The following is a 72,089-nucleotide window of genomic DNA, read 5'->3' as shown; positions in this document are numbered from 1 at the left end:
AGACCAGAAAAGGACATCCCACCGACACATTGTGATCAAAACAGGATCAGTAAAGTCCAAGGAAAGAATCCTTTAAGCTGTTAGGGGGAAGAAAACAATCACATATAAAGGAAAAGCAATAAGAATTACCCCAGACTTCTCAGCAGAGACCATGAAAGCAAGGAGAGCCAGGAATGAGGAATGCTAAACCCTAAATAAAAATAACTGCCAACCAAGAATAGTGTACCCAGCTAAACTCTCATTCATAGCCAAAGGTCAAATAAAAGTCTTCTCCAGTAAGGGAAAACTGAAACAATATACCTTCACCAAACCAGCTTTACAAAAAATATTCAAAGATGTACTATACAGAGAAAATAATAAATATCCCAATGCAGACAGAGAAGTGAACCCTAAATAGTAAACCAGAATAACAGATCAACAAATGGGAAGACTCAGCCTTTAACAAGATAGAGATAATGAAAGGAACAAATGATCAGCTCTCAATCCTAACTCTCAACATTAATTGACTTAATTTGCCAATCAAATGACATAGTCTCATAAGTTGGATGAAAAATCAAAACCCATCTTTCTGCTGCCTAAAGAGACCCTTCTATCCAGCAAAAGCAAACATCTTCTAAAATTGAAAGGCTGGAATAAAATCTATCAAGCAAATGGCCACCATAAGCAGGCTGGCATTGCAATCCTAGTGTCAGAGAAAATTGACTTCAAATTAAAAAAGGTAAGAAGAGACAAAGAAGGTTACTACATACTAATAAAGGGATCTCTCCTACAAGAAGATATAACCATCCTAAATATCTACACAACAAATACAGGAGCACCCAACTTCATCAAACAAACACTACTGTCTCTAAAAACACTCATTGACACAAACACATTGATAGTTTGGGACTTTAACACTCCATTATCAGCTCTGGACAAATCAACATGCCAAAAACCGAACAAAGAAACCACAGAACTAAACAATTGCATAGACCAACTAGACTTAATCGACATCTACAGAATATTCCACCCTGCTACAACAGAATAAACATTCTTCTCAGCGGCACATGGAACATTCTCCAAAATAGATCACATCTTAGAGCACAAAGATAATCTACAAATTCTGAAGTATCAAAACCATTCCCTGTATTCTCTCAGACCACAGTGGAATAAAATTAGAGCTCAACTAAAACAGCCACCACAGAAAATTCTACAGTTCATGGAGACTAAACAACACACTGCTGAACAGTGTGGGTCATTGAAGAAATTAAATCGAAAATTCAAATGTTTATGGAACTCAACCAAGATGAGGACACAAAGTACCAGCTCCTTTGGGACACAGCAAAGGCAGTATTCAGAGGAAAATTTATAACACTGAGTGCATACACCAACAAACTGGAGAAACAGCAGCACAATCATTTAAGGAAGCACCTTAATTTTCTTGAAAGAGAACAACAAGTCAAACCCCAAGTCAGTAAACAGAAGCAAATAACTAAAATCAAATCAGAATTAAATCAATTAGAGATGAAAAAAAACATTGAAAGTATCAACAAAACAAAGAGTTGGTTCATTGAAAAAATCAACAGCCCTATTTTGCAAACTTTTATGCCAACAAATTAGAGAACATGGAAGAAACGGATGATTTCCTAGAAAAAATTCATATCCCCAAACTCGACCATGAAGACTTAAAACTGCTAAACAGACCCTTATTCAGTATTGAAATAGAAAAGGCAGTAAGTGATCTCCCAGCCAAGAAAAGCCCAGGTCCAGACAGATTCACAGCAGAATTCTCCAAGGCCTTCAAAACAGAACTCATACCAATATTTCTCAAACTCTTCAATGAAATTGAAAGAGAACGTTCACTACCAGACTCATTCTATGAAGCCAGTATAACCCACATCCCAAAACAAGGCAGTGACTCATCACCGAAATATAGACCGATTTACCTGATGAAAACAGACTCAAAAATTCTCAACAAAATTCTGGCCAATCAACTTCAACAGGTCATCAAAAAAATCATACATCACGATCAATGTGGATCAACCCAGGGATGCAAAGTTGGTTCAATATACGCAAGTCAATTAATGAAATCAAGCACATCAACAAGAGCAAAGTAAATAACCACATGGTTATAACACGGGATGCGGAAAAAGCGTTCAGTAAAATGCAGTACCCATTTATTCTAGAAGCCCTGGAAAAACTGGGATTCCAGGGAACATTCCTGAATATAATCAAGGCAGTTTATGACAAACCAACAGCAAGCATAACTCTAAATGGTGAAAAACTAAAGCCATTCCATTTAAAATCTGGAGTAAGACAGGGATGTCCACTCTCTCCCCTTCCCTTCAACATAGTAATAGAATTCCTAGCCAGAGCAATTAGGAAAGAAGAAACTATAAAGGGGATCCAAATAGGAAAAGATGAAGTTAAACATTCTCTCTTTGCAGATGACATGATTCTATACGTCAAGAACCCCATAGACTCTACCCCCAAGCTACTAGAGCTTATCCAAAACTTTGGCAACGTTGCAGGATATAAAATAAACCCTCAAAAATCAATGGCCTTTCTCTATGCTACCGACCCAAAGACCGAGGCTGAAATTAGAAAAGCAATTCCTTTTGCAGTAGTGTCAAAAAACATAAAATAACTAGGAATAATCTTAACCAAAGAAGTGAAAGACCTCTATGATGAGAACTATAAAAACATGAAAAATGAAATTAAGGCAGAACTAAGGAAATGGAAAAACCTCCCATGCTTCTGGATTGGGAGGATTAATATAATCAAAATGGCAATATTGCCAAAGGCTATCTACAAATTCAATGCAATACCCATTAATATCCCAACACCATTTGTTAATGAAATAGAGGAAGCAATCCTGAAATTCATATGGAACAATAAAAAACCTAGAATAGCAAAAACAATTCCAAGCAGAAATAACTTTGCTGGAGAAATTACAATACTCAACTTCAAGCTGTATTGTAAAACTATTGTAATAAAAACAGCTGGGTATTGGCACCAGAACAGGCCTGAAGACCATTGGAACAGAATTGAAGACCCAGAAATGAACCCACAGAACTATGCCTACTTAATCTTTGATAAAGGAGCTAAAACAATAGTATGGAAGAAAGATAGCCTCTTTAACAAATGGTGCTGGCAAAACTGGTTCAACACATGCAACAAATTAAAACTAGATCCTTATATATCACCCTGCAACAAAATCAATTCCAAATGGATCAAAGAACTCGAAATCAATACAGACACCCTGAAAACACTAAGTGAAGGAGTAGGAGAAACACTTGGCCTCCTTGGCACAGGACAGAACTTCTTTAATAAAGACCCATAAAGGCTACAAATCAAAGAAAGTTTGGACAAATGGGACTACATCAAACTGCAGAGCTTCTGCAGGGCAAAGGACATAGCTCACAAGATAAACAGAAATCCCACAGATTGGGAGAAGATCTTTACTGGCCATTCAACAGACAAAGGCCTCATATCTAAAATATATGTAGAAGTAAAAAAATTCCCTTCCTCCAAAACAAAACCGCAAAGACCCAATAGCTCCCTCATCAAGTGGGCTAGAGACTTAAAAAGAGACTTCTCATAAGAGGAAACGAGAATGGCCAAGAGACATATGAAAAAGTGCTCTACCTCACTGGCCATAAAAAAATGCAAATCAAAACAACATTGAGATTCCATCTCACCCCAGTAAGAATGTCATATATCAAGAAAACTAACAATAACAACTGTTGGAGGGGATGTGGCCAAAAGGGAACCCTACTTCATTGTTGGTGGGAATGTAAACTGGTTCAGCCTCTCTGGAAAGCGGTATGGAGATTCCTCAGAAGGCTAAACATAGAACTCCCCTATGACCCAGCAGCCCCACTTTTGGGTATCTATCCAAAAGACCACAAACATAATCACACTAAAGCCACCAGCACAACAATGTTTATCGCAGCACAATTTGTCATAGCTAGAATCTGGAACCAACCCAGTTGCCCCTCGTAGATGAGTGCATCAGGAAAATATGGTACATATACACAATGGCATTTTATACCTCTATCAGAAAGAATGACATTGCCCCATTCATAAGGAAATGGAAGGACTTGGAAAAAATTATGCTAAGTGAAGTGAGCCAGACCCAGAGAAACATGGACTCTATGGTCTCCTTTATAGGGAATAATTAGCACAGATTTAGGCTAGTCACAGCAGAGGATCACATGAGTCCAATAGCTATGCCCTTATGAATGCATAAGATGAAACTAAGTGAAATGAACTCCATGTTATGGAAATAAGTGTTATATCACTTTTGTAATTACTTTCAACATGCCATGTGAAACCGTAGCTTTTATTGTTGATGATCCTCTTGTATCCCTTTCCTGTGGTTGTACCCGCACAATCACTGTACCTTATCTGAGTACCCTGGAGACTGTATATACTGGCATTAGAACTAGGGAAGTGAAAGGGCATATCAAAATCGAGAGACAAATGATAAAAAGACAAACAACTCCAAATGCCATATTTGCAAAACCATTTGGTGTAAACCAACTGAACAACTCATGGGGGGAGAAGGAAAGGGGAAGGGGGGAGGGGGGAATGAGGGAGGAGCTAACAAACAGTACAAGAAATGTACCCAAAGCCTAATGTATGAATCTGTAACCTCTCTGTACATCACTTTTATAATAAGTAAGAAAAAAAAGTTTGCTTTTCTGGGTAGATGTGTCTCTTGGAGGCAGCAGAAAGATGGATTTTTATTTTTGATCCAATTTATGGTCCTATTTTGTTTAATTGGAGAGTTAAGTCCATTAATATTGAAAGTTAAGATTGAGAGATGATTGTTTGTTCCTTTCATTATAGTTTTCTTTTAAAAGGCTCTGTCTTCCCAATTCTTGTTGTAATATCCCAGTTTTGTATTTAGGGTTCATTTCTTTCTCTGTATTGTGATCTTGATGATTTTCCATGTGTAGGACATCCTTGGGGATTTTCTGTAATTCTGGTTTGGGGAGATATATTGTTTCAGTTTTTGTTTACTGAGGCAGACTTTTATTTGACCTTTGGCTATGAATGACAGTTTAGCTGGTACAGTGTTCTTGGTTGGTAGTTATTTTTCTTTTGAGTGTGGCATACTTATTCCAGGCTCTCTTTGCTTTCATGGTCTCTGCTGAGATGTCTGGAGTAATTCTGATTGTTCTTCCTTTATAGGTGATTGTTCTCTGGTCCCTAAAAACTTTAAGGATTCTTTCCTTGTTCTCTGTTGATACAAGGTGTTGATGGGGTGTCCTATTCTGGTCTGGTCTGTCTTGGGTCCTAAATGCTTCTTGTATCTGCATGGGGCCTATCCTTCTGGATATTTGGGAAGTTCTCTGCTCATAGTCTTCTAGACAATTTGCCTACTCCATTAAGGTTTTGCTCAATGCCTATTAGCCTTAAATTGGGCTTCCTGACTGATTTATTATTTATCTATTTTGTTATTTATTTGTTATTATTTATTTTTTATTTATGTATTTATTGTATTATTGGTTCTTTGATGATTTTGGGGGGCTAATTTTGAGTTCTTTGTATATTTTAGATATGAGGCCTTTGTTGTTGGATGGCCAGTAAAGATCTTCTTCCAATCTGTGGACTTTGTATTTTTCTTGCAAGCTATGTCATTTGCCATGCATAAGCTCTGAAGTTTTATGCAATCCCATTTTTTCAAACTTTCTTTGATTTGATGTGTTTCTGGTCCTTTATTAAAGAAGTTTTAACCTGTGTCAAAGAGCTTTAGTGTTTCTTCTATTCCTTCCTTCCATGATTTCAGGGTATCTGATTTTTACCTTGAGGTCTTTGATCCATTTGGAATTGATTCTGGTGCATGGTCATAAGTAATGATCTAGTTTTAGTTTGTTATAGGTTTTTAGTCAATTTTTCCAGCACCATTTGTTGAAGAGGCTGTCGTTTTTCCATCTTTTTTTCTTTCCTTTATCAAAGTAGCCATAGGTCTGCGGGTTTATTTCTGGGTCTTCAGTTCCAGTGCCATTACCAAAATGTAGAGCCAACCCATATGCTCTTCAGTAGATGAATGGATGTAGAAAATGTCATACATATACACAATGAAATATCATCAGCTAGAACAACATTTCCTCATTTGGAAGGAAATGGAAGGATTTGGAAAAATTCATATTAAATGGACAAGACAGACCAAAAGAAAAATAGACACTATGGTTTTCTTTAATGATAAAAAATAGTGCACATCTAGTATAGTACTAGATCATAATACTCATAGATCATAATAGTTCAATACTTATGTACATATGAACCCATAAGATGATAAGTGAAATAAACTCCAACTTATGGAAATAGGTGTTTATCATTGTTTCTGTTATTTTCAATGTATTGTTCTCTTGTTTTTCTTCCCCACAGTTTTACCCCTGATGTTACTGTTACTGATTTTGTTACCCTGGGTATTGTATATATATTTATCGGAACTAAGGAAGGCAAGGGGAACATCAAAATGGTGATACAAAGGATAAAAGATAAACTGATGCAACATCAATACTTACAAAAGGATATGGTGTAAACCAACTCTACAACTCATGGGGAGGCAGGGAAGGGAAATTGGGAGGGAGGAAGTTGGGAGAAAAATGAGGGAGGAGGTGACAAGTTGGATTATAAATGTAGTCACTTCTTTCTATAAAACTGCAACCCCTCTGTACATCACTTTGACAATCAATAAATCAAATAAAATAAGAAAATTAATACCTGGAAAAAAAACTGCTAACAAGCACTATGCCCAGTGGTTTTTCCAAGTTCAGCAATCATTCTACTAAGGTGTGAAAGTTTCTCACTGATAGTCTTTCCAAACAAGTATGAGCCTGGTGACAATGGCTCAAGCTTCCACAGAAAGCTGAGATCTGAGGATGATGGTTTGAAGCCAGCCAATATAGGAAACTCTGTAAGACTCTTATCTCCAATTAAATCACAGAGAAGCTGAGTGGTGCTGTGGCTCAAGTGGTAGCTAGAGTGCTAACCTTGAGAAAAAATGGCTCACAAAACATTCACAGGCCCAGAAATCATCAGTACCAGAAAGAAAGTCTGATAATGTGTGCATGTTCATAGATTCTCTTCCTAGATTTAAAAGAGTGTCTATTTTTCATTATTTTGGACAACAATCTTCATTGTCATCATCATCATTATCATCAGCAGTAGTAGCAGCAACAGAAGCAGCTAGATTTTGGTTGATGCCAGTTATGTAGGAAGCATAAACAGAAACATCATGGTCCAGGCCCATGATAAACGGCAGAGGTACCGGGGAAGCACAAATTGTAGTATCATAGTTCCAGCCCATAATAACAGGCTGAAGTATGTCTCAAGTGGTACAGCACCTTTCTGGCAATTAGAAGGTTCTCTAGTTCAAGCTGTAATTCTAACTCACAAAAGTGGTATTAAACTTTATCATTAATATTTGAATTAATTTTGACTCCTACAGCAATGTGATCTTGGCATTTACCAGTGCTTTGTTTTTATTTTATTTTCCTCATTTAATTCATGTAAGAGAACTGAGCAAACTTTTAATTCACCAAGGAATATTTCTGTGCTGTTCCAATTTATGAAGTAAACCTTTGTTGTTTCAGGGAGAAAACTTCCTTATGTCATTATTTAGCATTAAAATTTTGTTCTGTGAAAAGCAAAAACAGGCAAGCCAAGTTTAACAAGTAGGGAAAAACACAGTCATCTAGAGCAAAATAAACAAGGACCTTATAACAAATGAAGAAATTGTAGCAACTAGAAAAGAAGTTACAAGTTAGGAGTACTTTAGTAGTAAATATTATATTCAAATACAGTAAATCATTTAATTAATAAAAGTAGATGAATAAGTTGTCTTCTAGACTCGGTTCTTTCCATTGATCTGTATATCATTTTTCTTTTGCCAATACCAATACCATTACCTATCAATTATCATAACATACAGTATACTGCCAAATTAGCTAATTTGGTATTCTTTGCACTGGTCATTTTGCTCAAGATAAATTTGGCTATCTGATATTTTGCGTGTGAAAATGTGCTATTCATACAGAAATTTTAGAATTTTTGAAATTCAATGAAGAATATTGTTGATAATTTATATGGTCTCAGTGGCTTGTTGGATCACTTTGTGTAATATGGCTGTGTAAACAGAATTGATTTATCTAATCAGTAAACACTAAATGCCTTTGTAATTTTTCTTAAATCAATATTTCAGTGGTATACATATCTCATCATGGTTTATAAATTCATTTATAGATAATTAATGCTTTATATCTCTCCTGTCTCTTTCTTGATATCTGTTTCTGACAAACACTGGAGTATAGCAATTTAATTTTTATTTGTTGATTTTTGTATTCAAAACTTTTGTTTATTTTTTTAGTTCCAATAGTATTTGATAGAGTCTCTCAGGTTTTATACATTTAAAAATAATCTGTTCTTTTCAAACTGATCATTTGACTACTTCTTTTACAACATGTTTCTTAGTCTAATGACTGGGACTTCCAATACAAAATAGAACGCAAATAATACAAATGGGCAGTCTTCCAGACATTAGCATGTTCTTAGCTTATTCTCAATGAGATGCTAGCTGTTGGCTTATTATAAATAACTTGGGTTGTGAGAAGTTATATTTTTTGTGCATAATTTATTCTGAAATTTTATCAAAAACAATGTTGAAATATATTAAATGCCTATAATGCATCAATTGAAATTGTCACATGGTCTTTAGCCTTCATTCTGTTGATATATGTGTCATGCTTATGGATTTGTATATATTGAACCACCCTTATATTCTAGGATGAGTGCCACTTGATTGTGGTTGACAATCATTGTGAAACAATGTTGAATTCAAAATTTTTCCCTGTTTTATATTTCCCTCTATCTTTTACCCTCGTGTTTCTTATTTAGTTTTGGTACTAGAGAAATACTGGTCTTAGAGAATGAGTTTACATAATAACCTTCTCTTCAAATTTATGGGATTTTTTTAAAATTAAGAAACTGTATTAATTTCCCTTGAAATGTTAGCTGTAAGGCCCTCTGGTTTTAGGCAAATTGCAGATGGAAGGATATATTATTGATTTATGTCATTATGTACAATTGTTCAACTCAACTTTTGAGAAAATCAAGCAAGCTGACTCCCTGGTACCAGAAACTTAGCCTCTACATAACTGTGAGAAATATATTTTGGTTTTTTTTAATCTGCCTGGTCTGTGACATTTTGATGCAGAAATCTCTTATATATATATGTATATACATACATATATATGATCAATTTATTGGATATCTACAAGCAGATATTAACAATTAAGTATATAGAAACAATAATTATTAGTAATCATTTATTTGTAGTGTGTGTGTATGTGTGTGTGTGTGTGTGTGTGTGTGTTTGCGCAATCTCGCTCATGTACCTACGCTCTTGCTTGAATTTAAACATCAAGGTTATGACTCTACCACAGGAGAAACCCCTCTGGCTTTTTGTTCTAGTCAATTGAAAATAAGAGTCTCCACATAGGGACTAATTAGTACATCTCTAGGATAGTCATAGGAGAAGGTCACAATAGCTCAATAGCTATACCTGCATGAACACATAAGATAATGCCAAGCGAAATGAACTCCAAATTATGGAAATAAGATTTTCAAAATGCCATGTGAAACCATAGCTTTTTTCCCTCGTATTCCCATCCTGTAGTTTTACCTCTGCTATTACTGTAACTGATCTTAGTACCCTGGATACTGTATATATATATATATATATATATATATATATATATATATATATATATATACATATATATGTATATATATATGTATTGGAACTAGAGAGGGTAAAGGGAATACAAAAATGGAGAGATGAAGGAAAAATACAAACCACTGCAATAGCGATACTTACAAAACCAATTGCTGTAAAGCAATGACACTACTCATGGAGGGAGGCAGGGGAAAAATGAGGGAGGAGGTAACAAGTTGGATAAGAAATGTACTTGCCTTACATTTGAAACTGTAACCCCTCTGTACTTCACTTTGACAATAAAAAATAAGAAAAAAAAGGCTCTGGGACTCTTGTGTCTGAGATAGCTTTGGTCAGCAATACTCTGATTTCAGCCTCCTGAATAGCTACTCTTATAGTCATGAGTCACCAGTGCTGGCAGGAATCATTTAATACTTAACTGCTCAAAGCTATCTAAATGTACAAAAAAAAAAGATAATTGTGTAATTCTGTTGCAGACAGTAAATGCAACTTTGCATAATTACCACTACAACTAATAGCAATGGAAAACTGGAAAGCACTAACACCTTAGGTGCAAATTTGTTCTAGAAAGTATATACATACACACACACACACACACACACACACATATAATACAAAATAACTAGAAAACTTGCATTTATTATACTTTTTGTCCATTCCTTTACCAACTCTATCTTAAACATTATTTGACATTAAATATATTGTCTTTTTCTTTTAACTGAAATAGTAAATATCACATCAGCAAGAACTTGGCATGGTAATGTGAAGGCAGGCTGTATCTCACAAGGTGCAAATGAAAGGTATGTAAGTCTATAGAGTGCGTAACTAAGAACATTTGGAAAATAAAAGGTAGTGCTGGTTTTGCTAATCCTATCAAACAATGATAGAGGCCATATACTCCTGGTTTTGGAAAGAGGAGTCATTGATGTTGAAGAACATGAAAAAAAGTATCATATCTTTTATCAGAGTTGCCTAAACAACACCAACTACTGACCTACAGGAAGTCCTGTCTTTTACTTCCAACTGAGTAGACTGTGATTGAAGCAGTTTGATAGTGCAGATTATTTTCTGCAGTTTTATTCAGCTCAATTTTAGTATTTGCAGTATTTCTAAATATCAAGCCACTTTCACAGTGCTGACAGCAATTTGAAAATTTGGAAATAGTTTGCCTGCCACTGAAAGGGGTTCAAAAGGAAATCCGGAAACTGTAGAACTGTTGAAGTCTCTAGGGTTGAAATGGAAATTCTTAAACAGTGGGAGAAATACATTTACCTCTCTTTTAGAGATTGTAGAGTCCAGAGGGGTAATCTAGTAATTTGCAAGGCTCTACTTTGTGTAACCTGTGCAGTCAGGGCAAGACAAAAGGGAAGATCACTTGGACTGAATTGAGAATTTGGCAAAGGAACTATTTTCCAAATTGCAAGGAGCATGTAAACAAAATATAAAGGCAACTGTAGTACCAGGAGTTCTGGGAGAGGTCTTGGAGGATGTGGGTTGATTCATAAGAATGGAAGAGTAGAAAGGGTGGGAGGTGATGAAACTGAAACAGATAATGCTCTTTGTAAAGAGTCTTTTTAATGGTTGTGAGACCTGTAATAACACAGAGAGAAGGAAACCAAAGACCCCATGTTTCTGATACCTTGTTCTTCTCTCCATCAGGTCAGCTAGACCCCACCCTTAAATAATAACCCCAACTATAGATCAGAGGTTGAAAGTGTAATTGGATGTTTCCTGTAGGCTACTCTACCCTACAGTTTTTGAAGAAACACTGGAGTTTTCTAGGAATATATATTTTGAGATGTGATTAATATTCAAATCTGATTATCTTGAGTAAAGCTGATTACCCTCCAAAATATGTGTAGGTTCTATTCAATCAGCATAAGGGATTAACAGAGACAGGCTCCTTGGGAATGTTGCATGCAAACTACCTTTGCCTTGAGACTACAGCATCAATCTTGCCAACTCTGCAGATTTTAGTTTTCCATCCTCCATAATCACAATCATAGAAACCAATGATTTCTTAAATGTCACACACACACACACACACACACACACACACACACACACACAGAGAGAGAGAGAGAGAGAGAGAGAGAGAGAAGAAATCTGCTGAAATAGCTCATATATATTGATCTCTAGGAAAGAGTCATGTGGAATTGTAGAAAAATAGATTACTTGTAATGAATGAAAACTCTCCAGCATGATTCCCCCATTGAAACATTCCTTGTAAGAGTTACATCCAGTTTTACGTGAACATGTATGAAATTTTCATGGTGAAAAAAGTTTGAATTCTTTCAAGAAATACTAAGATGATACCCAATATATTTTCAAGTGCTATTTGCTTGACATTAAGTAAACTCTGGCTTTGGTTGAACCTGTCCTTCTCTTGGGCTCAGTTCAGTGACAATGACAATACTACTTATCTTATAGCAATGAAAAATCAGCATCACTAACTGGAAAATTGGTGGAAATGCAAATTCTCTGGTCCATCTCTACAACCCAGTGCTGATGGAATGCTTTAAAATATAGTAAATGTATTTTTAATATGTAATCCTAAAGCATCCTGAATCTTCAGAATCATAAGTAATCACTAGAATACAAAACACTTGTTAAAATATATTTTACATTGAAGTAAGATGTTTGCTCATTATATTTAAACAAATATGATATGCAACCATCAGAGAGGAATCAAATAGTCCATCCTAGCATATCTTAGAATACTTAGCAAGTCAAACACTAAAAATTTGAATATCGTAATGAAAATATCATCCAGGTTCATTATTTTCTGTTAAAGTGATAGCCAAGAATTTTCTCTTTTGCCAACATACACCAATTATCCTCCCAATTTCAATCTCTCAAGTTGTTAGGATTAATGGTATGAGCCACCTGTGCCCAGATAAAGATGCATTTTGATGAATATATTTCTCAATTTTATATCATTTATTATCAATAATATTATTCATGTGTTTGTGAAAGTATTAGGGATTGGACTCAAGATCTCAAATTCTCACTTGGCTTTGTTGCTCAAGCCTAGTATTCTACTAACTGAACAAGGTCTCTATTTTTGAATTTTTGCTGTTTTATTGAAGATAAGGTTCTACAAACTTTTCTACCTGGTGTGGCTTCAAACCTAGATATTCAGATGTAAGCCTCCAGAGTACCTAGTATTCCAGGTGTAAGCCAACCAGCTCTCAATTTTAACATAGATAAATTTATCTATCATTTTTTTCCACTGCCATTTGCTTGTGTATTCTGTAGAAGAACACTTTGCCAATGCTGTGATGGAAAATATAGGTAAATATACTAATATGTATGTTATGTTGTTCTTCATACTTAAATATGCATTGTACCTAGAATTATATTTTCATTTAATTCTCATCCATTTTAATTATGACTCCCATATTACTTTGTGTGTGCATCTTAAGAAAATGTTCACTAGGGAGAGAGTTGTATGAGGTTCCATAAATCAAGTATCATCTGAATCAGATGTTTTGGCAGGTTTATTGCATAACTTTGGAGAAGTTTTTGTAATGCTAATAAATCACTTTTTCAAAATTAAAAATTGTAGTCATTGTGTATGATAAAAGGAAATGAGTTATATGTGTGTTTGTTGGTTATCTTTGGACTTAAAAACCATTGAAACTATTCCCATTATAATTCATTAATTTTTTAATCCTCTATGATTAACAATGTGAAATGATCTTCAATTATTTTATTTCTTGTAACGCCTGTATAGATAAGAGAATTTCCATGTGAATACTTCATAGTAAGAAAATCAAGTAAATCATAGTGCTGTTACTTAAGTGAGAAAAACTTGCATTCTTTCATTGCAAGGGAGAAACAAATATTTTTGTTGATAATAAAAACAATCTGAATTACTGTCATTGGGGTCCTGTAAAGAAACTGTTGTCAATTAAAACTGTGATTATTATGGTGGTTGTCATATTTATGCATTAATTAGTTATCATTATTTCTTTTTTTTGGGTTATTGCTTGCAATTTCAGACATTAAATAATGAAAGCATAAACAGTGCTAATTTAATTAGTGTCAAAATTTCAAAACTTCATGCAAAGTTAAGGTTATTGGTTATATAATTCAAATGGATATTCTAATTAAAATTCACATTTTCCCCAGATTTCTTGTTTATCATCTTTTTAAATAAGTTGATATGTTTATAGTTTTGAAAATAAACATGCAAAAATAAGTCATTTTCACAAAAATGTTTTTGAGAATTCAGCCTCATGAATTTTGTTGTTTGTAAATGAAACAGTGATAAAAGAAGTTATTCTAAATAAATTGTGTATGTATTAGTGAAAAGCATAATCTGATCTCAAACTATTAAAATCTATCCATATTAAACAATACAAGTACTTGTGACTTATCAATCTCATCTTATTATTATTTATTATTAAATTTTATTTTAAAGGTGATATACAGAGTGTCACAGTTACATAATAGAGTCAATGAGTAAATTTCCTTTTGAACAATGTTACCTCGAATTCATTGTCTCACAGTTCTTCCCCTACGGACTTCCCTCCCTCCCAAAGTGTAAAGTTCATTTCCAACAGTGTCTATTGTCTCATGCGTTGCATAGTTGATTTGGTTCTCTTTGTCCTACTGTTTCTGTGATTCCCCTTCACATTCCCAAAAGAGACAAACTTACATACATTACAGAGGATACAGAAAAACAACATCAAGAGCAAAACAGTGACAGAGAAATAACTCAAATAAAATAGAAAGAAGAAAAGAAAAAGAGCTACCAACTGTTCAACAACAACAACAACAAAAATGCTTCCATTTCTTTGAGTTCATTTTGATAAGCATCATTTTATATGATCACATGCACATAAATATTGAGAACTTGTGATTCTATTTTAAAATTGACATGATCTTGTAGCCAAAGAACCCCATAGATCCCTCTCTCAAATTATTTGAGATGATCTGAAATTGTGGCAAAACAGCAGGGTTTAAAATTAATCCACAAACCAGTACTTTTTCTGTGTGCCAACAATGAGAAGACTGAAATTACCAACTCCTTTCATAATAGCCACCCCCCCAAAAAAAACTAGGAAATAACCAAAGATGGGAATGATCTCTATTATGAAAACTTTAAAAAAGGAAATTAAAGTACATATATGGAAGTGCAAAACCTCCTATGCTCCAGGGTTGGGAGGATTAAAATTGTGAAAATGGCAAAGGCTATCTACAATTTCAAGGCAATATCCATTAATATCCCAACATCATTTTTTAATGAAATAAAAGAAGCAATCAAAAAAATTCATCTGAAGTGAAAGAAGACCCAGAATAGGACAAATAATAATCCTTATCAATAGGAAAAGTGCTGGAGTGATATCAATACCAGATGTCAAACTATTGCAAAGCTGAAATAATAATAATAAACAGTATCTTAGTACTGGCACAAGAATAGGCATGAGGACCAACAAGAAAACAGAAAATTCAAAAATTATCCCATGGACATATAGCCACCTAATCTTTGATAAAGGAGTAAAAAATACAGGATAGAAGAAAGACAGCCTCTTCAACAAATGATGCTGGCAGAATTGGCTATATAGTTGCAGAAAACTGAAGTTTGACTCTTACATATTCTTATATAATTTATTTTACTCCCAATTCCAGTAAGGACATATTAGTTAGCTACTACTTAAAATGAAAGTAAAGAAACACATTTTAATTCGAATGAAGCTATAACAGAATACCAAAACTGGGTTGACATTTAAAGTCTCTGTATTGACTTGAATTTAAAAATATCACACATCACACAACCTGAAATTTGATTTAGTTTATCAACATATACATCTTGATATTTCTTGAAACAAACTTCAGGTTGTGTGTTTCTTATTGTATGAGAAACTTATTAATAAAAATTATAAATTCACTTGCTTTTCAATATTGCCTCTATAACATATGGATTCCTTTTTTAAACTTAATTTTATTGTCAAAGTAATGAACAGAGGGGTCACAGTAATGGATGTAAGGTAGTAAGTACATTTCTTTTTTTTATTGTCCAAGTGATGTGCAGAGTTTCATATATAAGGCAGTAAGTACATATTTTATCAAATTTGTTTCGTCCTCCATTTTTCTCCCTACTTCCCTCTCCCCAATTCTTTCTCCCCCATGAGTTGTGCAGTGGGGTTACGGCATATACTTTTTTAAGTATTGCTGTTGCATTGGTCCATCTTTTATCCTTTGTCTCTCCACTTTGGTGTTCCCTTTCCATTCCCTAGTTCCAATAAACACATATACAATACCCAAAGTACCAAAATCAGTAACAGGGAATAGAAAGGGAACATCAAATACCTAGGGTGCCAAAATGAAATACAGTGTCAAGAGGGGATAAACCATAGGAAAGAAAAATGAAAGACTAAAGAAATAACTTCACATAGAACATAAAAGTAATAATGAAAAATCTCTTGTTTCCATATTTTGGAGTTCATTTTGTTTAATATCATCTTAGGTGACCATAGTTATTGTCTTATTTTGATCCTCTGCTATGACTATCCTAGACATATAATTATTACCAATAAGAGATCCTCACAAATAGTGTTTAATTTTTACATACAGAAAGACTATTTAGCACCTTTTTCCACATAATAGTTCCTTTTGCAAGTAACTTAGTTTACTTATTTTATAACAAAAATTATATGCACTAAGACAGGAACCATATTTTTAGAATGTGGATTTCAAAGACAGTACTTTATTCTCTATCTTACACTGGCCTTCATGTTTCAATCTGTGGATTTTGGCTTTTAAATCCAAAGGAAATAGACTTCCAGCTCCTTCCCTTCATAAATGTCCTGGGAAGGAGTGGGGTTGTGCAAGGCTGATAATGTTGAAGTTCCTAAACAAGGCAGTGTTAGTACAGTGATAATACTCTGAGCTACATACTTGTGCTTCGTGATTATTCCATACATGGAGAAACTGAAAAGAAGTAAAAGCTGCAAGGAGACATATGCAAGTGTTCAAGGGAAGTCCTAACCTGAAAGAAGAGCCAACTTTGAAGTGAAACAACATGCAAGCACTTCTCTACATTGATTTTGCTTTCCTCAGTACTCTTTGTCTAATATGTGATTATGAGCCATGAAAGAAAACAAAACAAAACAAAACACAGAATTGAATTGCAAACTTAAAGGTAGGTTAAGTTTACCTGATTATATTTAATCTTATTTTTTGCCATTTCTAGGACTTGAACTCAGGAACTAAGCAGTGTCCCTGAGCTTCTTTCTGCTCAAGGCTACCACTCTACCACTTGAGCAACAGCACTACTTCTGGCTTTTTCTGTTTATATGGTACTGAGAAATAAAAGCCAGGGCTTCATTCATGCTAGGCAAGCACACTACCACTAAGACAAATTCCCAGTCCCCATGTATCATATTTTTATTTGGATAAATTAACTAAAGAATTTCTGATATTACTCAAAAGTGCAATTCACATAGTATTGCATCATACATACATACATACACACATACACACAAATACATATCAAACTTTCACATGCTTGATTTTTCATGGCACTTACAAATCAAATGAACTATTCATTGTACCTCTGGACATTTATTTACTACAGAAAAATATGAAAAGTAGAAAATGTGGAGTGTTAAAAGAATAAAAGTTAATAAAATCAATAAAATAGGGATAAAACAAGGGAGGGGTAACAGTGCTATACTAGAAATGTACTTATCGTCTTTCTTCTCTAACTGTAACCTCTCTGTCATATCACCTTTACAGTAAAATAAAATAAAATAAGTAAAAATGGATAGCTTAAAGATAAAAAAATGGGGTTTCAGACATGGTTCAAATGATAGAACATCTGCATAATAAATAGTAACACACAAGCACACACACACACACACACACACACACACACATTTTCAAAACTAAGAAAATACTACTCCAATATTGGAATACAAGATATTAGAAAGAGCCAAAATAGACATGAAAAAAGTAAACTTGGAAGATTCATAGTTACATATTTTCAAACATACTGCTGTGTAAATATGAGTCCTCCAAATTTAATTTTTTTTATCTTTTTCTGGTTTTTCATTTATGAGAAAAAAGAGCTTTGAGCTCCTAAGAGAGAGTTTTATGAACATGCTGAACACTTTGAGGTAGTGAACAATTAATTATAGTAAGTTTTCCAATACCTTTGCTAATTTATTTTCATTTTTCATGCATTTTCTTGTAATATTTCATATTTTAACATTCAATCCTTGACATTAAAAATGGATTATTACCTATTGTAAATGAAATTATTTTCTTAATATGTACTTTGATTGTTCATTGCTACTACAAAGAAATGCAATGGATTTTGTGATTAATGTACCTTGTAATGTTGTTGAATTTGGTTTTTTCACAACTAATATATATGTGCAAGTGTAAACAGGATGCTTTGTGTGTGCTTGTACACATGCACACATAAATATACACATACACATTATATAAAAGTACATATACATATATACATTTGCATATATATGCTTCTTTCTTTTGATTCGGAATGCCTTTTATTTTGTTTTCTTGTTTAATTGTTCTTGCTAGCATTTCCTTTATGATGACAAGCAATGTTAAAAAGAAAATGGCTGTTGAAGATATTCTCAGACAATATTAGTCATTCATCTTTAAGTATAATATCTCTTGTCTTTCATAATGTCTTTATTAGACTGAGGAATATCAGTGTATTTCAATTTGCTGAATATTTATCTCATGGAATTTTATACTCTAGTTTGGTAATTGGGGTTTTTATGGTAATGATAGTGTTCATTCTACCAATGAGTTTTCATATGTTGACACAAAAATGCTTATGATTATGAGATTTTTATGTGTATGATGAACAATGTTTTTGGTATGTTGTTAGTATGAGTTTGCTAGTTTCTGAAGTATTTATATATCTGTATTTTTTGTACAAATTTGTTTTGGTACTAAGTAAAATAACCTCACAAAAGGGATTATATGTCCATCATCTTCCGTTTTGTTGGAAGAATTTGAGAAGAATTTTGTTAAATCAAATTGCTGTTGTAAATTGTAATGAACTTTCCTTAATTTTCTAAAGGCTATAATTATATTCTAATATTTCTATAATCATTGATTTGAGTCTTTTCTCTTTTCTTCTTAATCTTAGTAGATTAAGGTTTAGAAATTTTACAGAATATTTCAATGGGCCATGTTTTGTTTATTGCTTTTGTCTATGTTTTTCTTTTGGTTGCTGAATTCTACCCCTACTGATATTAAAAAAAAAATGCAACACTTGGATCAGGTCCTGTGACTCTAGCTCAGATCTTAAGGAATGAAACCATACAGAAAGGGAGAAGAAAACAACACAGTTATTGGAAAAGAAGCATACATAGATCCCACTAGACAGGGGTTTCAAGGGAGTACACTGGTGGGAGTAGATTACCTGGGTTTAATGAGGTGGAAGGAAATCAATTATCTTGAGGAGCCGGAGCAGCTGTTGCATCTCCTTATTTTAGCTTGGGCATGACTGGGACATGAAGCATCCTGAAATAACTGCAGAACATATCAATGTGAAGCCTGAACAAAATGCAGTCTAAAATGATCAAGGTAGTCAGAGAGACTTCATTTGACCAGAGGTCAGTTTAAGTTAGAATGCTTTAGCCATTGTTCATAAGACGCTTCACTGCCTTGTTTAATAATTGTGCTGTGTACTGGAAAATGTTTCTCATAGATATGATTAACTACTAACAAAGTTCTGTTACTAGGTAAGGGCCAATAGCTTCCCCTCACCTCAGTGACAAAATGCAGACTCTAGGAAACAAGTCAAGGACCCGAATTCCAGGAAAAGTATAAACTCCCCAAGCAACAGATCAGCAGATAAATATTTGAAGTGCCAAGTGCTCCACCAGGCCATTAAGCCCCTGACAAGTTACTGCCCCAATAAGTAACTAATGTATACATAACAGGAGGGGACTGATGTCAAAAGTCCCTTTCAGCACCCCCCACTAACAGTCCCGAAGACAATAACAGGTGAAGGTTGACGCCAGATGTCTTTTGCAAACTTTGACTGTCTTGTTGTTAAGCGTCAATGCTCCAGTTAATCAGGAATAGATAACACATTAAAGGTTAACCAATTACCTGTCTTTTTAACTGGGAATCCCCTAGACTTGTTTACTATAAAAGCCTGGTGTAATCTGTGCACGGGGACTTTGCCCATCTTGGCTATGTCCTTGTGGGCATCGGTCTGAGTTTGAGCTTGCTAATAAATTACTCTTTGCTTTTGCATCAGAATCCACTTCTTGGTGTTTTATTTTTGAGGGGGGGGATCTTGAATTTTGGGCATATCAACCTTTGACCTCTGAGATCATTCAGACAGCTCAGGGGGGCTTATTAGTCCAATACAAGAAATACTTGGAGGCTTTCTGCCACTTTAAGGAGGTTTTCATGGTCACACAGATCTTCTGACTGGGGTTACAAGCAGTCTATTGTTCACATGCTTGTCTTTCAGGGTTAAGAGGCCATGACAAACTAGAAGTCCACCATGGTCAAGGATATAGGGAGGGATGTAAAAGCTATTTGCAAAGTGGGTAGTGGTGGTGTTTTTGCCCTGATTGCCTAGGCAGACTTTTGTTTTATATTGTATTATATTATTCACTCAAGTACAGCTATATTGTGTTTGTCCTTTTTTCCTCTAAGCTGATTCTTTAGAAATCTTCCTTTCTTTCTTTCCTTCCTTCCTTCCTTCCTTCCTTCCTTCCTTCCTTCCTTCCTTCCTTCCTTCCTTCCTTCTTTCCTTCCTTCCTTCCTTCCTTCCTTTCTTCCTTCCTTCCTTCCTTCCTTCCTCCCTTCCTTCCTTCTCTCTCTCTCTCTTTCTTTCTCTCTCTTCTTTCTCTCTTTCTTTCTCTCTTCTCTTTCTTTCTTTCTTTCTTTCTTTCTTTCTTTCTTTCTTTCTTTCTTTCTTTCTTTCTTTCTCTTCTTTCTTTCTTTCTTTCTTTCTTTCTTTCTTTCTTTCTCACATGAGCCACCATGTTGTTTATTGCACAGTGAAGCTCTCAGATCAATCACACCGAGAGCTTCTCTGGCTTCCCAAGCTTGTCCAGAGAGGCAGGGCACACTGCACAAACTGAGAAGAAAACGACTTCTAGAACAATCCCTTCAAAGGGTCTGAGGAAAGGACTTGGGGATGTAGGCAGTTGGGCATGTGGGGACAAACCAGAGTCAGGGGCAGAAAGCCAGGCACTCCAACCCTGATCTCCTGGTGACCACAGATATTCCAGCTTCTGGGACTGTCAAGCATTCTGGAAATATCTAAGAGGCCAAAGGTCTCCCAGAGCTGGGTTGGGAGGAAGCAGGGGGAGAGTGAGGAGAGCTTTCATCCTATCCTCTCAAGACATACCTCGACCATGCCTATAAGGCGATTAAAGGAGTCATCTAGGTATCTTGTGAAAAAAAGATTCCAACTCAGAAAACCTGTGTGTGTGTGTGTTGGGCAAGGGGAAGCTGAGAGTCTGGATTTTTATTTTCATTATTCCATTTTTGAGACAAAGTCTCACTAAATTGCCAGGCTGGCCTCAAACACTTGACCTCCTGCTTCAGCCTCCAGCGAGCTGGAATCCCAGATGTGCATCACCATGCTCAGCCAAGACTGCACTGCTTGCCAACTCCCTGGTGCTAGTCTGCAGACCACACTATCAGCTGCAAGGCTCTGCAGCCACAGGAGGCCTTGGTGCAACCCAGAAAAGAAGCAGCCCTTTCTTTGGCATGGAGGCCCCTCACCCCAGAACACTGAGTGGGATGGGCAGCCCAGCCTAGACTGCACCTTGCCTCCCGCTTGTCTGAAGTAACCACAGCTGCTCTCAGTAACCCTGGAGATGTTGTCCTGATATCCTCCCCTGAATGTGGTGGACCAGGTCTTGGGATTGGAGGAGCAGGCTGGACAAGGACATTGGGACTCAGTGCTGGGACTAGAGACTAACATATCAGCTCCTGGGATGGAGAAGGGGGAAGGGGTGTCAGGAACATTCAGAGATGGGATTCCTGCTCTGAGTGGTGGTCTGAGCTCTGAACAGCCTACAGGAAATGAAGCAGCCCAGGCTCTGCCCACATTCTGGTGTGTCAGGGCCTCCACAGACCTAGACAAAAGTGCAAGCCAGCAGGAGTCTGTGGCAGTAGAACCCACTTCTTGCACAGGGGAGATGAGGGAGGGAACGTCTTAGGGAGTCAGGGCTTTTCTAAGCAGAGGATTGTTTTTTGTTTTACCCAGAATAAGAGCAAAGCCTTCTCCTGGTAGGGAGCCAGCCATTCCTGCTTGCAATGAGAGACCCATGGGAGACCCCTCAGTCCTAGGCTGAATGGTCACCCCTAGACTCTAGGAAAAGGGTCCCAAAAGGGCCCAGTCATTGGGGGTTAGGTGGTGGTCTCCAAGCTGGCTTGCCACACTTCTGGTGGTCTGGGGTGCCTTCCTTCCCATGGGCTAGGATGGCTTAGCAAGGCCACTGTCAGAGGGTGACACAGAAGGCCACAATGAGGTTGGTCATATAATGTCCAGGACCAGAGGCACAGGTACAAGTGACCTTATTCTCTCTAGGCCAGTCTGCTGTGGCTCAGGGGGTGGCCAGGCCGACCCAGCTAGCTGGGCACTCCTGGTCACTCAGAGGGAGGAGTGAAACACCCAGAACTCCCTACACACTGCCTTCTTTCTTTCTTGTTGGTCATGGGGCTTGAACCCAGGGCCTGGACTCAGTCCCTGTATATTTTTTTTTCCCCTAAAGGCTGGTGCCCTACCACTTTGAGCCACTTCTGGATTTTTGCTGGTTAATTGAAGATAAGATTCTTATAGGCTTTCTTGCCCAGGCTGTCTTTGAACCATGTTCCTCACATCTCAGCCTTCCAAGTAGCTAGTGTTAGAGATGTAAGGCACATGGGTACCCGAGATTACTTGAGATTAAGTACTTGAGAAAGTTACAAAGCAGCCTTGATTTGCTCCCCAGTGTCCCATCCAGTTCCGAAGCATCTTCACAAATATTTTCGCCCAATTATAGGGCCACGCCACTCTCCACAGCATCCACATGATTCCTAGTTCTGGGTCATGCCAGTCCTGGGGAGCCGTATGGCAGAGGCCAGGTCATGGTGAAGGGCTTTGCCCAGCTCAGTTCTCAGGAAGCAATAAATAGGAGGTGTCTTCTACCTTTTATGGTAGCCACTAGTTCTCAGCATTAGGAACAAGACCTCCAACACAAGGAGATTCCCCCCCCACACACACACCTCCCAACCCGGGCCCTGAAGTTCCGCAGTGCTCAGGGGTATGAGAAAAATTCTCCTGAGTAGAAGGTCCCAAAATGTGGAGAAAATTCCTCCTAGGGTCTCAAAATAGGCAAGGGTTCCCATCACCATTGTTCCACTAAGTAACAAGGCTGTTTACACAGGAGCTATGAGTGCCTGGAGCCCAGGCTTGGGCAGGCCCTTGCCTCCTCCCTCTGGGCATCCCAGGCCGCCCACAGCATTAAGCTAGCTAACCTGGCCTGACTGCACCCCTCAATGTGGTGTTCAGCCCACCCATCCCTCCTCCCCCAAGTTTGCCCTCCTATAGCCCATGGGCCTCCCTCCTCTGGGGGTGCCAGGCCAGTGGCCACTGTCCCTTGCTGGGTGGGCACCAGGAGGGTGGTCTAAGGCGGAGGCTCGGGCCCTGGCGCCCTCTGGAGATAGTAGCATGTGAAATTTGATGAGGGGTGGGGCGATTACGCGCGTTCATTGGGTTGAAGCGGAGGTTGATGGTGCGCAGGGCAGGCATGGCAGCCAGATTCTGTACCAGCATATCCACAATTTCGTTCTCCTCCAGGTTGATAGTCTCCTGTGCTGGCAGGGTGGTGAGCTGCTCAGAGAAATCTTGGAACTGCTTCCGGAACAGATCAATAGACCTGAGGTGTTACAGGCTGATGACCCCATTGGGGAGATGATGGAGGAAATTCCTTTCCAGACAGAGTTCTCTGAGCTGACTGAACGTGGTTATGAACTTGCTGGTGAGGGACTTGAGCTCACTGTTCGCCAGTGTGATGAGGTGGATCTGGTCGGAGACATTCCGCAGGACTTTGTAGATGTCAATGGGGAAGAAAACCAGCTTGCACTCTGCCAGGTAGCAGCAATGCCTCCCTGCGCCCTGTGCAGCACAGTCAAGCTTCCGCAGCCACCGGCAGCGCCCCAGGCAAGTTATAGATATTTCTTAATTCCAATAGACATATTTAAAGCTGTAAATTGCTTCTGACATCTATATTCCCTACATTGTGGACGTATTGCTGTGTTGTTTTTGTTTTCATTTACATCAAAGCACTCAAAACTATTGTGATACTTTCACTTGATAATTGTTGATTAATTTTCTCATATTTGAAATTTTCATAGCTTTTTGTGTTTATAGTCTGCACTTCAATGCATGATGGGAAAGTGAGAAAAGAAGGGCTTCACTGATATGGATATGTTTAAAACAGGAAAAGAGAAATAAGACACCTCTGTTTTCAGGATTCTTCTGAAACTTCTGCCTGCAGGTGTGCATGTGAATATGTTTTTTTCTATATAATTTAGAAGAGATTACTTGTTTTGAGTTCTCCTATTGATATCTTAATTGTTGCTTTCATAATTTCCTTATAGGAATTTAAAAGAGCACGATCATTTGAACCATGAAACCTGTTGAACTTGTATTAGGAGGTCGGAGAGGAGCAGGGATTATGACAGATGGTGAGATTGACTTGAAGAAATTGCAAACCTGTGTGAAAAGGTGACAATCAATTCCTCCTCTGTCTAAGCTAACACAGCTAATAAATAAATAGAAGATGTGTGAACAACCCTTGTTTCTGTATAAATATATGGAGTGGTAGACAGTATGTACATTCTTATACATATAAACAAATATTCTTAAAATCATGGGAGAACTAAGATGGATGACAAGGAAGCATAGGGGAGGATAAATATAAAGTGTTTAATTTAAAATAGTGGTTGTGATATTAGAGACAAGAAGATTAGAGGAAGAAGGAGATAATGGTATCTAAAGAACATGTATTTAGTCAGGCATGAGTGGCTCATGACTCTAATCTTAGCTAATCCGGAGGATGAGATCTGAGGTTCAGGGGTCAAAGCCAGCTCTGGCAGGAAAATCCACAAAATTTTATCTCCAATTAACTACCAGAAAACCAGAAGTGGCGCTATGGCTCAAGTGGTAGCTGGCTAACTTTGAGCTGAAGAGCTCAGTGGCGTGCCCAGGTCCAGAGTTCAAGCGCCTGGACCAACAATAAAGAAAGAAGGAAGGAAGGAAGGAAGGAAGGAAGGAAGGAAGGAAGGAAGGAAGGAAGGAAGGAAGGAAGGAAGGAAGGAAGGAAAAGGTAGGCAGGCAAACAAACATGGGTTTAGTGTCTTTTTATTGTGTTTTGAATTGAGGTAACATTTCCATTGTCTTGCTAGAAGTAATAGTAAACTGGCAACTTTTTCCTTCCTTACACTAGCCTCAGAGCAAGCAACTTGTTTAAATTACAATTGTGCTATTTTTCATATATATAGTGTGTGTGGGGGTGTGGGGGGGGAGAGTGTTCGTTTATGCTGGTCCAGTAGCTTAGATTTAAGGCCTATGCACTTCCCTAGTATCTTTTTTTGGATTGCTCTTTTTTTTGTTATTAATTAATTCATTTATTGTCAAAATGATGTACAAAAAGCTTACCATTTCATACGTAAGGCAGTGAGTACATTTCTTATTACTTGTTACCTCCTCCCTCATTTTACTCCCACCTTCCTCCCCCCCAATTTCCTCCTGTGACAGAGTTGTACAGTTGGTATTGTGCTGATGAATTTGAGGCCACACTCTCGCATTTGAGGCACAGTTCCTCTCCTAGCCTTCTAGTAGTAAGCTAGAGATAAGAGAGTCCTGCCAGGACTTTCTTTGAACCCTCATTTTACTCCTACTTAGGATATGGACACCTTTTGACCAGATAATCTGAACTTTTGATCTTTCTTGGTTGTAAAAGGCAAGTGGCAATATCAAAGGATTGGCTTTGACTCCAGAGCATGTATTCCTGGCAATAAATCTCTTAAATTAATGACTTTTCTTTCTTGAAATGTTGGGGACCATCCAAATCAAGTACTGATAGTTTTCTCTTTTCAAGTTGCTCCCACAATCTGTTTGAATTCTACTTTAAGCAGCAAAGAAACAAGATCACAACTCAACTCAGTGTTTGTGGTGCTTTGGGCCTAAATATTCAGAGTTGCTACTTTAAAATTCTTCTTTCTATTTAACTGTAGGGCATATTTATATTTCACTTTCCCCATGTTTCATTGGTAAATTGTACACCATCTTCTGAGGGATATCTTTACTGTGTACACTTTTGGTCTGTTCATGATCACTCCAGTGTTTCCTTAAGGCAATCAAGGTTTCCCACGCTTTGCTGCAAATTTTCTTTTGCTATCATTCATATTTGCACTAATCGTTTGCCATTGGAGTCTAGGGTGTTCTCTGACATTTCTTAAAATTCTTTTAGTCTCTGGCCACTGTTCAATTCCAAAGCCTTTCCTTGATTTCTAGTTGTTAAAATGCACTCCAATTCTTCTAGCAAAATAGAAACTACGCTTCTGAATTCATCTTAATAAAAATGACCAATTTAGAGGGTTGAAGTCATGAAACTCAGACTGATGTTTAACTTCATAAGTTATGATGATCTCAAATTTGACACTGAGGTATTCAGCACCGTAGGTCCTTTCCTGAAGACTGAGTGGGTAGTATCTGTGACAAAGTTTATTCACTATTGGCAAAATTCAGTTTCTTTTGCTTGTATAACACAGGCTTTTATTTTCTTACTGATTATCAGTCAGGACCTTTTGTCATCTCCTTTTGTCTATATCTTTAGGTTTTCTTCTTCAAAACAGCAAATGTGAATTCATCTTTTGTAAGCATCAAACTCTATACTCTTCTGACTCTCACTCTTCTGACCTAACACATTGTAAGTTCTGGATTTTTAAGGGATTCATGTGAATATGATGGGTTCACCCAGATTATCCAAGATAATCTCCTTAGCTTAGTCTCAATAAACATATTTATGTAGACACACTTCTATTTATAAGCTGTGATCTAACAAAAACAAATTTTGTGGATTATTGTATGGTGGATCTTTTCTGCATACACATTGGAGAATCTACCATCTCTGTCTTTTTATCTATCTATCTATCTATCTATCTATCTATCTATCTATCTATCTATTTATCTATCTAACTACTTATGGAATATTTATCTACCATCTCTCTCTATATGGAATATCAATATACAATCTATCTATCTATCTATCAATCTATCTATCTATCTATCTATCTATCTATCTATCTATCTATCTATCTGTCTGTCTATCTATTTAACATCTATACTCTGTCTATCCTCCTGTTTCTGTCCTCATGCCAAAGGACAGTTGTACTTAGCTAGCAACAACAATAGCAATGGATTTTTAAATCTATCTCAATATGACCAAATCGGGGCACAATGATTGATTTCATTTCTCCCCCATTGGCATAATATTTCAATGCTTATAAGAAAAGTTTAAGTCTAATACTTATCACCATTAGTGTTACTTTCATTTCCTATTTTCTAATAATTTAATGGTAGATATCATACCTGGGAACCTCATTAGTCACTTCTGCTCCTTCTACTACTGACCTGTCATTACCTCTTAATTGAAAGAAGTATGATATGAAATCTGCAATATGGTCAACTCAGAAAAATATAAAAGCTCACAAAAATAACTAGCTATTAGGATCCTAGGTTGAAGTAACTCTGGAAAGACAAATCCATATTATTGTGTCTCCAAATAACTAGCAAAAGTCATGGGGCTGGAAGGATGGCTCAACTAGTAAATCACCATCCATGCACAAGAAATTCAAAACCATGAGGCTCTCATTTCAAGCCTCAGAATAGAAAAAAAAAAGACAGTGAGTTATATAAAGCAGCATACAAAACTTTAAATAAACACAAATGGAGATGTAAAAAAAAATCCTGAAATTGATTGAATAAACCATAAGAATGAGATGAGGGTGATACAGGAAGGGTAAGCTGTTGAACCTGGGTAACTGCAGTCGAAATCAGGACACGGGGGATGCAAGGCGAGTGAACCAATGCATACTTTATTCCAAGAGGGCCAGGGTTTATATAGGGTTAGAAACCAATTTTACAATTACAGGGTAAAAGATCAATACAGCATGACATTTGTCTCAAATACAAAAGTGGAGGAAATTTCCTACTGTGAGGGCAGGAACTTGGTACAAATGCCTTTCTAATTACAGGAGGTAGTGACTACAAAGATTATAGATATCAAGACAAGGAACTGTATACAACTGAGGTAGAACTATAATTATCTCCTAGCTACTATCTCCTTAAGGCTAGATAACATCAATCTTGACTTCTCCAAATACTTGTGAAATAACAGTGAGGAGACTTTCCTGTTTACAGTGAGAATCTAGTGAGGAGACTTTCCTGTTTACAGAGATAATCTAACACTAAAGGCAGCTGGTCTAGCAAGTCTCCTAAGAGAGACTTGCTAAGTAGGGGGAAAAAGGAGATTCTCGCAACAACTGGTGGCTTCCTTTGGCCCACAAACACCAGAAACTCCTTACTGGGAATGAGTTCCCAAGGGCCTATTAGTGTGCTAATGAGGCATCGGAGTAACCGTGCCGGGGCTAAATTTTTCCACTGGTTGGAGACTTTAATTCTCCAACAATTCCCCCTTTTTTATTAATTTTATTAATTTTATTAATTTTCCACAGCCGCTTCTCTAGAAAGTTTAAGGGCAGTTAGTAAAACATCAGAGGAATTATTCCTAGTGTAACGCTTTATTATAGCTATGATAGAACAATATCCTAAGAAAAAGACACATATCATAAGTATTAAGGCAATAGAAGCACTTCCAACACTATGGGTAATACTTTGCCACCACCCCCTAGGGTCTAGTCCTTCTAAGGTCTGAGCTAGTCCTTGGGCTATATCATCAATAGAAGAGGCATCTGGCAATTCCTTTTGAAAAGCTTCAAAAACCTCCCTGTACAAGCTTTGTTCACTTAACGTACCATTTAGTAGGGCTCCATCTATAAGCATTTGTATATCATTCCATTCACATTCAGAGGCATTATATTTATAAGGTGTTACACAGACATGACTAGAATTCCAATCACGAGTCAAAAACAATCGTTGCTGTAAAGCCAAATATTTCTGTCCAAGCCAAAACACTCCTCCTTTAACAGCTTCTATCTCATCTTGAAGGTGGGCATTTACTTCCAGCTGGTGTTGCCACAGATTGTGGGAGTCCTGGTGCCACTGCACCATAAAGTCATGAGTTTGTACAGATTGTCGCAATGCAGCTCCGGATACTGCTGCAGTTGTAGCAATGGCAATTAGTCCAACAAGTCCTGCAATAATCAGTCCAATGGCACGACGACTCCTCCTCAGAAGCCGCTTGAAAAACTGCATTACCAATCCTTGCACAGGTCCTCCAGCCCAGGGACGGTGCATGCGAACAGGAACCCAAAGGGAGTTGCGCTGGGTTAAAATCATGATCCTATCTTGACTAAAATTAAAGGTGACATTGTTATTCAAACAAGTATACAATTTACAATTTATGCAGGTAATGGCATTCTTAGTTATGTTTATGGGGCCGACCATCAGTACATGTGGAAAATGAACACAAGCAGAGATATTATAGGTCTTTACAACTGTGAAGTTGTAGGAGGCCGAGGATCTTTTAGTTCCTGAGTAAGTTCCATTGGCCAGCAATACAGGAGCCAGAGAAGCTGCTAATTTCCAGAGATGACGTTGTGGAGGAAATAGCCTGTTTCCATGGGCGAGAGCAGGCCGGGGGTCACCAAAGCCTGCTCCAAACCACCCTAAAAGCTGTTTAGCAGACATGGCATTGGACATGTTCATAGATAAAGTAGGGTCACAAGATGAGTTATATTCAGTGCAGTTTTTCAACCACACACCAAAAGGTCCCCAATCATACCAAGTATGCTGGGATGTATTCCAAATAGTTGGAAAAATTCCTCGACAACTTTCCCAATGTCTTTCAGTAAAGTTCAGGTTCAGATAAGTAAAATTGTCACATTTAGGCAGGCCAGCAGGGCTAGGATAATTATCTAATTTATAGGTATGAGATCCCACAGACCAGGAAGACAGTCTAATCAGCCGAGTTCTACTGGAGTTATATGAACCTCCATGCTGAATCCAATATTGATATCTAAAAGGGTAACATGGGGAACGGCCTTGACAGATAGCTTTAGAGAACTGAGAATAAGAGAAGTTAAATGATCTTTCCTCTTCCATAGGAAAGACTGGAATGCCAGACCCATAGAGGGAGAGAGTAAATTAGGAATAGATGTAAAAACAGAGACGGGGGCTTTTGTCCATAAATATGGACGTAATAAAGGAGGGTTAGAAATATAGGCCCAATACATTACCTCTGATGTAGCCCCTACAGGTTACCAGTGCACACCTGTCCATTTGAATGGCCTTATCACTTGAATGAGAATGTCTCACCCCCTTGATGGACAGAGGGGTGTTTGTTGCTGGATCCACTGGAGCAGGTGCTAGAAAGATGGGCTGTCTTCTGTAGAAACATAAGCATACCCTCGCCCCTGGGTTAACTCCCCGGGACCCAATCTAGCCCAACCCCCAATCTAATCCAAACCGGCTGTGGTTTGTTTTGCATAGGCAGAGCTAGGAAGTGTCCCTGAGCTCTTGCTAAAACATCTCCTTGAGGCAAATTTAAAAAGTTAAGGACAAATAGTGCTTCTGCAATAACGGCTCGGGCTGTTTTATAAATACTTTTCATAGAAGTTGCATATCCCTCAGTACTATCCATACTCCCCCTCTTTAGTTTTTTAATTTGTGTTTTTAATGTATAATGAGCTCTTTCTACTATACCTTGACCTTGAGGATTGTATTCAATTCCTGTAACATGAAAAATGTTATGAAATTCTAAAAATTTTTGTACTTGTTTACTGGAATAATCTGGTGCATTGTCAGTTTTTATTTGAGAAGGAATCCCCATGACTGCGAATGTTTCTAGTAAATGTTGAATGACATGAGTCCCTTTTTCCCCTGGTAGAGGTGTTGCCCAAATAAAAGAAGAATATGTATCAATGGATACATGCACATATTGTAAGCGGCCAAATTCAGGGATGTGCGTTACATCCATTTGCCAAATTTTATTAGGAGCAGTTCCTGACGTGTCAATTATTTTTTGAGGGCTACATAAATCCGAATCTCCTTGAAGAATGGAAAATAGATTAGGAATTCTGGGAATTCCTAAGGAAGGGTGAAGCCAATTGATGTCCCTAGTAACTTTTGAAAATTAAGAGTTTTAAACTCTTCAGTACGAATTTTTATTAATTGGGGGGTAATTACTTGTCTTCTAACTAAATATCCCAGACTTAAATGGTTCTTCTGTTTAAATGAATTTTATCAGGGGCTGTTATTAAATTATGCTGTTGAAAGTTTAAAGGCAAAATTTGTAACAATTTTGATACAATACTTTTATCAGGTGCAGCAAATAATAAATCATTTTATTGAAAACCTGTAAAACAAACTGGAGTAGTAATTAAACAATTATCTTGATAGCCATCGTTTTCTTATATCCAACTTAAAACAAACATTTTAAATTTCATATCTCAGAATACATTTTTGATCTCAAGTCTTTTACCAAGCCTGGTTGTATTAAAAGAAATCTGGAGCCTAGGTATCACCCATTGCTTCATGCTGCTTGTTTTTCACTTCCAAATTTCTTATCTAGAAAGGCATTCTAAAACCTTTTAAAGTAGAGGCTTTCACACCTTTACCTCAGCCTGTATTTGCATAGAAAAACTGAAGCCCAGGGGGCACATTGCCTCCTGGTTGTCTGCTTTAAAAGAGCCATTTTCCTATATACAGAGAGTTAATGAAAGTTGTGTACTTCTATCCCCCATTAGTTTATATACTTTAAAATATTTACCTGATTATATGTGACTTAAGATAGTTAATCTTACTGTTACAGTACAGTTTACACTTAAAAAATTTAGTACCTGATTCATTAAAGTGATACCCAAAACAATTGTAACAAGAGTACACTTAGCAGTGTGCCCCAGAATTATAACCATGAGATTTCAGAGTTAGCATATTTGCCTTTTTAATACATCCAAATTGCAAACCTGTACAGGAATCGAGTTATATCAGGTAAATAAACTTTTAACTCTCCTTTAAGATATTCCAATTTTAATCCATCCTAAGGGGCAATTTTTAGAAGTATCAGTCAAATCATACATTTTACCATGAGGTTTCCAATGTTTACCTGAAAACAAAAGAAATAAAAGAAAGGCCTCCATTGGCCTGTCCTATAGAATGGGCCTATCTCCATCCTACTCCTTAGAGCTTGATGAACTGCCTTGGGGCCAGCTTGCCCTCTCCCACTATGAATGGACGCCACCCTACGGCTGTCCCATCACCTGGATGGCTAAACTGTACTTTTGTCAGTTTACCCCTCACTACTGAGGATAGGTTCAAGGGCCCATGCTAAGTTCTTATTTATTTATTTATTTATTTATTTATTTTTAACCATGAATTAAAGAATTTTTAACTATAGTTTCTTTCATAATAAATAATCCTTTAAAGCTTTTGGTAATGCCCAAATTCGATGATCTTTTGAAGTTTAAAGTTAAACTAACCTATTTTTACATCATACATTTTTAATCTTGAACACATTCACACCCACATACATTTGTGCGCGCGCACACACACATACATACATTCACATATGTAGGTATTAATGTAAACAGAACTTAAAAGCAGTCCAAACAACTATCAGCCGTACATTTTTTAGTGGCAAAAGGTATATTTTCCAATCTTACTCTTGTAATGACCAAAACTTAAAACAAAACCTTTAATGAATGATTTTAGCATTGATTAGTCTTATTCACTAGGGCCTATTAGTTTTAGCAAAGTATCTTAGCATACTAATTAATTTTTAGCTGAAGATAACTGGGTTGGGGTCCCCTGGAGTATTACTGAGTCCACCTAGCACTTGACTCTTAGTGTTTACTCTCAGGCTAAGATTAGCCTAGCCGGCTGTTTGAACTCAGCTCTTAGCAGCCTGCACTTTTTCTGCCTTCTTGCAGAAGGAGACACAGTACCTAGTAAATGTTTTGCCCATAGACATGTAAATGGACAACAGAAATAAGGGAAACAAAAGTTTATGTTTAAAACTGGTACCAATCTCAAAGACAAAACTAGTCAAGACAAAACAGAACATAGAAACAGAGGCTTTTACGCCTTGGATGGCATGTCCAGCGTCCACAAGCTGCCAGCCAGAGTGATGGAAAGTCCATAGGGCCCTGAAAATTCTCAGGGGGATCCTCCCCAGTGGAGATTTCCATCCCCTGGCAATCAACCTGCCGAGGCCGCTCACCAGAGGACTTCTTTCCCAATTTAGCACTCCACACGAAACACAACTAATCAAACAAGGACAAAGACACATGAAACATGCAGCGCAGGCGCAAATTAAAAGTGCAATTGCAGTAAAAATTCTCTTAAGAAGTAAAAGAAAAATCACTAGTCCTTCCCCAATTCCAGGCTGATGGACTAAAACAGGGAGTGTCAGCTCCCCTGCTAGTGCCTGGTTGTAAAGAAAAGATGATGGGGAAGCCTCCTTCACTGGAAGGGAGCCATGAGACGGCCCTGTATTACAGCTGTCCTAAATTGAGTGAATCTGGTCAATATCTTGATAATGACGGGGCTGTGCCACACCTCTGGTTGGAGGGGGTTCAATGACAGGAAAAGTTTGATAGCAAGAGAGAGAGGCAGAACCATAGGACTTAGATTAATTAAAGTAAAAGTGGGCTCCGCGGCCGCAATTATTTGTTCTTTACTTTCACCTTCCTGACTGCCCCTGGCAGATCGAAAGAGCATCTGTAGCACTTTGACTGCACTGCTGAGCTGCCTAAATTATCATCATTCTCTGAAGGAGCATAGGTAGAGGCTGAAGGCTTATTTGATGTTAATTTTTCTTTAACAAAACTGACAGGAGATAGTTCAGGTGTTGCCATGTCTTTTAGCTCCTGCCCAATTTGAGTTTTTACCTCCCCGGACAAATTATAAGCCTTCATAGCTTTTTCCACGTCAGCCTCTGGCTCAGCAGCTGATGTTATGATAGCATCAGGAGACATCATGCTCACGGCTGTATGTATTAATGCCCAAACAGACCAAAATGTAACTGGAACCTTGTCTCCACACCGATATTCATTTTCCATATTATTCTCTACTCGTTCCCAGACTTCTAAATCTAAAGTATCTCCCTCTGGGAACCATAGATTATACTCCACTACCTGTACACACTCATCTCTTTGTGAACACGAGACCATAGCTCCGTCCCGTTTCAATACATGGTGGATAAAATTAGAAAATGGAGTTGGTTTAGCTTGTCCCATAACCCCGTAATTTTTTAAGAATAGGAGCTCACCACACAGATCCCTTGTCTCCTGTGAATTACACACAGATCCCTTGTCTCCTGTGAATTAAAAATATCTCTCACCTCACTCGAGAGCTCGGCAGTTCCGCAATCTCCTGTGGATCAATTGTCAGGTCCCTGGGTCCGGACGCCAGATGTTGAACCTGGGTAACTGCAGTCGAAATCAGGACACGGGGGATGCAAGGCGAGTGAACCAATGCATACTTTATTCCAAGAGGGCCAGGGTTTATATAGGGTTAGAAACCAATTTTACAATTACAGGGTAAAAGATCAATACAGCATGACATTTGTCTCAAATACAAAAGTGGAGGAAATTTCCTACTGTGAGGGCAGGAACTTGGTACAAATGCCTTTCTAATTACAGGAGGTAGTGACTACAAAGATTATAGATATCAAGACAAGGAACTGTATACAACTGAGGTAGAACTATAATTATCTCCTAGCTACTATCTCCTTAAGGCTAGATAACATCAATCTTGACTTCTCCAAATACTTGTGAAATAACAGTGAGGAGACTTTCCTGTTTACAGTGAGAATCTAGTGAGGAGACTTTCCTGTTTACAGAGATAATCTAACACTAAAGGCAGCTGGTCTAGCAAGTCTCCTAAGAGAGACTTGCTAAGTAGGGGGAAAAAGGAGATTCTCGCAACAACTGGTGGCTTCCTTTGGCCCACAAACACCAGAAACTCCTTACTGGGAATGAGTTCCCAAGGGCCTATTAGTGTGCTAATGAGGCATCGGAGTAACCGTGCCGGGGCTAAATTTTTCCACTGGTTGGAGACTTTAATTCTCCAACAGTAAGCTCTGTGTTGTGCTCTAATATAAACTTATTTTGTCACACATGGGAATTTAGTCCTATCATCTGGTAGTTATAAAACTGATTTCCTTTATAGTGCTCATGTAAGCATGTACATTTCCTATCGGATTTTCCCAGTTCTTTGCAGTCTTTTAGTTTTCAATGTAAGATTAATAAAAATGACAAAACTATTGTTACTCAGTGTGTTTCATTTGGTTGGTACTGTTGAAAAAATATTTATAAAGTATATGATTTAAAGCATATGATTTATAAAGTATATGATATAAAGTATTTGATTTTTCTTGACAATACTCCATAAGACAAATATATGCTTAACTGCAACTTAAAGAAGATAAACTTTATACCTTAAAACTTAATTTGCCTGGATATACACAAACATGACTGCATAGAACTTGATCCCCAGATTTCCAAAATTCATATAATTAATTTGAACAATTTTATGACTCACAGATATTACTAGGTTTTAATTCTTGCTAACATCTGCTTATATCATTTCAAAAACTTAGAAAGTATACAATGGACTTCTAGACAGATCATCTTGAGCCTGAATAAAACTTGCTAAAGTAAAAAACAATAAAATACAAATCTTGCAAAGGAAGCAAAGTCTATGTTCTCATTTACTGGAATGGTCGACCACAATAATGAAGACATGATAAACTTTGGGGTTGAAACTTGTAATCCTTTCTTTTTGACAATTGGAGATAAAAATGCAGGCAAGCTGGACAAATAAATTCATGAGAGACTCCATCCCAGCTACTGGCTTGTTGCTGTGGTGGACATCTGCTATTCCAGCTATGAGGAAAGAAAATTGACTGGGGCAGGTGTAGCAGGGGGCCTGCCTTTCACTCACAGCAACACGAAGAAAACACAGTGAGGAGGACTTCATCCCAGATTTTCTCAGAAACAATACAAGACCTTAACTCAAAATGAACCAGCGCCAAAAGTGCTGACATAGTGCCCCAAGTGGTTCAGTGCATGCCTGAGTTCATTTCACAGAACTGAAGAAAGAAGAAGAACATGGAGTAAATCTAAGGTATAAAACCTTTGTGATCTAACAATCAATGTGCAGAGAGCTTTGTGTGGCTAGGAGCTCAGAAGAAAAGAGGTGCAATAAATGAGGTACAGCCAGAGATAATGTTATATATGGGAGAATTTAAGAATATTTCAGTAACTACAAATAATAATTTTGAATCCTCAGAATTTCTCTACATTTGAAAAATTATATTTCATTTTACTCAAATGTTGTTACAATACAACATATCACTTTATGAGTATAATGTATCTTGAATTATATCATGCTTTTCACTGTTTGCCCCATTCCTCTCAATCCCACCTACTAATTTTTCTAGTTTTATAGGATATACATTAAAATTATGATTGCATACTTCATTTTTAACATTGTGTGCCATAGGTTTAGCAGTTTAGTTAGAGTACTTTATGAGAGCAAATGTATTTATAGTCTACAAAATCATTTTCATTAGCTACCTCAAGTTAATCAGAGTTAAGCTGTCAAAGGAATTGGACAGTAATACCAACGTGCTCAAGAATATTTTTAATCAATATACAGGACAGTGTGAGTACCATATAGCATAACTATTTGCTCAAAATTGTTGTAATTATGATTTGTACTGAACAGCATTAAATATAAATTCAAGAAATTACTTCAGTTATTTGCAGGTGCTAGATCCCAAGAAGCATTTCCAGAGAATAGTGAATATATTAAAGTCACAAAGTGACAGACTGGATAACTTTCATCACATGAATGCTGGCATGCCCATTGCATTTTTAATATACACAAAGTGTGGAATTCATTTTCTTACTTTGACCTCACCTGTGGTAAGCCCATGAGAGTTTCTGAATTATCAGCTCCCCAGAAAATCATTGAATTCTTCCACTGGCAGAATAAAATATCTCAGTCCTCCTGAGAAAAATAATTGAGAGTGTATGGTATTTGTAGTTGGAAGAGTCTTTTATACCTTTGTAGTTTGGGCAAATTATTATTGTGAGTCAATTATATTATAATCCCCAAGGACTCCTGCTTTACTTGTGGACTGGCATGCACATTCTTATGTAGCTACTGCAAAACATAACTCTACCAAGAAACAGAGTTTTCTACTAACCTATGTGTCTGGTGGTGGTAACAGCTGGGGTAATGAGTCATGAGTGAATTTAATTTTGGTTCATCAAATAGTTCCTATATTATGTCTCTTCTGCAAAAACCTCACTTTAGAGATGGAATCTCCATAAGGGGAAGGCCATTCTTAACTATATTGCATGTTTCCTTTAGAAACAATGCATCTCTTCTATTTTTTATGCTCAGACATTCTAATATATTCAGATGCAACAAAATCCATAGCCTAAGACAGGCGTGTATAAAAGGAAAATATTTAACATGGCAATTCATTCTATAGGAATATTTCAATATAAAACTCTAAGCAAAGACAGTTACAGTAAGTACCCTTCATTATAGTCTACTGAAAGCTACAATATTCCTGGGCACATTCATATACTATAGCTATAATCCAATGTTAGTCATAGAACCTTTCAATGTAAAAGCTTTACATTGAAACACACACAGGAAATTGTTGAACAAGGACAACAGCTATGCTTATAACCTGTTCTACAACTTATTTTTGAGAGAGAAATCCAGAATCAGTTAATGAACAATAAGCAATACCACAAGCCTTAAATTTAGGAAATGCCCAGGTCTAGAAAATTATTTTCAGATTACTTATGAAGAAAAATGTAAAAAGTATGCCTACAGGCTCACATTCCTTCAGCATCAAATTGAGTAGACAGACTTCGTGTCTCTTAAACTTCAACCAAATTCAATATATATCTTCTCTCAACTTAGGGCAAGTAGACTGCTAACTTACAAGCCATTACCATCAAAGGAATTTTTCCAAGCTGTGATTTTCATTTATATGAGTTGAAAATAAAGCAGTAGCAAATTTTCTTCTTGTTTTGTCCAGATATCTATAGCTGTATCATATTTCTTAATGTGGGAAATATTTCAGTATATATGCAACAACAGTCATATATTGGCAGTTACTAGTATATCCTATTACAACATTGATATATTTGCCACTTTCTACACACAAACTTTCCTAGCTCAGAACACATTTAAACTATAATAACTTCATTGATTCCACTGAAGTCAACTTTCTCCTCTTCTCTAAAGCTAATTGTCATCCTCATCCTGACTATTAGCTATTGACTTCATCTACAGCACTCACTTTCCAGGTCATTCTGTATCCTTTTAGCTGTTGAGGGTAAACCAATAATCCTAGTTAATTTAAAATGCCTATGGCAAAGAAATAGGAACTTTCTTAGTTTCTGCACAATATTTTATCACTAAAGATATTACCCATGTTTTTATTCTCTTTTATTTTTTGGTAAACATTTAGGTTAGAATTTGAGTGTCAGTTATTAAACTGAGTTTTCATTGAGATAACTTCATTTTTCTCTCTAACTCTGTCTCTCCTACCACTTCTCTCTTTCTATTTTAAAAATGTATAGTATTTCTAATACATCTGTTAATATTTTAGTTGGAAAATACAAGGAGTTCTTGTATCCTCATAATCACTAACATATTTCCACTAGCTACCAGAGTGATGCCATGCCTTTAGACAAGGTTAGCTCCCTGTCAGCCAGCCCTTTATCTTCTAGATTCAGGAGATGAAGAAGAATCAATCAAGAATGAATTTAGCTCATAGCATTTACACCAAATGCTTTTCAGTTCTGTGCAGATGCAGCACTCTGTCTTGGATTTGTTTAATCTACTCAAGGAACTTTCAGAACTAGTTCCAACTGATCAGCTTATTTCTTACAGTAAGCATAGTTGTCTCACATAGGGTGGAAGAACTGCTGGAGAATCTTTGTATAATTCTTATTCATGTGTAGGAAGGACCTGCAGATAGGTTGGGAATGTCACTTTGAGGATCATGTTACATTACATAAAACTTCATTTTAGCAGATTGGAAAGACATCATTATGTTAATTTTGAAGGAGTAAGACTTAATGTTATCAAAAGACCACTGTAGTGTTATGACCAATAGGCATTTTATAGGGGTGAGAGAGAGACCCTTACTAGATGAAAAGGGAGATAGTGTCACAGCAAAGGAACAGAATTATCTTTGTAACCTAAATGAGTAAGAAACCATGTAAGCTCCAGATATATAAGTGGTTGATGGTGACACCCTTCAACTTGCAAAAACTGGAAAAAATATATATGCCTAAACTTCATACAGGGTTAGCAAAAATACACGTTATTTCAAGCCTCTAAGGTTGTTATATTATTTTATACAGCAATAAAATATTTAATTTATTTCTCAAATACAAAATTATTACATCAGTTTCTACCTCCTGAGTCTGAATGAAATACTCCATCCCACACAGTCAAGTCATGACTAGTTTGCTTTGAGTATTTTCTTTAAGATGGCATTTCCATCTGTAATTGTAATTTTCTGGTTGAGCAATAAAGCATTCTAGTGATAGCAAATAATGATTATATTTTATGTTAATTTTTAATGCATTACTCATTTAAATATAATTCTTACCCTATTAAAAGGCAGAATGATTTATGCTTTACAGACGTTTTCTAGAACATTGATAAATTAAGTAATATGATTACACAATTGTTGATAGAAAAGTTAGATTCTAATCCAAGTTTTTCTCACTTTTGGTAGCTCCCATGATTAGTATGCTTTAAATATTTCATACATTGTAATATTATAAACTAGTGACAACTTAATAATTTGTTTTATACTGTAACCTTTTTTATTTTTCACATGTACAAAAGAAAATAGCAATGAACTGCTTTTGATCTCATGAAAAACTGAGTACTTTTCTTTCTCTCATGACAAATTATGCTAAATTTTTCGCATCTTGATTGAAATACCCCAAGTACATATTTGTCCTCATGGAATGAGCTGATATTAGACTATTAAAGTAATAACATAAAAAACCTACAAAGACTTGAACAGTGTGAAGATCAGTTGCAAAAATTTTCTGCTGTATTACACTGGATTCTCAAAGGGTTTTGTTTGATAGTTACAACATAAAATATCAAGTGAAACATGGGCAGAAACAAGCTATACTCTATTATGCATGCAAATTGTTTTTCTTGTTGCAAAAAGAAATACATATTTATCGTTAAATATTTAGATAATCTTAATTAGGAAAGGGAAATATCTATTTCACTTTTAATTATCCTAATTAGAAGTGGCAATTATGAACACTGGGTTGTAACATTTTAATACTTTCAAATGTACATTTATGCAAAGAGGTTCATTCTTATTATAAATGATTTTATAGTTTTATACAATTAGTAATATATTTAAAAATATACCACATATGTTTGTCTATTATTTTACTAATAAGTATACTTTCTTGTTAAGATTTGGGCTTACCGGCTGGGAATATGGCCTAGTGGTAAGAGTGCTTGGCTCGTATACATGAAGCCTTGGGTTCAATTCCCCAGCACCACATATATAGAAAATGGCCAGAAGTGGGGCTGTGGCTCAAGAGGTAGAGTGCTAGCCTTGAGCAAAAGGAGGCCAGGGACAGTGCTCAGGCCCTGAGTCCAAAGCCCAGGACTGGCAAAAAAAAAAAGATTTGGACTTACTCTGGGATGTATCAACAATGTATGTGTATCCAACTGAATGATAAATTACTGGATATGAAATTGTTATATCAAATGATATACATGGAATAAACATAAAAAATATAAGATTTTCTTTAGTCAGTACATATATACGTATTTTGAATATGTCTATACAAGCAATCTTTAATTATCCTTTGTAAATTTCAATGATTTACAAATCCATTATACCAATATTGACCAATAGTAGAAATTATTTTTCACATTTCTTCCACTGCTAAATACTCTATCTTAATTACATTTAAGTATTTATTATTGTTCTTTCCTACAACTAAATTTTTCTTCTGAAATTTTTCTTGACGTGTTTTATATGCTTTACATTCATAGAATAAATTCTCTTCTGTCCCCTTTGTGCCTATAAATATTTCTTCATCCTTCTTTATTATTTAAACATATATTTTAATGTATGTATTAAATTATGGCACAATGGAATAGACCTCAGCCACGAATCTGTTACTATATTAGAATATATTACATTTATAAAGGAGTAGTATGAAAAGTAACCTCAAATTCCATCTTGTATCTGTTCATATTTTACTGATAAATAAATAAATTACGATAACCACTATTAGTATTTTTCTTCTTAACAGTTGCTGCAGTTGCTACAGTCGTTGCTGGACAGTGGCTTGGGCGGAGAGTGGAGCCCGAGTCACAGTCACAAAGACAAGAAGGCCTGGGCGTGACAGAGTCCGGAGACCAGAGTCGAGGTGCAGATCTAGTTTATTGCAGTTTCTAAGTCTATATAGGGGAATCACCCAGTATATGATGTAATCAACAGCCAATAGGTAACAGAAACCTATACTTAGGGACTCTTTTGAATAGGGACTTCCCAGGAGGTGCAGGCTTGGGGTGGAGCCAACTAATGCCTTAATGCCCACTGGGTTTGCCCAAGAGCGTGTAGTGACTCTGCTGTTTGCAGCAGAGTTCCGGGCATATGTGGCTACACGCTGATCGCCGCTAGCTCCCCTGGGGTGGTTGCCCACAAAAAGTGCTGAGATTTGAATTCAATGCCTCACAACTGACAGCCATTCTTCTTCTTGAGTAATGAATTTCTGTCATGTTTCTTTAGTTACTTTTCAGTTAGTGTTATATTTTTGTCCATGTGGAGCCTCAGACAATGGCTCTCCCACATTCAGACCTCTTGCTTACCTAGATCACAATTGTACACCTGACTTATTGATTGAAATGGAATCTTTCTTTTTTAAAATTAAGTTTTATTGTCAAGGTGATGTACAGAGGGGTTACAGTTACATAATAAGGTAGTGAGCACATTTCTTGTCATACTTGTTATACCCTCTTTCATTTTTCTTTCCCTTCCCTAGTTCAGATAAACATATATAGAATACCCAGTCTACCAAAATCATACAGAGTAACAACAGGGGATAGCCATAGGAAATTCACATAGTACATTAAAAATAATGGCAACAATAAAATCCTCTTGTTTCCATCTCTTGTAGTTCATTTTGCTTCGCCTCAACTTACATAACCATATATACATAGCTGTTGAGCTATTGTGATTCTTTGCTAGGACGATCCTAGACATTTTTATGTTTATTAGTAATTGTTTGGTTTCAGAGACATGATGTAAACTCACTGACCAAAACATGTAGAAATACCATTTGAAAAGCAGTTTGTTATTTTACAGACATAATCTCTGCTGCTCCCCCATCCCCAACCGCTAACATCCACATACCAAGGAGACCATGTACATTTGTTGTCTTTGTTCTAGGCTTGTCTTGCTCAATATTATTTGTTCAATATCTGACCATTTCCCTGCAAATGCCATTGATTTATCATTTCTAAGCACTGTGTAGAATTCCGTTGTGTATAGGTACCACATTATTTTGATCCATTCATCTGTAGTGGGCCCTCAGGGTTGTTTCCATATTTTGGCTACTGTGAATTGTGCAGCAATATACATGTATGTGAAAGTGTCGTTGTGGTATCCTGGACCATGTTTTTTTCTGGAAAGATGCCTAGGAGTGGTATGGCTGAGTCCTAGGGTATATCTATGCTAATCTTTTTGGGGAACCTCCACACTGTTTTTCAGAGTGGTTGTACTAGTTTACACTCCCACCAGCAGTGCAGAAGGGTTCCTCTTTCTCCACATCCCCTCCAGCATTTGTTGTTACCTGAGTTGAGTATAGGCCATTCTAACTGGGATGAGGTAGTATCTCAGGGTTGTTTTATTTGCATTTCCTTTACTGCCAGGGTGTTGAACATTGCCTCATATCTTTCTTTGCCATTTTTATTTCTTCTTCTGTGAAGTCTCTCTTTAGCTCCCTCACCCATTTAATAATGGTTTTACTGGGTTTGGAGGTGGTTACTTTCTTGAGTTCTCTGTAGATGACAGATATTAGGCCTTTGTTTGTTGTTTTGCTAGCGAAAATATTTTCCCATATGGTTGGCTGTCTTTCTACTTTAGTGGTTATGTCTTTTGCTTTGCAGAAACTTTTTATTTTGAAGTAGTCCCATTTGTCGAGTCTCTCCCCAATCTGCTGTGCCCCTGGAACTCCATTCAGGAAGTTTCTGCCTATCCTTATAAGATCTAGTGTCCCTCCTACTCAGTCCTTCATTAGTTTCAAGGTCTCAGGTCTGGTGTTGAGGTCATTAATCCATTTTGAGTTGATCTTGGTGCATGGTGATAAGCTAGGTTCCAACAACAATAGTTGAAGAGGCTATGTTTTTTTCTATTGTATAACTTTGGCTCCTTTGTCAGCTGACTGTAAGTATGTGAATGTATTTCTGGGTCTTCTACCCTATTCCATTGATCTTCAGGTCTGTTTTAATACCAGTACCAGGCTGGTTTTGTTCTGATGGCTCTGTAATAAACCTTGAAGTCTGGTATTGTGATACCTCCTTGCTGCTTTTTTTTTTTTTTTTTTTTGCCTAGAATTGTTTTGGCTATTCTAGGTCTTCTGTTGCTCCATATGAATTTATGTGTTGTTTTCTCTATTTCAGTGAAGAATGTAGCTGGGACTTTGATGAGGATTGTGTTGAATTTGTATAACATCTTTGGCAATATGACCATCTTCACTATGTTGATTCTGCCTACCCTTGAGCGTAAGAGGTCTCTCCATTTTCTGGTGTCCTCTTTCATTTCCCTTTTTAGATATTTATAGTTTTCATTTAATAGGTCAGTCATATCTTTGGTTAGGTTAATCCCTAGGTATTTTATTCTTTATTAGCTATTGCAAATGGTATTGTTTCGATAATTTCCTCTTCTGCTTGTATATTGCTGGTATACAGAAAGGCTGCTGATTTTTGTGGATTGATTTTGCATCTTGCTACTTTGCGAAAATGTTTTACTAGTTTGGAGACTGAGTTTTTGGGTCCTTCAGGTATAAGATCATGCCATCTGCAAACAGGGATATTTTGATATCTTCTTTTCCAATGTGGATCAGTTTAATGCCCTTTTCTTGCCTTATTGCTATGGCTAGGGATTCCAGCACTGTATGAATATAAGTGGGGAGAGTGGACATCCTTTTCTTGTTCCTGCTTTTAGGGGAAATGCTTTTAGTTTTTCCCCATTTCGAAGTTGGTCTGTAGTATATGGATTTTATTGTTTTAAAGATTGTTCCTTCTACTCCTATTTTCTCTGAGGCTTTTAATATTAATGGGTGTTGTATTTTGTCCAAGGCTTTTTGGGCATCGACTGAGATGACAATGTGATTCTTGGTCTTAGCTCTGCTAATGTGGTGAATTACATTTATTGAATTGTGTGTGTTAAACCAGCCTTGCATGTGTGGGATGAAGCCTATTTGATCGTGGTGTATGATTTTTTTTTATCAGTTTCTGGATTCTGTTAGCTAATATATTGTTGAGGCACTTTGCATCTGTGTTCATAAGTGATATAGGTTGGGAAGAGCTTGAGGAGTATTGGTATTCACTCCACTTTAAAAGTCTTATAGAATTCAGTGGTATATATGATTTTGGTACACTGGGTATTGTATATATGCCTACCTGATCTAGGGAAGGGAAAGAGAAACGAGGGTGTAAGATATCACAAGAAATGTACTCACTGCCCTATTATGTAACTGTACCCCTTTTGCACAAAACCTTGTCAACAAAATTTAATTAATTAATAAATAAAAAAGAATTCAGTGGTGAATCCATCTGGGCCTGGGCTTTTCTTTATTGGAAAGCTCTTTATTGCTTCCTGTATCTCTTTGTAAGATATTGGGTTATTTAATTGATTTACATCTTCTTGACTCAGTTTGGGAAGCATATACTTCTCTAAGAATTGATCCATTTCTGTATAGTTCTCGTTCTTTAGTCAGTATAGGTACGGAAAGTAGTTCCTTATAATTGATTGAATATACAGTGTATTTGTTGTAATTTTTCCCATGGAATCCCTGATCTTATGGATATAAGCCACTTCTCTCTCTCTCTTTTTTTTTTTGTTTTGTAAGTCTTGTAAGGGGTCTGTGAATTTTATTTACTTTCTCAAGGAACCAGCTTTTAGTTTTATTAATTTCATGTATATTTTTTTAAGTTTCTATGTCTTTAATTTCTGCTTTAATCTTTGTAATGTCTCTCCTCCTAGTCACTTTAGAGTCAAATTTTTCTTGTTTCTCCAGCTGTTTTAATTGCATCTTGAGGTTATTCACCTGATCTGATTCTGTTTTGTAATGTGTGAGCTGAGGGCTATGAGCTTGCCCCTCAGCACTACTTTTGCTGTATCCTAGAGGTTTCTTTGTGATGTATTTTCATTATCATTGACTTGAATGAACTGATTAGTTTAATCCTTAATTTGCTCTGTGACACAAATTCTAGCTACTAGTGAGGAGTTTATCATCCAAGTGATTGTATAGCTTCTGCAGTATCCCTTGTTAATAAGGGCTAGCTTGGTTCTGCTGTGATTAGATAAAATATATGGGATAATGTCAATTCTCTTGTCTTTGCAGAGGCTCTTTGTATGGACTATGATATGATCTTTTTTGGACTATGTTCCATGGGCTATTGAGAAGATTTTGTATTGGTTCTCTATAGTGTGAAAAACTCTGTACAGTTCCATTTGCTCCATGTGTAAAATGGTGTTACTTAGGTCTGCAGCTGCTTGCTAATCCTCTGTGAGTTAGATTCATGTTTTGGAGAGAGTGGAGTATTAAAGCCTCCCACTTTTATTGTATTTGGGTCTATCTTGTTCTGTGGCTCTGAAAGATTTTTTTTTTTTTTGACATTTTTAGATGCTCCATTATTTGGTGAATATTTGGTGAATATGTTGACTACTGTTATATCTTCTTCCTGAATTGGTCCCTATATTAATATGCAGTGTTCATCTTTGTCTTTTTGAAGTGATTGTAAGGAGAAGTCGAGCTTGTCTGAAATCTATTTTACTTCCTTGACATCTTTGTAAGTGCGTTTAATTGAAAGATCTTACTCCATCCTTTCACTCAGAGCTTGTTTTTGTCCTTCACTGTGAGATGGATCTCTTGAAGACAACAGATGGGTGGATCTTGTTTTCAGATAGACTCTGCAGTTCTTTTCCTTTTGATCAGAGAATTGAGCCCACTGATGTTTATAAATAGATGTGGGTTTTCCCCCCTTCCATTTTCCTATTAACCTGTTTTGCTTCTTTCCTTTTCTTGTGTTTATTAAGTTGCTTTCCTTTTGGCTTCTGTCTATAGAGATTCCCTATTATTGACCATTTTCTCTTGAATGACATTCTCCTTTTAGGGTTCTCTGTAGGGCTAGCTTTTTGTTCATATACTGCTTTATTTTTCTTTATTGTGGAAGGTTTTGGTTTCTCTGTCAAATGTAAATTCTAACTTTGCTGGATATCTAAGTCTGGCTTAGCAGTTATTGGCCTTCAAGGATTGGATGGTGATCTTCCAGGTTTTTCTTGCAATGAAAACTTGTGTGGAGAGGTCTGCCATGATTCTGATCTTTTTTCCATTGTAGTACAGCTCTTTCTTTGTTTTGACTGCATTCAGGATATGTTCCTTGTTGTTAAGATCTGAATCTTTGACTATGATATGTCTGGGGGTGTTTTTTCTAGGGTCTAGTCTGCTAGGTGTTCTGTAGGCTTCTATTATTTGGGTAGGTTTTCCCTTTTGAGATAGGAGAAATTCTCTGTAATAATTCTATTGAATATATGTTGTATACCTCAATTCTGATATTCCTCTCCATCTAATGCAATTATATACATATTATAGCTCTTTGCTTTGCTCTGTATTTCCTGGATTAATGTTTCATGAAGATTAATAGCTTATTGAAGTATAATAATCTTCTGATCTTCTGAGTTGAAATTCTGTCCTCCATTTGACCAATCCTTTGAGATGTAGCTTTTAGTGTTGTTGCATTGTGGAAATTGAATTGTTTATGGTTTCTAGATCAGCTCTCAAGGTGGTAATTTCTTGGATTTTTTTTCTTTTTTTGCCCAGTCCTGGGCCTTTAAGTCAGGGCCTTAGCACTGCCCCTGGCTTCTTTTTGCTCAAGACTAGCACTCTGCCACTTGGGCCACAGCTCCACTTCTGGCCTTTTTATATTTATGTGGTGCTAGGGAATCAAACCCAGGGCTTCATGTATACAAGGCAAGCACTCTTGCCACTAGGCCATACTACCAGCCCTTTATTTCTTGTTTTAATGAGTTGAATTTTGATTCTATTTTTTCATGCATTTCAGTTCTCAGGATATTATCTATTTTTAGTTCCATTTCTTTCTTCACTTCCTGAAGTTTCCTCAATAATTCCTTCCTGAGTTCCTGAAATAATTTTTGGAATTCAATCTTGATGCTTTTGTTCATTTCTGCATCATAGCCTGAGGGGATTTTTTATTCTCCATCCCTTCTTGGCTGTTACTGAGATATTTGTTGGACTGCTGTTGGTTTTGCGGGATAGTGGTTGACTTGACCTTTCATGAAATTTGTAATATTTCTTTGTGATTTATGCATCTGGGATGCAGGAGTTATGGGGGCTTGTTTTCCCTTGTGCTTCCATTTGGTGGCCTTTAGCTTGACCTTGTGCTCCTTTCTGCTGATCTGCTGGCTGGATGTGTCTTCCAACCAGCTAGTGCTTGGGTGAGCGCTTGATTCCCCTTTGGCTAGCTGGATTGATTTGATTGTATCCTAGCTCCATGTTTGAGCTTCACTGCTTGTGCCTTTCTGCCCTATGCATAAGTGTGCCCGCCTCAGTTGCTGCCAACGTGGTCACCCTCTCCATGGTTAAGGATGGGTAGGTTCTGAGGCTTTCTCTGCAGATCAGTGCTATGGCACCATGGTATGTTTTCCCTTGTAAGCCCCTGTTGTTTGATCTTGAGTAGTTTATTAAGTTTGGGATAGAGACTTTTCTCATTTTGTTTCTCCTGCTCCTTCCATCCAGTGTCTATAAGAGTGAATGTTGTGGCTGAGTAGGGGACACAGCCATTTGGCTGCTCCCACAGGGGAGTGGGTGGCAGGGCACTCCTGCTGGAGGGCAAGGGGCCATTAGCACACCTGACCCCACTGGGGGTCTCATGTGCATAAATGCAAGTTGCTGGTGGGCGTGTACATTGCCAACTCAATTGCTGCTGCTGGGGGCCGCATGCACATGGTCCCAAGCTACTGGGGTATGCATGCACGCTAACTCTCGCACCTCTGCTGGGGGGGGGGCAGCTGTTTGAGAACCCAAGCAGATTCAAGTGTCTGACGGAGTGGGGGTTGGTGCCCATGAATCCCTGCGTCTGCTGAGGGGAGCAAGCACGTGGGCCCAGGTGTCCCAGCCAGACTGGTAGTGCAACTGAACATGATCGTCTCTGCCATGTGGTTAGTCCACACAAACCTATGCACTTCTGCTGGAGATTTAATGAGCATGAGCCCAAGAGCCCCTGCTGGAGGGCAGATGGGCACAGACCCTATCGACTCTGCTGGGGTGTGCTTGAACTCATGCATCCTTGTTGGAGGGCACATGCACAGGAACCTAGCCAACCTTGCTGGGGTCTGTTGCACGTGGGCATAGGTGACTGTACTTCGGGGGGAAGTGTGCAAATTTGTCCTTCCAAGTGTCTTTGTTGGGAAGTGTTCTGTCTGCTGATAGTTTCTGTGCTCTCCCAGTCATGGGTGCTCTGGGAAATGTAGGGTCCTAGTGCCCATTACGTATGGGATCATTTGTTCCCTCCCTTGAGGGCCAGCCAATGGATGGGGGAGGGTACCGAGCTCTGGTTTCTTTGTCCCCTAACAAAGAGGTCCAAGTCAAGTTCTGTGGGTCTCTGCCATAGCTCATCTCCTGTTTGGTGGCGTCCCTGAGGTACTTATTGGTTCTGGGATCTGGATGTGTCCTGTGTTTGCTATGGGGTTTCCCTGCGTCAGAGTGTGGTGGCACCTGTCCTCTGCTCTGACTCTCTTTAGTGTCCAGCTCCTGCACTACTGTCTGGCTCTGGTCCCACTCCTGAGCTGCGGTCTGTTTCCCTTGTAGCTCTTGCTGACTGGTACCCTCACTCTCGGTGGGAATATTCTGCTCTAATGTCTGCAATTGTTGGAGTCCGGTGGTCCCTGGTGCCGGGGCCACTTGCCTGGCCTGGCCCCGTTTGGGCAGGAGTGAGGGAGGGTACCCCACAGATTTTCTGACTTTGTGAAGTTTATGGGCTTTATTCTTTGTTCCTTTTCTGTTCCTGTAGATCTCTGCTTGTTCTGGTTGTTGATGTTGCCGGTCTCTTGGGTGTTGGCTGTTGGGTATCCCATCTTGCTATTTGGTTGGTGCAAGTAGGGGTGCTTCTCTATTGTTTCAGAGCTATCTTCCCTCCCATTGAAATGGGATCTTTCTGTTTTGTACTGGTGCTTGACTATGACCTTCACTGGCATCCAGCTCTGACTAACTTTTGTCTGAGTCTGACTTCAACATGTGACCCTCGGATACCCATCTCCCAAGTAGCTGGGATTACACTTATAATAAGTTGACCCTAGCCTACTATCTCAGGTCTAGATTCTGTGATGTATAGCATCCTCATGAACATGGATTATTTAATTTTACCTTGAGATGCACTAGGTATAAACCATCCATGAATCCATTGTTTCTAACATTATATTCATATTAAATTCTATGTTTCCTGGTAACAGTGATAGAGGAGGGGAAGTTTCAAGCTTAGAAAGGATATTTGGGCACTGAGATGATATAACTAAAAAAATTACAATCAGCAGAGTTGGAGCTCAGATATGATGATTTCATGATGCCGATGCCATTCAAATGTACCACAGCCTTTGTTAATTAAATATTCAATTATTTCCTATTCCATTCATAAAGACTAATATATAATATATATACATATATACACACATACTTGTATATTTATGTTCATATATATGCAAATATATACATACATATACATGTATTTGTATGTTCATATGATGTAAAAATCAAGCAGATTATCTGACACTAGGTATAAGAAAAATACTCACGACATCTTCGTGAATATTATTTGTAATATTTATAGCAAGAAAGTGATGTTTAAATCATTAAATATTTTGGTTTTGTTTAGTAAAGGTTTTTAAAGTAGTTTACATTCAAATTTGTATGTTGCTCATACTATAAAAATATAGTAACCAGAATACATAAGTCAACAATGTGACATAAGAAAGATAATTTTATCATACATTTACTACATTACAACTGTCCTGGAAAGTCATAAAATGTTAATTAATATATCTCAGTGTATCTCTATACATATAGCTATACATGTTTCAGTACAAATACAAACGTACAGGTCTTATTGCCTTTAATCTCGGCTCAGGGTGTGGTGTCCTAACACAGTTCAATAAACTATTTTAAAGAATATAAATTTGTTTTCTCATAGCCTGGAAGCTAGAAATCAAAGACCAAGTTGGATCTGTGTCCTAGTTTGCAAATATCTACTGTCTCAGAGTCCACCCTTGCTAAGGAGAAGAGAGAAAAGGAATGAGGAAAAGACAGAGAAAAAAATCTAATTAGTATCTCTATTCAAAAAATACTAATTTCATAAAGGTATATCATATTTATGGTATCTCCCTTCACAAAAATACTAATTTTATAAAGAAATCTCACACTCATGACCTAAACTAAATATATTTTTTTAAATGTTTCCACTTCTGAATATGATCAAACTGAGGATTACTGTTTTCAAATATAAATTTTAGTGGTGACACATTTCAGTCCATTGGACACATAACATTATTTAAAATTCTTATTATTATAGTAACTAAGCTCATAATCAGTTTTAATTATTATTAAAATGGTATTCTTTTTCAGCAGAACCTACATTGTAACAGAATTCCATTTATCTACTTTCTTTCTAGAGTATGAAACTAGGGCTGATAAAGAGATTTTTTTTCTGTTATTACACAGATTTTCTTTCCATAGCCAATAGTAGGTATGGACAAATTCTCTAATAAATTCTACATCGGACTTAGTGTAATTTTATATAAGAAGCACCAAGTTTCTTTCAATGAAAGAAAAAGAAATGTTTTCTACTGAAATGCTCTTATTGGTGTTTTACCTTTAGAATATTATTTAAGGAGTAGGTGAAAATGTGTACATGGATAAAATGTTGATCAGGACAATCTCTAGTCTGAAAATCGGGCACTTTATTGCTAAGAATTTAGTTGAATGCTGAAGAAAGAATGGGTTTCTGAATGGCATGTATAAATTTAGAAAATATATGTAGAATCACAAAGAAAAGAATTAGTGATTGCTCACTGATGACTTTATTATTCCTGTTCATCATTTATCAGTCTCCCAGAAGAACAGCTCGAAATAAAACAAGTAATTTATTTGTCTTTTAGTTATATTTTAAAACATTGGTTTTACACTTTAAACTGTATTCAGTAAGGTATATATGGATACACATATATATTTACACACACGCACATATATATGAATATATATACATACACACATTGCTATCAGTAAATTCAAACAGCAGTAAATTAAAATGTTATGGTATAAACACATTAAGTTTTTATATTAGTTTATATATGCAAAGATAAGAATTCAGTGATTAGTGAATAAATGTAACACCTACACACACCCATACACAACAAATAACAATTAAGTCAAAATTGTTAATCTAATCATTTTTCAGCCTCAAGGTCTATCAATAATTAAATATAAACATCCCAGATGCATCTAAATCTCAGAAATACTTCCTTTAAATTAGAATGACCGTATAAATTGGATCAACAGGCATACTTTCATGACACATTAGGCAGTTTATTTTAAATGTATTAATTATAAATACCGTTCCCCATACTTAGTCTTGTTTTATTTCAGGGCCTGCTATCTACATGATAAGCAAATGAATTTAGCCTCCAAGTGCATATATATATATGTGTGTGTGTGTGTGTGTGTGTGTGTGTGTGTTCCATCTAAATAAACAATACTCACACTTTGAATTAACCTCTGAAGGCTTTACCAAATTTTCTCACACAGAACAAGTTACGGCACAGTACAGCTTTTGTATGAGATATAGTTCAGAAAAGACTTGTATGTTCATCCTTACATTAGGACCATACACTTGAGACCATTCTATTTCATGGCTGTAATACAAAGGAGTAGAAATACATATTATCTGAAAATATTTCAATCTATCTTACTTTCCAATTTTTATTTTTAATATTTTTAATATTAAATTAGAAGTAAATTTTAAAAAGATGTAATTGGTAAAAAATATAATCCTTGTTATTTGGGTGATCTTGTGCCTCCCCTATGCTCATTGGTCTTTTTTTTTTTCAAATTTTTATTATCAAACTGATGTACAGAAAGGTTACAGTTTCATACGTTAGGCATTGGATACATTTCTTGTACAGTTTGTTACCTTGTCCCTCATACCCCTCTCCCCCCTCCCCCTTACCCTTTCCCCCTCTGAGGTGTTCAGTTCACTTACACCAAACAGTTTTGCAAGTATTGCTTTTGTAGTTGTTTGTCTTTTTTTACCCTGTGCCTCTCAAATTTGGTATTTCCTTTCAATTTCCTACTTCCAATACCAGTATACATGGTTTCCAATTTACTCAGATAAGATTATAGAGATAGTGTAGGTACAACCACAGGAAGGTGATACAAGAACATCATCAATAATAGAAGCTACAGATACACATAGGACGTTGAAAGTAGTTACAACTGTTTCCATAACATGGAGCCTCTGATTTTCTTGCGATGATTAGTAGTAGCTCAATAGCAATATACATATGAACACATAGATGATGGTAAACAAAATGATTGAAATAAGTGGTTTATTGTTTTTATTATTATTTTCCATGCACTATGTGAAATTATGCATTTTTTTGTTTTTCTTTCCTATAGTTTTACACCTGATGTCACTGTAACTAATTTTGTTACCCTGAGTATTGTATACACATTTAACAGTACTAGTACAGTTATCCTGATACAAAATGAACAATGGACTGAGACCGATAATTGTTTTCCTTCAAATTGTTTAGAACATAACTGTTCTTCAGAGTTTCATAGAACACTAGACCAAATAAAAAAGTTCTTATTTTAAACTTCTGTGTGTATAATTGCCTGTATATGTGTCTATGCTAATTTAGAATGCTTAAGTAAATGAAAGTGCCCTTTGTTTCAAAGTTAACAGAAAAAATGAACGTAGTTAAGTTGGTTTAAAACCAAGGAAACATAGAAATATTGGAATTGCTCTCTACACTGACTTCTGTACTGGTTCAGTGCATTCACTAAGTATTTCTGTAACATAATGAAACTAAGAAATCAAGCAAAGACAAACTGATCTCAAATAATGTAATTCCTTGGAAAGACAAAACCAAGTTTAGCAAAATAAAGCATCCAGAAGGTCATAATGGTGAGGGGTACCAGGGAGTCACAGGGAAAGGGGTAGATGAATGAAGAGAGGAGAAAGTACAGTCAAGTGTCCATTGTTTTACTCTACAACGTTAAGAGAAATAAGAGAAGGAGAATGATGGGGGAATGTTCAAAAAGGTGATATTCATCATGATATATATATATATATATATATATATACATATATACATAGTATTCATAGACTGCCTTATTAAATGCCAATCCTTTTATGAATACATATAAAATTTTTAAAAAATCACCAGGCACTGGTTGCACATGTCTGTAATTCCAGCTACTCAGGAGGCTGAGACTTGAGGATTGCACTTCAAAGCCAGCTTGGGTATGAGATTCTTATTTTCAATAAATTATTCAGAAAAAGCTGAATGTGGCCATGTTACTTAAGTGGTAGAGAGCTATCTTTGAACACAGAGAGGATGAGAAATAGAGCCCAGTCCTGAGTTCAAGCCCCAGGACTGGCAAGAAAGAGAGAGAGAAAGGGAGAGAGAGAGAGAGAAGAAGAAAGAAAGAAAGAAAGAAAGAAAGAAAGAAAGAAAGAAAGAAAGAAAGAAAGAAAGAAAGGAAGGAAGGAAGGAAGGAAGGAAGGAAGGAAGGAAGGAAGGAAGGAAGGAAGGAAGGAAGGAGAGAAGGAAGGAAGGAGAGAGAGGAAGAAGGAAAGAAAGAAAACACAATAATCAAATGAATAGAAAGCAAATCACACTATTTCTCTAAATACAGAAGACAATATTCTGTAATTTATGTATAATATGAGGTATTAATATTGTGAAAATAGCTTGATGAACAGGATTTTTTTTTTGCAGTGTTGGGAATTAAACCAAGAATCTTTAGCATGCTAGTCATGAAGTCCACCACTAACCTACATCCTCACAGTTCATTTTAACACCACTAACAACTACTAGAAATCTTGCATTTTCATTACCCGAAGTATTCTTTTTGCTAATCTGGTCTTTAATTATTAATTGATAAAATCCTGCTCGAGTCCACTGGAAAAATATCACTTCTCAGCTGGCTGTAGAGACAACTCATTGATTCAGCAATGAAAACATTAATTATTGGCATAGTTTTCTTATTTAGGATTGTGCTGCAGCTGTTGGTCCAGAATCTGCCATTCTATGTTGCTGCTGTAAAAATTGGTGAATATTTTATACATGAAATCTCAACTATGCCACAATAACCTCAATTTAGGGACTTTAGGTCAATGTATCTGAAAATTTCAGAGCCACAAAGGACAATTTTTAAAAATCAGTTGGTCCAAGGGAAAGAAAACGAGGACAAGAAGGCCATCTTTCAAAAGGGCAAAGGAACAGGAGCAGTGAAAGCCAGCTTTGCTCTGGGGAAGGTCTCCCCACCCAAGTGGGAGCAATTCCCTCCCCAACAGCTTTCAGCCTCAGGTAAGCACAGCCAGAGGCGGTACCACCCCTTGGCAGATGTGCAGCACAGACAAACTGGTTAGTCCTAAAAAGCAGAGAGTAGCTCCTGGCAGAGCAAAAGAGAACCTCATCTACCTCTGGCATAACCCACAAATGCCAGTCAGGCCACAAAACTCACCCTCAAGGAAATCAGAAGCTCCTTTATTGGACTGGAAGGAGGACACAGGGGAGATACAAACATCCCCCAAATAATGAAGAGCTCTTTTTTAACCAATTATAGCTGTTAAATTTTTTCCTTAGTTTTTTGCATCACATATTATATAATATACATTGTATTATATATAATTTATTTCATTTTGGGCTGGGGATATAGCCTAGTGGCAAGAGTGCCTGCCTCGGATACACGAGGCCCTAGGTTCGATTCCCCAGCACCACATATACAGAAAACGGCCATAAGCGGTGCTGTGGCTCAAGTGGCAGAGTGCTAGCCTTAAGGGGGAAGAAGCCAGGGACAGTGCTCAGGCCCTGAGTCCAAGGCCCAGGACTGGCCAAAAATAAATAAATAAATAAAATAAATAAAATAAAATAAAAAATTGGTGTTTTCCTACATTCGCCTCTATTTTTTTCTTTTTTGTCTCCTCTCTCTCTCTCTGTCTCTCTCTCTCTCTCTCTCTCTCTCTCTCTCTCTCTCTCTCCTATCTTATCTTTCTTTTATTCTTTTTGAACCTTTCCACTTTTTTTCTCTGAATTTAAATCTCAATCATAATTCCTTTGTTCCTGGGCTGGGAATATGACCTAGTGGTAGAGCGCTCACCTCATATACATGAAGCCCTGGGTTCGATTCCCCAGCACCACATATATAGAAAACGGCCAGAAGTGGTGCTGTGGCTCAAGTGCCAGAGTGCTAGCCTTGAGCAAAAAGAAGCCAGGGACAGTTCTCAGGCCCTGAGCACAAGTCCCAGGACTGGCAAAAAAAAAAAAAAATCACTTTGTTCCTTTAGTCCCTTCATCTCACGATTCTTAACTCCTCTCCCTAAAGTTACTTCTAACCTGTAACTGAAGGTCCTGCACTACTTCTAGGATATTGCTATTGCAAGGTTTCTTAGTTATTGGATGCCTAGACAGACGGTATGGGTATTCAATTTGAGTGTGTCAAAGGGGTTCTTTTATTAATAATTTCAGCCCAGGTAGATCTAAACAAAAGGACAAATATCTTCACTGGTTATAAGGGTATATAACCCAGCTCCTGAATCACAATCCCCCTCTTCTGAACCTTACACACTAAACTACTGAGATCAGCGCAATTGCAGGAATCAGGGTTGGTTTTTGCCTTAATTGTGTTCTGTGACAGCATTGAATCTGTATTGAATCTGTTCATTTATCCAAAATGGGTGAGAGGGAATTTACCTACGATAGTGAACTTCTAAGATTTGTACAACTACTGGGCTGGGAACCAGGTGGATTTCTGCCTTAAAATAGTGTTGCCATGTGCTATTCTTCTTTGCAAAATGGGAAGACAAAGCACAAGAAAAAAGACAAGCCAGAGAACCTGGAACCTCCCCCTCGCCCCCCCCCCCCACCAATAACACTCAAAACAAACAGTCAATGGAGGAGTCAATGAAAAACCTAGAGGATAGTTCTCAAAATGCTCCACAAGCACTACTGGTAAATGATCAGTAAAACGATGGAAAGCATGCAAGCAGCCATATGTGAATGCCAGGAGGCTAACCAAAGATTTATAGAGGAATTCATGGCTTTCTCAAACAAAAGCCTCAATAAATTCCAACAGAAGGAAAATGAGTACAATGAAAGGAGAGACAAATAGCAACAAGAACGTAGAGCGAGCACCCAAATCCAAATTACTGAAGCTTAAGAAATCAACACTGAACCTAAAAGAAAACTATAGCACACAGATGGAAGCCATAAAGAATGACCACTTATAAGTAAGAAATAAAAAACAAAGTACAAAGTCTGGAATCAAGAATAGATTATACAGAGAAAAACAGTATGGAGGTTCCTCAAAACATCATACTAATACTAAGTGAAGTGAGCCAGACCCAAAGAAACAAACTGTATGGGTTTCACTCATTGGAAACAGTTTCACTCATTGGAAACAATTAGTTCTTGTCTAGGATAGTTCTAGCAGAGGAGTACAATAGCTCAATAGCAATTTACATATGATCATATAAGATGGTCCTAAGCAAAATGAAATATAAGACTTGGAAATAAGTGGTTTGCCTTTGTTGTAGTTATTTCCAGTGTACCCTATGAAATTATGCCTTTTTCTTTTGTTTTTCTTCTCCATGGTTTTATCCTTGATGTCACTATAACTGACTTTGGTACACTGGGTATTGTATGTACATTTATTGGAACTAGGGGAGGGGAACACCAAAATGGAGAGAAGGGTAAAAAGAGAACCAATTCAACAGCAATATTTGCAAGTCAATAGGTTGTAAACCAACTGTATAAGTCTTGGGAAGGTAGGGAGGGAAGAAGGTGAGAAAAAAATGAAGGAGGAGGTAAAAAACTTTTTAAGAAATGTACTCATTGCCTTACATATGTAACTGTAACCCCTTTGTACATTACTTTGACACTTAAAAAGGTTTAAAAAATAAATCAAAGAATATTTACTATGCAAAAATATTTACTATACAAAAAATATTTACTATGCTCTAAACCTCAGTTTGAGGGCCAGAGAAGATTAAAGGTAGAAATGTGGTTTTGGTAAGCTAATTTGGATGAAATAATTCCACATAGAAACAACAATTTACCAAGTGTAGGAGAATATATTCAATCACAGAAAGTAGCAAAAAGCACGAAGACTTCACACTTATTTGCCTGTTGATCATCTGGCTCTGCTTGCTACACTGCATTTAGAAAACAAAGAATAGACTAGGGAAATTAGCAAACTGATCTCATTCTATTTGATTAGATTTACAAATAGAGGGATTCTAGTGTGTTCCAGAGCTTCAGACTACACTAGACCCCAATCAAAAATATCTTTTTTTTTTTTTTTTGAAACTAGCTGTTGGCTGTCAGATGGGAGGAAGGAAAACAAAGGAGACATCTGTTCCTGAACACAGGGGTCATGCTTTGGGACCCATTATGTTTATACAACATATGTGTAACGAAGAAAGAGAGCTTTAAAAGCAAACTTGGTTTCCATCATTTGAAGTGCAGTATCAGGTTGGGCTTTGTAGTAGGCTGGAATAAAGAAAGTCACCTCCAGGCACATCATATTCCAAGCCCTTTCTTCCTGTCAGTACGTAATCCCTAACCAGCATTTTTTCACTCAGTAATAGTATGTTAAATTTGCTTTATAAATAAGGATTTGACATTGTTTATGCTTCCGTATTCTGTAAGGATAATATGATATTTCCATATATTTTGCACATCATCATCTCATTCTTATATGTTAAAGGTGACTGTCTAGAGATTTGTTTTAAAGAATGAACACTGCTTAGTAAAAATACAAAATCATAGAGAAATGGGAACTTCAACATTTGTTTTTTTAAATTATTGTGTTAATTGATCTATGTTACATACAGATGTGCATTCATGGGTTGCAGTGTGATAAATGAACACTCACAAAGTGCTGTGGAACAAATAAGGTTTGTCAGCACTTGCTACTTTTTTCATCCTTTGTCTTTTATGAGTGTTGGAAAGCTTTAAACTCCTCTTGTGCAGTTCTGTAGAAAACATATATGATAATTATTTTCCAAGAGATGACATTTTCCATTCTATGTTTTTAAAAAGATGTGTTTAGAAGAATTTATGTAATTGTCTTAAATTTCATTAGAGTTTTAATACTTTAAAGTGTACCACAAGTGAGAATTGATTTGTTTATGTTGAATAGCCTTCAAGTAACACAAAGGATGTTACTTAAATATCCTTGATGATAGTAAGCTCTGTGGTTGATGATACTTATCACTACTATAATGATTTGTTTCGTATGCAGGTCAAAGCACTGTTTCATCACAGGGAGTATTGATTTTTTAATTTTTCATTAATTTTATTTTAATATTTTAATTGTAATTGTCAAACTGATGTACAGAAAGGTTACAGTTTCATACGTTAGGCATTGGATACATTACTTGTACTGTTTGTTACCTTGTCCGTCGTACCCCCACACCCTCTTCCCCCTTTCACTTTCCCCCCATGAGGTGTTCAGTTCACTTACACCAAACAGTTTTGCAAGTATTGCTTTTGTAGTCGTTTGTCTTTTTGCCCTGTGTCTCTTGATTTTGATATTCCCTTTCAGTTTACTAGTTTTAATACCAGTATACACAGTTTCCAATGTACTCAGATAAGATACAGAGATAGTGCAGGTACAAACACAGGAAGGGTATATGAGAGGGTCATCAATAATAAAAACTACGGTTTCACATAGCATGTTGAAAGTAATTATAGTAGTGATATAACAGTCGTTTCCCTAATATGGAGGTCATTTCACTTAGCATCATCTTACGTGTTCATAAGGGTATAGCTATTGGGCTCTCGTGATCCTCTGCTGTGACTAGCCTAAACCTGTGCTAATTATTCCCTATGAGGGAGGCCATAGATATTCACTTAGTATAATTTTTCCCAAGTCGTTCCATTTCCATACCAATGGGGCAATGTCATTATTTCTGATAGGGGCATAAAATTCCATTGTGCATATGTACCAAATTTTCCTGATCCATTCATCTACTGAGGGACATCTGGGTTGGTTCCATAATTTTAGCTATGACAAATTGTTCTGCAATGAACATTGTTGTGCTGGTGGCTATAGTGTGTTCTTGTTTGTGGTCTTTTGGGTAGATGCCCAAAAGTGGGGCTGTTGGGTCATAGGGGAGCTCTATGTTTAGCCTACTGAGGAATCTCCATACCGCTTTACAGAGGGCTGAACCAGTTTACATTGCCACCAACAATGAAGTAAGGTTCCCTTTTGGCCACATCCCCTCCAACATTTGTTATTGTTAGTTTTCTTGATGTAGGACATTCTTACTGGGGTGAGATGGAATCTCAATGTTGTTTAGATTTGCATTTTTTTTATGGCCAGTGATGTAGAGCACTTTTTCATATGTCTCTTGACCATTCTCATTTCCTCATCAGAGAAGTCTCTTTTTAAGTCTTTAGCCCACTTATGGAGAAGGTTATTGGTTCTTTGCAGTTTTGTTTTGGAGGAATGTAATTTTTCTAGTTCTGCATATACTTTAGATATGAGGCCTTTGTCCCTTGTATGGCCAGTAAAGATCTTTCCCAATCTGTGGGCTTTCTGTTTATCTTGTGAGCTATGTCCTTTGCCCTGCAGAAGCTCTACAGTTTGATGCAGTCTCATTTGTCCAACTTTTCTACGATTTGTAGCATTTCTGGGCCTTTGTTAAGGAAGTTCCATCCATGTCATGGAGCCCAAGTGTTTCTCCTACTCCTTCCTTTAGTGTTTTCAGCGTATCTGTTTTAATTTCAAGGTCTTTGATCCATTTGGAATTGATTTTGGTGCAGGGTGATATATAAGGATCTAGTTTTAATTTGTTGCATGTGTTGAACCAGTTTTGTCAGAACCATTTGTTAAAGAGGCTATCTTTCTTCCATCCTATTTTTTTAGCTCCTTTATCAAAGATTAAGTAGGCATAGTTCTGTGGGTTCATTTCTGGGTCTTCAATTCTGTTCCATTGGTCTTCAGCCTGTTCCGGTGCCAATACAAAGCCCTTTTTTGTTACTATAGGTTTATAACAAAACTTGAAGTTTGGTATTGTATTTCCTCTAGCATTGTTTTTTCTGCTTAAGATTGTTTTTGCTATTCTTGGTCTTCTATTGTTCCATATGAATTTCTGCATTGTTTCCTCTATTTCATTAAAAATGGTTTTGGGATATTAATGGGTATTGCATTGAATTTGTAGATAGCCTTTGGCAATATTGCCATTTTGACAATATTATTCCTCCCAATCCAGGAGCTTTGGAGATTTTTCCATTTCCTTAGTTCTGCCTTAATTTTGTTTTTCATGTTTTTAAAGTTCTCATCATAGAGGTCTTTCACATCTTGGGTTAAGGTTATTCCTAGTTACTTTATGTTTTTGGAGGCTATTGCAAAAGGAGTTGCTTTCCTGATTTCAGCCTCTTTGTTTGGATCATTAGCATATAAAAAGGCCATTGATTTTTGAGGGTTTATTTTATATCCTGCAACTTTGCCAAAGTTTTGGATCAGCTCTAGTAGCTTGGGGGTAGAGTCTATGGGGTTGTTTAAGTATAGGATCATGTCGTCTGCGAAGAGAGTAAGTTTAACTTCATCTTTTCCCATTTGGATCCGCTTTATATTTTCTTAAAAATATGGAATGCTTCACAAAGTTGCATGTCATCCTTGCACAGGGGCCATGCTAATCTTCTCTGTATCATTCCAATTTTTAATATATGCACCGCTGAAGCGTGCACTTGAATAATGATTTTTGAATCTTCTTAATGGGCCGTTTCATATTGATGCTCTCAAAGAAAGTTTCTTTTACTCCAGGGATTCAAAATAATTGGTCTAACATTAAATATTTAGAGCCTAATGGACATTTTAGATTTTACTAGGTCTACTTAACAGATGTTATCTGCAAAATTTATATTTGATACTCCTTAACATTTTATATATAAGCAATTTATTGTTTTCTAATTTTCCTCACATTTAGATATGTTTCACTAACTTTTGACTGTACTTTGTTTTTAACCAATTATCTAATTGTCCTTATCTTCAAGTCCAGTAATTGATCCTAGAAATGAATTCCATCCAAGCAAATTACATTATTTGGCCAAAATTGCTTAACATACTCACTCACTCACATGTCCTTCGCTTTTAGTGTTTCTCCTACTCATGTGTGTACTCATCCCAAATTCTGTAATTCTGAACACTTAATATCATTTCCTTCCATTTTTTCTTCTGCATCTCAGAAATGTGATCATCAATTACATTTCCTTTGAAATTTTACCAATAATCATTTATTATTACTATAAAATTTCTACATCAATTCAACTGCTCCCTAAATTCCCATGCTACTTTTGCATGTTATTTTTTTAAATTTAATTTTTTATTAATTGAACACAAATTTTTTGACAAGGTGTTGTGCAAAAAGGGTACAGTTACACAGTAGGGCAGTGTGTACATTTCTAGTGATATCTTACTCCCTGTTTTTCTTTCCCTTCTCTAGTGCAGGTAGACATATATACAATATACAATGTATCAAGAACATATACAGTAGCCACGTGGCCAGGCCCAAGAAAATTCGCCTAGGGCTTTAAATGTAATGTCGATATTAGACAATATGTCGACAGTAGTCTTATATGAACGTACATACATAGCTTTTGAGCTATTGTATTCCACTGAGAGGTCAATTTTTGACCTTTATATATTGAGTAGTTGTTTGGTTTTATTTACATACTGTTGGGTCGCTCCCCCAAAGCTGTGGGAAATATTATTTGACAAGCAGTTTTTGGTTTCACAGACCTGGTCTCTACTGTCTCTCCATCTCCCTTTCTTAACAGTCATATATCAGGGAGATCATGCCCCTTTGTTTTCTGTGTTCTAGGCTTTTCTCACTTAACATTATTTGTTGAAGTTCTGACCATTTTCCTGCGAATAACAATATTTCACCATTCCTAATTGCTATGTAGTATTCCATTGTGTATAAGTACCATATTTTTTGGATCCATTCATCTGTGGAGGGGCATCTGGGTTGTTTCAATATTTTGGCTATTGTGAATTGTGCCGCGATAAACATGGAAGTACAAATGTCTTTCTGATATCTTGGGGCTTGCTGTTCAGGATAGATGCCTAGGAGTGGTATGGCTGGGTCATAAGCTAGGTCTATATTGAGCTTTTTGAGAAACCTCCATAGTGTTCTCCAAAGTGGTTGTACTAATTTGCACTCCCACCAACAATGGAGAAGGGTTCCTCTTTCCCTGCTCCCCCTCCAGCATTTGTTGTTGCCTGAGTTCAGAGTATAGGCCATTCTAACTGGGGTGAGATGGTATCTCAGGGTTGTTTTTATTTGCATTTCCTTTACTACCAGGGATGTTAAGCATTTCCTCATGTGTTTCTTTGCCATTTTTATATCTTCTCTTTAGCTCTCCTTTGCCCATTTCCTAATAGGTTTATTGGGCTTGGAGGGGCTTAGTTTTCTGAGTTCTCTGTAGATGACCGATATCAGGCCTTTGTCTGTTGCTGTGCTGGTAAATATCCTTTCCCATAAAGTTGGCTGTCTTTCTATTTTGGTGGCTATGTCCTTAGCTGTGCAGAAACTTTTTAATTTGTAGTAGTCCCATTTGTCAAGTCTTTCCCCTATTTGTTGTGCCCCTGGGACTATATTCAGGAAATTTCTTCCTGTGCCTATAAGTTCTAGCGTCTTTCCTACTCTGTCCTCCAGCAGTTTCAAGAATTCAGGTCTGATATTGAGGTCCTTGATCCATTTTGAGTTGATCTTGGTGCATGGTGATAGGATTGGGTCTACTTTGAGTTTTCTGCATATGGCTGCCCAGTTCTCCAAGCACCAGTAGTTGAAGAGGCTATGTTTATTCCATTGCATGTCTTTAGCTCCTTTGTCGAATATCAGCTGACTGTAAGAGTGCGGTTTTATTTCTGGATCTTCAATTCTAATCCATTGCTTTTCTGATCTGTTTTTATACCAATACCAGGATGTTTTTGTTATGATGGCCCTGTAGTAGAGCTTAAAGTCTGGTATTGTGATACCTCCTGCACTGCTTTTTTTGCCTAGAATTGCTTTGGCTATTCTAGGTTTTTTGCTGTTCCATATGAATTTATGGATTGCTTTCTCTATTTCGGTGAAGAATGTGACTGGGATTTTGATGGGGATTGCATTGAATTTGTATAACAATTTGGGCAATATGGCCATTTTCACTATATTGATTCTGCCTACCCATGAGCGTGGGAGGTCTTTTCATCTCCTTGTGTCTTCTTTGATTTCCCTTATTACATTTTTATAGTTTTCATTATACAGGTCCGTCACATCAATGGTTATGTTGATCCCTAGGTACTTCATTCTTTTTTTGGCTACTGTAAATTGAATTGTTTCCATAATTTCCTTTTCTGCTTGTACATTGCTGGTGTACAAAAGAGCTGCTGACTTTTGTGGATTAATTTTGTATCCTGCTCCTTTGCCAAAATGGTTTATTATGTGTAGGAGTTTGGGGACTGAGTTTTTTGGGTCCTTCAAATATAAGATCATGTCATCTGCAAATAGGGATAGCTTTATTTCTTCCTTTATTTATTTCTTGCTGATGTGGATCCCTTTGATGTCCTCCTCTTGCCTTATTGCTATGGCTAGGGATTCCAGCACTATGTTGAAAAGAAGTGGGGAGAGTGTGCATCCTTGTCTTGTTCCTGAGTTTAAGGGGAATGATTTAAGTTTCTCTCAATTTAATATGATGTTAGCAGTTGGTCTGTTGTATATGGCTTTTATTGTTTTGAGGAATGTTCCATCTATTCTTCTTCTCTCCAAAGCTTTTAATAAGTATGGATGTTGTATTTTGTCAAAGGCTTTTTGGGCATCGACTGAGATAACAATGTGATTCTTGATTTTAGTTTTGTTTATGTGGTGAATTACATTGATTGATTTACGGATGTTGAACCATCATTGTGATTGTGGGATGAAGCCTAATTGGTCATGATGTCTAATTTTCTTGATCAGTTTCTGGATCCTGTTAGCTAATATTTTATTGAGAAACTTTGTGTCTGTGTTCATTAGTGGTATTGGTCTGTAGTTCTCTTTTTTTTGTTGGTTCTTTGCCTGGTTTGGGAATGAATATGATATTAGCTTCATAGAATGAGTTTGGGATTTCTCCCTCTGTTTCTATTTCATGGAAGAGTTTGAGGAGTATTGGAATTACCTCCTCACTAAAGGTTTTGTAGAATTCGTTGGTGAATCCAACTGGGCCTTGGCTTTTCTTTGTTGGGAGGTTCTTGATTACCTCCTGTATCTCACTGTCAGTTATTGGTTTATTTAGTTGATTTATTTCTTCTTGGTTCAGTTTGGGCAGTTTATACTTCTCTAAGAATTGATCCATTGCTGTAAAATTATTGTTTTTTTTTAGTGAGTAGTGGTTCTGGAAATAGTTCCTTATTTGAATATCATGTGTACTTGTTGCTATTTTTCTGGTGGAGTCCCTGATTTTACGAATATGAGTCCCTTCTCTTCTTTTTTTTGTAAGTCTTGAGAGGGCTCTGTCAATTTTATTTACTTTCTCAAAGAACCAGGTTTTAGTCTTATTTAGTTGTTGAATGGTCTTTCTATTTTCTTTTCTTTTTTTTTTTTTTTTTTTTTTACCAGACCTGGAGCTTGGACTCAGGGCCTGAGCACTGTCCCTGGCTTCTTATTGCTCAAGGCTAGCACTCTGCCACTTGAGCCACAATGCCACTTCTGGCCATTTTCTGTATATGTGGTGCTGGGGAATTGAACCCAGGGCCTCATGTATACGAGGCAAGCACTCTTGCCACTAGGCCATATCCCCAGCCCTGGTCTTTCTATTTTCAATCAGATTTATCTCTTCTTTAATCTTTGTGATCTCTCTCCTCCTAGTCCTTTTAGATTCGGTCATTTCTTGTTTCTCTAGTTGTTTTAGTTTCATCCTGAGGTTATTCACCTGCTCTGCTTCCATTCTTTTAATATGAGTGCTGAGGGCAGTGACCTTGCCCCTCAGTACTGCCTTACCTGTGTCCCATTGGTTTCTTTGTGATGTATTTTCATTGTCATGTGGCTCATGAATTCGTTGATTTCATCTTTAATTTGGTCTGTGGCCCAAGTGTTGGATAGCAGTGTGGGGTTTAGCCTCCAATAATGTGTATAGCTTCTGTGGTAACCTTGTTATTGAGGGTTACCTTTAATCCACTGTGATCAGATATATGGGATGACGTCAATACTTTTGTATTTGCTGAGGTTCTTTGTGTGGGCTATGACATAGTCTATTTTGGAATATGATCCATGGGCTGCTGAAAAGAAGGTGTATTGGGTCTCTGTAGGGTGGAAGATTCTGTATAGATCAGTCATATCCATTTGGGATATGGTGTTACTTAGGTCCTCAGCTCCCTTGCTGATCCTCTGGGTGTTGGATCTGTCTCTTGGAGAGAGTGGGGTATTAAAATCACCCACTATGATTGTGTTTGCGTCTATCTTCTTCTGCAATTTTGTGAGAATTTGCTTGACATATGTAAGGCCTCTTTTGTTGGGTGAGTATACATTTATCATCGTGATGTCTTGATTTTAGATTTTTCCTTGTATTAAAATATAGTGACCTTCTTTGTCTTTTTGAGTTGATTTTAATGAAAAGTCCAGCTTGTCTGAGATCAGAATGGCTACAACTGCCGTTTTCGTAGGTGCGTTTGCTTGGAAGACCTTGCTCCATCCTTTCATTCGGAGCCTGTTTTTGTCCCTTGCTGTAAGGTGGGTCTCTTGTAGATAACAGATGCCAACTTTTTGTTTGCGGATCCATCCTGCCAGTCTCCTCCTCTTTATCGGAGAGTTTATACCATTTATATTCAAAGAAATCTAGGATAAGAGGGTTTTTTCTCCTTCCATTTTCTTGTTGGGCTGTTTTTTCTTCTTTTTTTTTTTCTTGTCTTTAGTGAGCTTCTCTTTCTGTTGGGCTCTGGCTATTGTAGTTTCCATCTGTTTCTGTCTGTTTTTCTTGTACGATCTCTGTTGGGTGGGATTCCCCTCTTATAATTCGCTGTAGGGCTGGCTTTTTATTCACATACTCCTTTAGATCCTCTTTGCTATGGAAAGATCTGGTTTTCCCTTCAAATGTGAACACCAATTTCACTGGATATTTAATCCTGGGTTGCATATTGTTTGCTTGTAGTACTTGGATGGTGTTCTTCCACTCACTTCGCGCTTGATAGGTTTGTGTGGAGAGGTCTGCTGTTATTCAGATCCTCTTCCCATTGTAGAAAATTTCTTTCTTCACTTTGGCTGCATTTAGAATTTGCTCTTTATTCTTGAGATCTGAAGTTTTGAATATTATGTGCCTTGGGGTGGCTTTTCTGGGGTCTGGCCTGACAGGTGTCCTATAGGCTTCAGTTACCTGGATGGGGTCCCTTGTGAGATTGGGGAAGTTTTCTGCAATAACTTTATGGAAAATATGTTGAAGCCCTCTGCTCTGGTATTCGGCTCCTTCTTCTATTCCAATTATGTGCAGATTATATCTCTTGTCTTTGTCCATTAGTTCCTGGATTAGTCTGCCCTGAAGTTTCACCGTTTCTTGGAGTGTGGTAATTTTCTGGTTGTTGTCGGCTGCTTCATTGTCCAAGCGAGAGATTCTGGATTCCATATGGTCAATTCTTTGTGCTGTGGATTCAATTGCGGAGTTTATGTATGACAGAGAGCTATTTATGATTGTCAGATCAGCTCTGATCGTGGAAATTTCTTCCTTTAAAGAGTTGTATTTTAAATCTATTTTTTCATGCATTTCACTTCTCAGGATGTTAAGGTCTTCTTTAACGGAGGTTTGCATTGTATCCATTTTGCTTCCATTTCTTTCTTGGCTTCCTGGATGTCCTTCAAGACTTCCACTCTAAACTCCTGGAATTGTTTTCTGATTTCGTTTCTGACGAATTCCATCATTTCTGTTAACATGGCCTCATTTGCTTTTTTATTCTCCATCTCCTCTTCAGTCATGCTGCTTTTTGGAACTGGCGAGTTGGCTTGCCCTTTGATGAACTGTGTTATATTTCTTTGTGATTTTCGCATCTGGAGATCTGTGGGTGGCATCCCTGGTTTGGTTTTGTGAGGGTCCGTCAGTGGGATCCTTGTGTCCTGGTGTCCTGGCTCTGGGTTTGGGTTTGGCTGTTGCACCTTGCTTCCCAATGGGTTAGCGTGACCTTCTCGGTTGTTGCTGAGGTGGTCACTCTCTCTGCACTTGGGGACCGGTAGGTTCTGTGTCTTTCTCTGTGGGACAGTGTCCTGACGCTGTGCTCTGCTGACCCTAGTGTGCCCCTGTTGGGGGTTTACTGGTCGCTGATTCAGCGTGGCATGGAGGCTTATCGATACTTTGGTTTTTTTTTCCACTCTGTATCTTGGTCAGAGGTGCTCACCTCTCAGGAAGTTCACCTTTCTGTGTGGACCGCTCCGGGGAAGGTGTTGTTGAGCGGCCCACCCACTTATGTGAAATGTGCCAAACTGAGTGGGCACGAGCTGATGGAGAGCTCTGCCCTCCTGTATAGGCGTGCCTACAAGAGCGGGCGCTGTCACTGTGGCCCCGCCTACCTGTGCGGGATACGCCTACCAGAGCAAGCCCCAGGTTGTTGGGCTGTGCTTGCGCCCTCCTGTGAGTCCACTGTGGGGGGAGTATGTGTGGGCCCCAGTGGGATCAACTGTCCAGGCAGGGGTTAGCGCCCTCAGACTGTGCCTCTGCTGTGAGGGGGGGGGCACATGATCAGGCCCAGATATCCCTACTATGCTGGTATTGCCCACCAGCACCTGTGATTTTAGTTGTAAAAGTCTGCAAGGTCCAGTCGCCTCGGGTGGGGCTTGCACTGCCGGCCATCCCCCGGCCCTGGTCCTGTATTGTGTGTGTGTCCCGCGCCACCATTGGTCCTTCGGGGGTGGAGCTCTGTGGTGTGGCAAAAGGTTCTGGTGGCGTCCCTGGCTCTCCCCTTCTGCACTGCTGGGTTCCCCAGATGCTTACGTCTGTTTCCAGTGTGTACCCAAACTTCCCGTCACCGCCGTGTGTCTTGGTCCACACTCTCCCTAGTGTCCTTGGAGTCCCACTGTCTTGACTCTGTGCTCCCAGCAGTTGGTTGCTGATCGCCGCGTCCCCGTTCCCAGCCTGGCCCTGTTCAGGCCAGGGTCAGCTGGTGGGGGGAAGGAGCCCCGTAGTTTCTCCAGCTTCATGTAGGTTTTCAGCTCTTCTTTTTTGCTCCTTTTTGTTTTCCTGCTTTTCTCCACTGCTTCTGGCTACTGGTTTTGCTGGGTTCTTTATGTGGTGTTGGGTGCTGGAGTTCCCAGCTCGCTATTCAGTTGGAGTGAGTTGGGGTGCCTCCCTACTCTGGCAGCGCCATCTTCCTCCTCTTCCTGCATGTTTTTAAAACTCTGTGATATGTTATTTTAATATTTCTGTGCTCTCCAATTAGTTTTCCTCGTTCACATTAATTTTATGTGGATAAACCAAATTTTGAGAGCTTAAACTTTGCAAATTTAATTATTCACTTGTTGGGTTGTTTACACAGCTACTAAATTCTGCTGCTGAAAATCACTTTCTTAGGCTGATTTGTGGCATCATAGCTTCACACACACACCATGAATCATCCTCTATTTACTGAGACATGTACATAGTTTCTAATTTCTTCAAAGTGTTGTGTCCATGTAGCTGCCCTGTATTCTAAAGAATATCTACCTCTACCTCTATTTTTTTAGCTCTTTATCAAAGATTAAGTAGGCATACTTCTGTGGGTTCATTTCTGTGTCTTCAATTCTGTTCCATTTTTATATATGCAAATTTAAAAATAATCTATAGTATTGTTTTTCCCCCTTACTATAAATCTTTGGGATAATTAGGGTTAGGTTTCTATTTTTATGTTTAAAATTAGTGTTAGAAAAGGAGTACGTTATTGGGTAAAACTACAAACCATTTTAAACAGTATCCAGTGATTGCAGCTCAGGATGACAAAAAGTGTAGGCCCTTACAGAACTATGATGCAAGCTGAGTAAATACCTAGTCTATCAATCAATGTAAAAAATAAAGAGCTATCAAGTTGATTTGTTTCAGGGACCTTGTGTCTTCAGAAGAACACTGTGCAATATGGAACTGTAGTTTACATTATTAGCCTGCTGAGATCTGCAGCTGCCCTTGTAGACAAGATCTAGAGCTCTGGTGGATGGAGTTTCTTAATGAACAGGCAGGAGCCATCTCTGATGGCTGTAGCCTGGACTCTGCACTGCTTAAGTGCAGGTGGCCCTGGGGTATAATTGAATTCTTCCTTATATATCAGTGTGGTTGCTACCCAGATTCTTGCTGTCAATACAACTTGGAAGTAAACTAGGTTTTAAAGGCTAGTTTGCAGATTATACCTAAAAGTCAAAAGGTGAATTCTAGAATTATTTAGTCCAAAGGTAGGAGGTTGCTCTTATCTGCAGCCTAGATTCTTCACAGCCTTGGGTGTGTGCAGGAATGAGGTGTAACTGGATTCTGTACGGTTCCCAGTTATGGAGGTGTGGCTAGTAACTGGCTTCCCAATCTCAGTCCAAACCAAAAATAAACTAGTTTTGTAAGACCTGTTTGGTTTTATTTGCAGTGAAATGTTGGACACGTTAGGTTTTATAATCCCTCAAAGTGGGGCTGCAGAATCTTTTAGCCTGATGATCTTGTCACTGACTGCTGCCAGGGGAAGGGCTGCAACTCATTTGTCTTTTGTCCACAGCCAGAGAAGAGTAGTAAAATGTATCACATACCTTTACCTTTTTCCAATATGGCTGTACTTCAAGTATTTCCATTAAAATGCTCTAGAGGCCTATTTTCACCTTTCAAATATGGGGCATTTCATGGTTGTGGAGAGTAGGGTTTCCTAGCCAGATATTCTCCCAGGTAGATGTCATTGGTGGGGTATTCATGGTTCTTGATGATGTTTCTGACTGTCCAGTGGTGTGGTGAGTTTTCTGTGCACCTAGTTATGACCGGTTCAGCTGTGCATTTCCATCCCTGCTTCTTTTCTTAGTGTATTATTTAAATTCCCTTCTGAAGGTGTGTGTTCCACTTAGCCTGTCTCCACAGCCAACCGTGTGCACCACCTCAATGGGAACCTGTCTTCTTCTGCAGGCAGTATAAAATCTTATTTTTAGTGTATATCTCTGTATAATTATAGCTTACTTGGTGTGATTCTCTAGAGATGGTGTACCTCCTGGGACTCTAAACCTCAGTTTGTTCAGAGAGAGCTTAAGTTGTTCCCTGTTCTTACTCTGTCATCTTCATGTTGATTCTCTTCATTTATTCTTGTATGTTCATTTATCTATCTTTGGGAGAGTAAGTGGGGAGTGAAGAAATTGTGGGACAAAGGGTGAACAAATGCAGCTGTGATACTAGAGGCTATGTTGAAAATAGAGTATACAGCTTGCGGGTTGAGATGGGATGGAAAAATTAGGAGAGAATCAAGGGTTGACAGAGTTAAAAAAAGAAATATACTCTTTACTTGAATTACATAACTGCAAGCTCTCTGTACATGACCTTTATAATAACAGAAAGAATGGCAAATCCTTTGTATATCTACTCTAAGAAAATAAAAAAAATTAAAAAGAAATAAAAATGGCATACTTTCTCGATGCTTTTTAAGAAGTTACAATTTTTACTCTATTGGTATGTGTTTTAATGGCATGAAGACAATGAGAAAGATGGGAAGTTTGTTCTACTAGAAAGAAAATAAATGTCTTTAACTTTGCCATAAGCACATTTGCTTGTGTGAAGATTTATATGATCTACTTTGCATAATGAACATTTTATGCCACATTATCTGCACTTGGTTTACAAATTTCCCTAGCATTTCACAACAATTATCAATGAACATATCAAAGTGTCAACTGTCCCAAGCTGACATTTCACTTGAAAATTATGAAAGAGATTTGTTTTCATTTTGATTGTTGTTGACAGTTTCAGGCAACTTCTTATATAAGGAAAATTACTGATAAAATTTTTCTCTGTATTTTAAACTTTTTGCCTTAGGCAATATTTAATTTTACTGCTGGTAGAACGGTATACATCCACATAATAATATTGACTGCCTATGTTACTGATAACAATTTATTGAGTTAAAATATGGAATCAGTACAGATTTTATGCTAATGTTTAAGCCAAAATTGTAAAAAAAAAATTTACGTTTAGCTCTTTAGTGTACCTGTATTTTAAATCCAATAGCTTCAAATATATATTATTTCTCATCTTATTAGTCTTACTAAAACATCATTGCATATATTCTAGGTAGGTAAATATTTCTAGTAAACAATGATTTATATTGCATGTCAATTTCCAATCATTTCCTAAAATAAAGGCATACTTAAACAATTACAGTAAAGCAAAGAATGTAGTAAATAGCCAACCATTCAAGTTTCTTAGAGAACTGTATGTTTTCTTGACAGATGTGTTGATCAAACCATAGTACAGAATAAAATCTAAAACATTTGAAGTAATATTTTTCTGACATACAATGATTGTTACCATAAAAGATACATTTAGAAAGTGCTTAACCATATTATAAAGTATAAAAAATAGACATTTGATAAGGTGTAATTGATATATAAATATACATA

At 37.3% G+C, this 72,089-nt stretch overlaps 1 non-coding gene and 1 pseudogene across 1 annotated transcript; both read right to left on the bottom strand.

Moving 5' to 3' along the window:
- Positions 1-23,245: 23,245 nt before the first annotated feature.
- LOC125355975 lies at positions 23,246-27,384 on the bottom strand (annotated as a pseudogene).
- Positions 27,385-61,131: 33,747 nt separating this feature from the next.
- LOC125356989 lies at positions 61,132-61,237 on the bottom strand. Its single transcript, XR_007212021.1, has one exon. It is a non-coding gene; the product is annotated as a U6 spliceosomal RNA (small nuclear RNA).
- Positions 61,238-72,089: the final 10,852 nt, after the last annotated feature.

Source organism: Perognathus longimembris, chromosome 8, assembly GCF_023159225.1.
Source record: "Perognathus longimembris pacificus isolate PPM17 chromosome 8, ASM2315922v1, whole genome shotgun sequence".
In the NCBI taxonomy this organism is placed as follows: domain Eukaryota; kingdom Metazoa; phylum Chordata; class Mammalia; order Rodentia; family Heteromyidae; genus Perognathus; species Perognathus longimembris.
This window is presented reverse-complemented; position numbering and strand designations above follow the sequence as displayed.